At 34.6% G+C, this 72,089-nt stretch overlaps 1 long non-coding RNA gene across 2 annotated transcripts; it reads right to left on the bottom strand.

The window, feature by feature from the left end:
* Positions 1–23,890: 23,890 nt before the first annotated feature.
* LOC131409643 (uncharacterized) lies at positions 23,891–64,627 on the bottom strand. 2 transcript variants are annotated; one of them, XR_009220970.1, is made up of 3 exons: positions 64,510–64,627; positions 51,366–53,600; positions 23,891–25,194 (listed from the first exon to the last, which is right to left on the bottom strand). It is a non-coding gene; the product is annotated as an uncharacterized LOC131409643 (long non-coding RNA). The 2 variants fall into 2 exon arrangements; XR_009220971.1 differs by lacking the exon at positions 23,891–25,194 and adding an exon at positions 43,730–44,338.
* Positions 64,628–72,089: the final 7,462 nt, after the last annotated feature.

Raw genomic sequence — 72,089 nt, 5'->3', positions numbered from 1 at the left:
ATTGGAAATAGTAGCTACTATATGTTTAAATCCCACACAAGTAAGCTGTCTTACATTACTGGATAGCCTTCAGAGACCTTTAACCTGCCTGGTAAATACACAGATTCAAAGGTTAATGGGTCAGGGCCGACCCCGTGGCTTAACGGTTATGTGCGCACGCTCCGCTACTGGCAGCCCGGGTTCAGACCCCGGGCGCGCACCGACGCACCGCTTCTCCGGCCATGCTGAGGCTGTATCCCACATACAGCAACTAGAAGGATGTGCAACTATGACATACAACTATCTACTGGGGCTTTGGGGGCAAAAAAGGAGGAGGATTGGCAATAGATGTTAGCTCAGAGCCAGTCTTCCTCAGCAAAAAGAGGAGGATTAGCCTGGATGTTAGCTCAGGGCTGATCTTCCTCACAAAAAAAAAAAAAAAAAAAGGTTAATGGGTGAAATGGTAAAGATTTCAGCCAGTCCTTTCAAATACGTGTGTAGAGAATACAACTTTACATTATAGGTGACATGTTCATACAATTGTGTGAATATATCTTTAGTCCACCTGAAGATTGACTAGAAATAAATGCAACCAAAGGCCAGCTCAGCAGAGACAAGTTCATCCGTACTCCTTTTTTCCCTAAAATTTTTATAGACAAAATTGTATCTTTACATCAAAATTCTCATAACTTAGCTTATTGCTATTTTGAAAATTACTGTTTCACGTATTGAATTTATGAACAAAATAGTTAAGTCTGGGAGAAATTCAGAAATATTTTAACAGATTTAAAGATATTATATATATATAACATATATATATAAAATATATGTATTTAAATAATGTCAAAGTGAAAAACTGCCTTAAAAATTTGTTGGTTTTCTAATTTTCAGTCATTAGACGGAATTTCTGAATTAGACAATATGCAACCGCAATGGTCCAGATTAGGTGCAAACATGGCTCACTGTATTTAAAAAGTTTGCAATGATCTGATCAGAATCATTACACTTATTATTTCCTCTTTGGAAAATGTGGAAAGTAAAAGAAAATGAAATTAATAATAATTAATATTAAGCATTGATAAAGCATATAAATTTATTAATATTTTCTGGAAGATACAAGAATATTTTAAAAATGGACTAATCCAGTAAGAGAAAAGTAGAACAAGTGTAATTCCGCATGCAACGTCTTATGACATTGATTGTCTATTGTAAAAGGTATTAACTTTTACAATACTTGTGGCTTTGAAAATATAATATAGCGATATAAAGATACATAAGGAATGAAAGGTGAATGCAGTGACTTTGATGCTGTGTGGACCTTACCTTATATCCAAATTATCCACATTATGTTCTTTAAAAATATGGTTCTGCAAGTCCCAGAAATCTCAGAAAATATTTGAAGATATTATATATTGGTGCTTTCAACTAAATTTTTAAAGCATTTTTTCAAATGTTGAAAAAATTAAATACTTAGTCAAATGTGCCTCTCTCTGGTTAGTTTACAAAAGATATAAATAATCTATAAATGCTTTTGGTTGTAAATTTTATTCCCTTTAAAATAATTCCACTGCAGTTTTTGAATCTAAGAAGATAATGTAATCCCCTTAAGATTCAATACTTAAAGTAGATTTTATTTTGTTAAGAATTAAAAACAAATGTAATTGAAACATAAATGTGTGTGAGGAATAAGGAGTGTTTTTAAAATCCATATATCTATTCAACTGCAATTACATAGCACATCAGAAACTTACTCAATTTGAATTTAAAATTGTGACCTTTGGTATTCCAAATAGATTACCTGAAAATGTAAATTTAATAACAAATAAATAACAAAAAATATCTTACCAGGCTAATAATGCATGGATTACATCCATTGTCATCTATAAACTTTAAGCTATGGGTACATAGTTCTTATTCTCAAAGTCACTTGACTATCTCCAGTGACCAGCATAGAGCATAGCATAGAGTCATTTCCAAGCACATGCTAGAATGAAGGACTTGTAGAATGGAGAGCCACATTTTAACTGAGATGGAAATTTAATTTATTTAGAAAGTTATCTCCAAATTTGGCATAAAACAAGTTTTTAATTTTGTTGAGACCTTAATAAAGTGAGCTTCTCGTGATTCTATAGGTATATGAACTTATTAAAGTGTAATTTAAAGTAATAAAATTAATATGGCACAAGATAATATGCCATATTTACACAAATGCTGGGGTTACTTTGGACATTTTTACTTTAAAATATTCTGTCACAATCTACAAAAACAAATCCAGTAGAAAATAGCTTTTCAAATTTCCTGATTAGTTTTCTTTTAATGAAAATCTAGAGATGATTCTTTTTGTTGTTGTGAATAGTTGTGAAATTTGATATTGATAGTTATTTGAAAACTTTATGAGAGTTGCAGTGGCTCCAAAGATAATGAATTTCTTTGAAGAAGAATAATTTATTATAAAGTCACTGGGCAGCAATGATTGTGGAATCAGAAGACCTGGAACATTTGGGCCCCCTCAGCTAATTTTGAGGTGAAAATAGTTTCACGCTGCCTAATAGTTTTTTGCTGTGTTACTTTAGAATAAAAACAAAATTTGTGTTTCATAAATAAATTTAACTAAAACTTAGAATTTCATCAAACTATGTGTTTCTGGTTTCTAACAAAGTGAGTACCTGAATAAGCAAGAAATACTGTAATGTTCTGTGTGTGTGTGTGTGTGTGTGTGTGTGTGTATGGGACTTTTTAGCTATCTACAGTATCATCAAAGAATATTCTTAAATCATATTGTCAACTAATATTATGGATAGAGAGGAAATTAAAATCAATAGTGTCCAGTAAAAAAAAAAAAACCCTACTTTATAGTGTTGTAGATTTTGTCAGTGTAAATAAAAACTTCCAAAGTGAGGGTACTGTACTTAGAGTTGGGATAACATGTGCACAATTGACTCTTGCAGGCTGATGGGAACCAGTGTGAGCTGTCTCTATCACAGCACTAGAAATCAAGAATTGTGAAATGTTAACCTGAAAATAGTTTGAACATAAAGATTATGAAGAAATCAGGATGGACTGTTGACTGTGACGGCATGAGGTTACCTCAATGAATTTGAAACGCAGTAGATGTTAGTACAATCCACAAGGAGTAAGTCAGTAATGAATAGAAGTAGCCAAGACTAAAAGGCTACAATAAATTTAGATGCCAAGACAAAATCTTATTGTAACTATTATGGTATTCTAAATGAGTTTAAACATTATTATTTTGTTTTTTGAGGAAGATTAGCCCTGTGCTACCATCTGTTGCCAATCTTCCTCTTTTTATTTTCTCCCCAAAGCCCCAGTGCATAGTTGTGTATCATAGTTGTAGAGTTGCAGCTCTTCTGTGTGGGATGCCGCCCCAGCATAGCTTGATGGGCATTGAGCATGTCTGAGCCCATGATCCACACTGGCGAACCCCGGGCCACTGAAGCGAAATGTGTGAACTTAACCGCTATGCCACCAGGCCAGCCCCACATTATTTATTTTTAATTCCAGAAAACTTGACGAATAAGATCAATATATGACATTTAAAAATCTTTCATGCAAATTTTGAAGAAATAGTCAAGAAAACATGTGATTGTTTAATTAGCTAATTAATTCATCAAACCTGGCTAAATTGTAATGGAATATGATGTCTAATCACAAATAGTTTATCTAAGGATTACAACTTTCTTCAAAATAAATTTCAAAACTACCTACAAGCTGAAGGTAAAAAGAATATTGTGATTCCTTGACACAATATGAAAGATTCAATAAAATCAGATTTGTGTCAAAAAATATGCTGTCCAGGTGTTTTTATTTAACCTGTTTTTAATTTTACCATAAAACTACTCACTTGAATGGACAATTAAATAATGGCTTGAATAACAGCTTACAAGACAGATATATTGCCTTTTTTCATTAAAGAGACAAATTAAAGGAAAATAATTATAATGATTTCTCCATTTTATTTGACTCTGTAATTTATGGTGAGACCTATGTTAAATTAATATTTTTTGAGGGCACCATTTTTAATAGCATCAAAATATGTAAAGACATTGGAATATATTTATTGAATGGTGTGCATGATATTAAATGAACCCAAATGTCAACTGCTGTCTCTTCCACATAGACCACCTAAAATCTGTTGATCTAGCAAAGCTGATTATATTAAATTACTGCAGCAAATGAGAACCCACTTTGAAAGGATCTTAGTGGTTGGTGTCTCAGCAGGGGACATTAAGTAAAGATAGTCATGGGATAGTTTGATCTAAGTCAAGTGGTTTAAGAAGGTGTTGAATTGGTTGAGATCAGGCAAAATTCATGACACAATAGGTTAGGCTTGGTGGACTTGGCAAGGTGAGAGTCTAGAGGCAAATTTTGAAATGTAAATTCTTATTCTGAGAAGCAAGCTCTTTGTTCAAGCTAGCAAACTGTTAACAGGATAAGACTGCTGAATATAGAAGCAAACTATTTGCTCAGACAAATTAGTTAAAATTTTATGTAAAAGATCTAAATTATATTAACACAGGAAATTTAAATTTTAAGTTAAAACAGTTATGATGAAGAATGTGGTTGCAATTCTAAATGATATTCTGTGTTCATGGAAGACTCAATATTATAAATAATTAAGTACCCCTGAAATTGATCAATAGATTTATTGACTTCTGATATGATTCCCCACAGTATTTGTATATTTTTGAGTATGTGCACACACATAATTTGACAAGCTAGTGTTAACATCAGTATGAAAATAAAAGACCTCACATTTAGCTAAATAACTTTGAAGAAGAATTTAAAAACCTTTTATAACACTACACTAAATACACCATTGCAGTTTTGGTACAAATGTAGACAGACTAATGGGAAAAAAAGAGTCTAAAATTAGACTCGTGCATTTACTGATCTATGGCATTGTTGACATGGTAGTGCAGTGGGGAACAGATGGTACTTTCAATGAACGGTGTTGTATAAATGGAATGTACATATGGAAAAGAAATAGAATCTTAACCCCTAACTCACACCATACCTGAAAACAGATTTCAAGTATCTTGAAGATTAAATATGTAAAATAAAACAACAAAGATTTTGGATTTAAATATAGAAATACACCTTTAATCATAGAAATAAACTTTTAAATAACTTTAAAGTAGGCAAATATTTCCTACTAAATATAATACAGAAAGTGCTAAATGTTTAAGTATTGATTTATGAGACTATAATAAAATGTGTTGGTCAAGAGACACTTGTAAGAGTGTGATCAGGCAAACCATAGAGTGGAAAAAGATAGTGATACACATCAATCTGACAAAGGACTCATCTCCAGGATATGTAAAGAACCAATAATAAAAAAGCAGATAAAGTTTTTAAATGGGGAAAAGAATTTATCAAAAGAGAGTATCCAAACGACTACTCAGTGCATAAAAAGATATTCAATTTCGTTGGTTACCTGGGAAATGCAAATTAGATAATTGTGTGATGCCACTATATGTCTACTGAAATAAACAACAATAACAAAAAGAAAAAAAAAGGTGGAAAAATACCAAGTGTGGGTGAGGATGTGGAAGAGGCAGAATCTTCATAGACTGCTGTCGGAGTTTAGCATGTTAGAATCACATTGCAAAAGTGACAATACCTACTGTTAAAGAAAAAACAAAGCCAGACACTTGTTAAAGGCAGCAAGGCAGAATTTATGCAGACTGTTGCAGTAGAGGAGAGAGACTAGCACAACTCCAATCTGTGCAGAGGTGACTGGGCATTTTAAAGGGAGAAGGGAGGAAGAACAAGTCAGGTCTAGAACAAAGTCAGGGAAGTGGAAAAAGTGGGTAGGGGAGTGGTCCATGTGATTAGACCATTTGTGTCTGCTAACTGGTGCTTGTCAAAGCTAGGCTCCCACTAGCCCACAGAGACGGATAACAGGGACCTTATCATTTTTGATAATTACATTTCAAAAGGATGGCTCCCAAGTCTTTGAGGAGCATATTCCTGGGTTGTAGAAGATACATCTCAAAGAAACAGAGAAAGGATTTACAATTGCAAATTTTCTAAAGTAAATGCTCTAAGAAAAGAGAGATCAGGAACCCATAGACAGGCTTTGATTAGAACCAACAGTAAATTCTTTGGGCAGTGTTGAGCCAGGGCTGTCAAGCAGGCGTTTAAAAGTGTTGGGCTCATCATCCTAGGGGCATGGCCTTGAGCTGGTAGAAACTATGCTAGTGTTTACTCAAATCTCTTAGGGTGGAAGGTGCTGAGAGTTATAATTCTTGTAGGTCAAGGTTGAAGCCTAGTCAAGAAGAAGGCTCAGATTGTGATCAAGGACTTCTTTGTGACTAAAGGTTAATGTATGTATATCGTATGACAGAAGTAAAAGAATACATAAAGAGACTAATGAGGACCATTAATATGGCCTAACAGAAAATACTGATTAACCCCAAAGCAGGCACTATATGAGAGAAAAGAGGAACACCAAATGGGTAGATCAAATAGAAAAAATAAAAATAGTGACAAGGTAGATTTGATCCAAACTTATCTGTGATTAGGTTAAATCTTATTTGGCCACATACTGCAACTAAAATATTAAGATCAACAAATTGGACAAACCAAAACCACCTAACGATATGCTGCTTATAAGAGAAACACTTTAAATATAAAACACAGAGAGGTTAAAATAAAAGGATAGAAAAATATTTATACCATGTAAAAGCACAATAAAAGAAAGCTGGTTGAGCCATACTAATATCACACACAGAAAATTTTAAGGCAAAAGTTTTACCATAGTAAAAGAAGTATCATCAAATGACATAATCCTACATGTCTATACACCATACATTATATCTCCGTAATTTATAAAGGAGGAAAAAAAACAGAAATAAAAGAAGAAATAGAAACACTTGCAATCATAAAGAGAAAATTAAATGCATCTCTCAATAACTAGAAAAAGCAGAGAAAATTAAGTAATGATAAGGGGTTAAGGAGTTTTGAACAAAATCAATATTTTGATCTGCAAAGATAAACTTTTGGAACACTGAACTAACATGACACAATATGCATCATTTCATGGAAAATCAGTTATACTATTTAGCAAAATCAATTATATATGCTAGGCCATAGAGAAATTGATACCGGCTCAACACATGGTTGATGTGAGGGAAGCCATATTGTAGAAAGGAAGCGCTTTTGTAACTTTGAATGACCTCTAACTAACCAGCTGGATATGCACCCTCTAAGAGATCTAACTGCTCTGTAGATTTTATGACCCCTTCTTGTGCATGTACCTCCCAGCTGCAATAAGACAATAATTTTGTTCTTTTGAGTTCCTTAGGAATGTGATGACCCCCAGACAGAGATTCTACCTGGTGTGGCCACTCCCAGTCTGTAACAACAGAAGGTCAGCATTCCTAACCCCCTCACCTGTAACCCACTGGCCTATATAACTGCTTCAAGATTCTGTGGCCCGCTTAAGATGATTCTTTCAGACGTTAGTCGGCCATCTTCCCTCTTGCTGGCAAGCTATAATAAAATGCCCTTTCTCTGCCACCATCTTGCCTCTTAACAGTTGGCTTTTGTGTTGCGGAGAGCAGATCGTCCCCTTTGTGCGGTAACAAAATCATCAAAATATTTCAGAGGACTGACATGATATGAGATGTATTTTCATCATTTCATAGTGGAAATACAACTAGAAAATCTCCAACTAGAAGGAAATAACAAAATACCCATCTGAATTATTTATGGTTTTAAGAAGAAAGCACAGTTAAAAACATTTTAAAAAATAGAAAATATTTTAAAGTAACTATAAATGATAGTACTATATATCAATAGGTTTGATGCAGCTAAAACAATGACTTAAGGGAAATTTATACGTGCAATTGCATATATATAATAAAAAAACAAGAAAGATTTTATTTATTTATTTTTTTATTGCAGTAACATTGGTTTATAACATTATATAAATTTCAGGTGTACATCATTCTACTCCTATTTCTGCATAGGTTACATAGCGTTCACCACCCAAATACTAATTACAATCTATCACACACACATGTGCCTAATAATCCCTGTTGCTCTCCCACTTCCCCTTCCCCTCTGGTAACCACCAATCTAATCTTCATCTCTATGTGTTTGTTTTTTATTGTTTTTATCTTCTACTTATGAGTGACATCATACGGTATTTGACCTTCTCGCTCCGACTTATTTCACTTAGCATGATACCCTCAAAGTCCATCCATGTTGTCGCAAATGGCTGGATTTCATCGTTTCTTATGGCTGAGTAGTATTCCATTGTGTATATATATGACGTTTTCTTTATCCATTTGTCCCTTGATGGGTAGTTACGTTGCTTCCAAGTCTTGACTATTGTGAATAATGCTGCAATGAACACAGGGGTGCATGTATCTTTATCCAAATGTGTTTTCATGTTCTTTGGATAGACACCCAACAGTGGAATAGCTGGATCATATGGTAGTTCTATTCTTAATTTTTTGAAGAATGTCCGTACTGTTTTCCATAGTGGGAGCACCAGTTTGCACTCCAACCAGCAGTGTATGAGAGCTCCCTTCTCTCCACATGCTCTTCAACCATTGTTTCCTGTCTTGTTAATTACAGCCATTCTGACAGGAGTGAGGTGATATCTCATTGTAGTTTTGATTTGCATTTCCCTGATAGTTAATCATGTTGAACATCTTTTCATGTGCCTGTTGCTCATCTGTATATCTTCTTTAGAAAAATGTCTGTTCAGATCTTCTGCACAATTTTTAATTGGGTTGCTAGTTTTTTTGTTGTTCAGATGTATGAGTTCTTTATACAGTTTGTATATTAACCCTTTATCAGGTATATGGTTTGCAAATATCTTCTCCCAATTGTTAAGCTGTCTTTTCATTTTATTGATGGTTTTCTTTGCTGTGCAGAAGATTTTTAGTTTGATGTTGTCCTACTTGTTTATTTTTTCTATTGTTTCTCTTGCCCAGTCAGACATAGTACTTGAAAATACGTTGCTAAAACCAATGTTGAAGAACGTACTGCCTATATTTTCTTCTAGGAGTTTTATGGTTTCAGGCGTTACATTCAGGTCTTTAATCCATTTTGAGTTAATTTTTGTGCATGGTGTAAGATGGTGGTCTACCTTCATTTTTTTGTATGTGGCTGTCCACTTTTCCCAACACCATTTATTGAAGAGACTTTCCTTTCTCCATTGTATGTTCTTGGCTCCTGTGTCAAAAGTTAGCTGTCCATAGATGTGTGGGTTTATTTCTGGGCTCTTGATTCTGTTCCATTGATTTTTGTGTCTGTTTTTGTGCCAGTACCATGTTGTTTTGGTTACTATAGCTTTGTAGTACATTTTACAATCAGGGAGTGTGATACCTCCAGCTTTGTTCTTTTTTCTCAGGATTCTTTTGGCTATTTGGGATCTTTCATTGTTCCATATAAATTTTAGGATTCTTTGTTCTATTTCTGTGAAAAAATGCTGTTGGAACTTTGATAAGGATTGCGTTGATTGCTTTAGGAATTATGGACATTTTAACTAGGTTAATTCCTCTAAGCCAAGAGCATGGACTATCTTTCCACTTCTTTGCGTCTTCTTCAATTTCTTTCTGTAATGTTTTATAGTTTTCAGTGTACAGATATTTCATCTCTTTGGTTAAGTATATTCCTAAGTATTTTATTCTTTTTGCTGCAATTGTAAATGAGATTGTATTCTTAATTTCTCTTTCTGCTACTTCTTTGTTAGTGTATAGAAATGCAACTGATTTTTGTATGTTGATTTTGTATCCTGCAAGTGTATCATAATCATTTATTATTTCTAAAAGTTTTTTGGTGTAATTTTATAGCTTTCTATATATAAAATGATGTCATCTGCAAATAAGGACAGTTTCACTTCTTCCCTTCCAATTTGGATCCTTTTATTTATTTTTTCTTACCTGATTGATCTGGCTTGGACTTCTAATACTATGTTAAATGAGAGTGGTGAAAGTGGGCATCCTTGTCTGGTTCCTGCTCTTAGAGGGATAGCTTTCAGTTTTTCACCATTGAGGATGATGTTAGCTGTTCGTTTGTCATATATGGCCTTTATTAAGTTGAGATACTTTCCTTCTATACCCATTTTACTCAGAGTTTTTATCGTAAATGGATGCTGTATCTTGTCAATTGCTTTCTCTGCATCTATTGAGATGATCATGTGATTTTTATTCTTCATTTTGTTAATGTGGTGTATTACGTTGACTGATTTGCGGATGTTGAACCATCCCTGCATCCCTACAATAAATCCCACTTCATCATGGTATGTGATCTTTTTAATGCATTATTGTATTCTATTTGCTAGTATTTTTTTGAGGATTTTTGCATCAATGTTCATCAGTGATATTGGCCTGTAATTTTCTTTTTTTATGTTGTCCTTGTCTGGTTTTGGTGTCAGATTAATGTTGGCTTTCCAGAACAAGTTAGAAAGCTTCCCTTCTTCTTCAATGTTTTGGAAGAGTTTGAGAAGGATAGGTATTAAGTCTTCTTTGAATGTTTGATAGAATTCATGAAGGAAGCCATCTGGTCCTGGGCTTTTATTTTTTCGGAGGTTTTTGATTACCATTTCAATCGCCTTACTGGTGATTGGTCTATTCAAATTCTCTATTTCTTCTTGACTTGGTTTTAGAAGGTTGTATAATTCTAAGAATTTATCCATTTCTTCCAGATTGTCGAATTGGTTGGCATATAGCTTTTCATAGTATTCTCTTATAATCTTTTTATTTCTGAAGTCTGTTGTAATTTCTCCTCTTTCATTTCTGATTTTACTTATTTGTGCCTTCTCTCTTTTTTTCTTGGTGAGTCTAGCTAAAGGTTTGTCAATTTTGTTTATCTTTTCAAAGAACCATCTCTTGGTTTTATTAATTTTTTCTATTTTTTGTTAGTCTCTATTTCATTTATTTCTTCTCTGATTTTTATTATTTCCCTTCTTCTACTGATTTTGGGCTTTGTTTGTTCTTCTTTTTCTAGTTCCTTTAGGTGCACTGTTAGATTGTTTATTTGAAATTTTTCTTGTTTGTTGAGATAGGCCTATATCGCTATAAACTTCCCTCTTAGAACTGCTTTTGCTGTATCCCATAAATTCTGGCATGTTGTATTTTCATTTTCATTTGTCTACAGGCATTTTTTAACTTCTCCTTTGATTTCTTCATTGACCCAATCATTGTTCAGTAGCATTTTGTTTAATCTCCACATATTTGTGGCTTTTCTGATTTTCTTCCTATAGTTGATTTCCAGTTTCATATTGTTATGGTCAGAAAAGATGCTTGGTATTATTTCAGTCTTCTTAAATTCATGGAGACTTGTTTTGTGACCTAAAATGTGATCAATCCTGGAGAATGTTCCATGTGCATTTGAAAAGAATGTGTATTCTTCAGTTTTTGGATGGAATGTTCTGTATATATCTTCTAGGTCCATCTGTTCTAGTGTGTCATTTAAGGCCACTGTTTCCTTATTGATCTTCTGTTTGGATGATCTATCCGTTGATGTAAGTGGAGTGTTCAAGTCCCCTACTATTATTGTGTTACTGTCTATTTCTCCTTTTAAGTCTGTTAATAACTGCTTTATATATTTAGGTGCTTCTACGTTGGGTGCGTAGATATTTACAAGTGTTATATCCTCTTGTTGGATTGTTCCCTTGATCATTGTGTAGTGCCCTTCTTTGTTTCTTGTTATAGTTTTTCTTTTAAAATCTATTTTGTCTGATATGAATATTGCTACCCCAGCTTTTTTTCATTGCCATTAATGTGGAGTATCTTTTTCCATCCTTTCACTTTCAGTTTGTGAGTGTCTTTAGGTCTGAAGTATATCTCTTGTATGCAGCACATATATGGGTCTTGATTTTTTATCCAATGAGCCACCCTATGCCTTTTGATTGGAGCATTTAATCCACTGACTTTTAAAGTAGCTATTGATAAGTATGTGCTTACTGCCATTTTTTAACTTTTTTTCTCGGTGTTTTAGTAGTTCTTCTCTGATGCTTTCTTCTTCACTTCTTCTCTTCCCTTGTGGTGTGATGGCTTTCTTTAGTACTATGTTTGCATTCCTTTCTCTTAGTTTTTTGTGTATTTCTTATAGGTTTCTGGTTTGTGATTACCATGGGGTTCATATACAGTAACCTACATATATAGCAATCTAAATTAAGTTGAGGGTCTCTTTAGTTTGACGTCTATCTGAAAGCTCTATACTTTAACTCCCCTCCTCCTGCATTTTATGTTTTTTATATCATATCTAACCTCTTTTTTGTGCATTTGTATCCATTACCCTCTTATCATGGAAATAGATAATTTTTCCTATTTGTGGTCTTCTCTTTCCCCCTTAAATAAGTTCCTTTAGCATTTCTTGTGGTACTGCGTTTCTCGGTGACCAACTCCTTTAATTTTTGCTTATCTGGGGAACTTTTTATCTCTCCTTCCATTTTGAATGATAACCTTGCCACGTAGCGTACTCTTGGCTATAAGTTTTGTCCTTTTAGCACTTTAAATATATTGTGCCACTATCTTCTAACCTTTAAGGTTTCTGCTGAGAAGTCAGCTGATAGCCTTATGAGGTTTACTTTGTATGTAAGTTGTCTTTCTCTTGTGGCTTTTAGGATTCTCTCTTTATCTTTAATTCTGGACATTTTAATTATGATGTGTCTTGGTGTGGGCCTCTTTGAGTTTACCTTGTTTGGTGCTCTCTGTGATTCCTGTACTTGGATGTCTGTTTCCTTCCTTAGTTTAGGGAAGGTTTCAGCTATTATTTCTTCAAATAGATTCTCTGCCCCTTTGTCTCACTCTTCTCCTTCTGGGACACCTATAACACGGATGTTAGTGCGCTTGATGTCCCAGGGGTCCCTTAGTCTATCATCACTCTTGTTAATTCTTTTTTCTTTTATCTGTTCATCTTGGGTGATTTTTTCTAGTCCTCCATCCAGCTTGCTGATCCATTTTATGTATCTTCTACTCTGCTTTTGAGTCCCTTTAGTGAATTTTTCATTTCCGGTACCACATTCTTCATTTCTTGTGGGTTCTTTTTTATATCTTCCATTTCTTTGTTGACATTCTCACTGAGTTCATCCATTCTTCTCCCAAGATCAGTAAGCTTCCTTGCCACTTTTTGTTTCAACTCTCTGTCGGGTAGGTTGCTCATTTCTCTTTCATTTAGTTCCTTTTCTGGGGTTTTGTCCTGTTCCCTTACTTGGAACATATTCCTGTGCCTCCTCACTTTGCCTCTTTCCCTGTGCTTCTGTCTATGTATTGGGTAGGTTGGCTATGTCTCCTGATCTTGGAGAGGTGATCTTATATAAGTGATGCCTTATGAGGCCCAGCAGTGTGCTTCCCTCTTGTCACCAGTTCTGAATGTTCCAGGAGTGACCCCTGTGTGAGCTACATGTGTCCTTCTGTTGTGGTGGGGTTGCCCTTCCCGTAGGTGCCCAGGGAGGCTGAGCTGTCCCCCTGGCCAGCTGTTGTAATGCTCAGCTGCTTTTAGTTGTTGTGGGCCTTTCAGTGTCTTTAGCAGGTGTGGGGAGCCCCAACACAGGTGGCTGCAAGGTCTAATAGCACATCCCTGTTGCAATTTTTCTTCTAAGTAAGTAGGCCCCCAATGTGGCTGGTTGTTAGGCTCAGGGGCTTACAATTGCTATAAGTCTCTGGACCATAAGGCTCTTGTCAGCTCTCTGAGGATTGCAGCTGGGTGGGGCTGGCCCCAGGCACAGGAGCGCCCAATTGTTTCAGGATTTATAAGGTGGGGCCGAGCCCCTATGTGGCTGTTTGAGAAGCACAAGTCTTCTGCAGCTGACATGCCCCATTACCCACAGGGCCACACACACTGTCAACACAATCCTGCCCCATGCACGCACCCCAACCCACTGAAGCGGACCCAGTCACCCCATGGCAGAGATACCACACACTCTACCAATGCCCCACACACTCCACCTGCCCCACAAAGGTGGACCCACTTGCCAGGCTGCAGAGAATCCAGGCACCCCACGTATGCAGGCCCACAAGTTGCCTGAGGGCTAGCTGTTGTGTGGGGCTAGTCCCTAGGGTGTGCTGCTTGCCTTGAGTGAGTTGGATTAAATCAGTGCTCTAGTGAGAGTGACCCTGGGCTAGCAGGCCAGGGCAAAAAGTCCAATGGCGTCTGCCATCATCTGTCAGCACGCTGGTACTAGGTCTCAACAATGGCTGCTGCCAATGTCCCAGTCCATGGAGAAGTCTCACCTCTCACTGAGATGTACCCAGAGCCTATCAGGTGGGTCTCTTTTCCCCAAAGGATTCTGTACCTTTCTTTCTGGTGATTTTAGGTTGCTTTCTGAAATGGGTGAATTTGTGCATGGGCCCTTTACGAGTTGTCTTTAATTTCCTTATGTCCCAGCTTTTCAGGTGGTATTCCTTGCTGTTGTTAGTAGCCAGCTAAGCCAGATATTATGACACTCATCTCAGTTGTGCTGGGTCCAAAAAATGCTTACAGCAGCAACGCTTCCTAGCTCCAGTCCCCTACTCCTCCAGGGAAGGCTGTGGACCTTTGGATTGCCCCTGGGCAGCCGAGAAGCATTGCGGGTTGTGAAGGTGGCGGCTTTTTTTCTCTCCAGAAGGGAATTTATGCCTCTTTCACATCAATCTGGACTGTCATTTTTTTTGCAGGAGTTCCTCTTATCCAGTTTTCAGTTCTGTCTCAGGGGTAACTGTTCAAAGAGTAGTTGTAGGTCTGTTTTGTCTGTGGGAAGAGGTGAGTTCAGAGTCCGCCTAGGCTGCCATCTTGACTTCTCTCCAGAAAGACTTTAAATAATTGATCTAAGCTACCATCTCTTTAGATAGTAAAAGTTTAGTAAATCAAAGTAGAGAAAGAAAACAATAATGATTTTTCAATGAAATAGAAAACAAATGTTCAATAAAGAAAATCAATGAAGCCAAAAGCTAGATCCATCCATCAAATTTATAACACTCTAGAATTATATGGGTAAAGAAAAGAAAGAAATCAGCAACTGCCAATATTATCAATAAAAATGGGGAGTGGAGGGATGGGGGAGAGTCAATACAGACTCTTAAGTCATTTTGAAAGATGATAACAAGATATGAAAAATTTTATCCCAATAAAGTTGACAACTTAGATAAAATGGACAAACACCTCAAAAAATAAAACAAAACAGGACCTGGCAAAATCAATAGAAGAACAAAAAGGGAAACTGAACATTTCTTTACTAAAAATATTGAATCTGTTACAAAACACCTTCCCACAAAGAAAAATAATGGCCTAGAAACTGCTCCCAAAATTCAGGGGAAAATTCTACCAAATATGTAAGACAGTATCAAGACCATTCTAACAAACTATTTTCTAGTGAATAGAAATTAACAGATACTCATTCTCTGTTGGTCTGGAGGTGAATTTAATTGTCATTTTCCATACTGTGCTTACATTTCTCTCAGTACCAAAAGGAAATATCACTTCCTCCCTGGTATTTTCTTGATGACTAAAAGAAAAAGTCTAAATTAAATGTTAATTTTGACTTTAGTCACTAATGTCTATTTATTTGACAATAAAATTCTGATGGACTTATAATAGGTATTATCATCCTTTCTTTCACTTAAGAAAAACAGCCAAACTATATCCAGATAAGGCTTAAATTTATTAAAAGTGTTCAGCTGTCATTATACATATTTTATAGTCCTGAGAAATTTTGACGTGTTATATGAAAAAAATTGAAGAAACTGATCTACTTGAATTCCTCCCCTAATAATGAGATGGGATTTATTCCCAATTGATCATCAGGGCCTTAATGGTCCCCTCAGTTTGACAAACTTTGGACTGGCTCTTACCTGACTCTAGGACCCTGACCTTCATTTTCTTAGAGCATTTACTTAAAAAAAACAAAACAAAAATCTCGTAATTGTAAATCCTTTCTTTTCCTCTTTGAGATGTAAATCTTTTTAAAAGCCTTTTGCAAGTTTTACAACCTAGGACTGCCTTTCTCAAGGACCCAGGGGCCATCCTTTTGAAATGTAATCATTAAGGAAGATACCACTCTTATATATCAGTCTTTGTGGGAGGACAGGAGCCTAACATTGGTGTATGCCTTGCTCCAAGTTGTAAAAATACCATTTGTCACGTAGATAGGAGAAAATTTACTTTCCTTTAGTCAAAGCCAAGATTCTCCACTATCAAAAATTCTACAACTTTTGTTTCAGTGGAGGCGAAGTCATACCGCATTCTGGCCTCTCTCACCTGTTACAACAAACGTAAATAAAGTCTTCCTTTCCTGCTTAACTTTTTCTGGTGCAATTTTTGCTTTGACATAATATAAATAAGTTGATATACATGTTTAATATAGAAAGCAGTCTAGTCTAAAATAAAGGTTCTTTATCTGTGAGACAAGAGATTTGAAACTTATTGCCATATTGGTTTGGTGTTAGGTAAATAACACCTTTTTTGTATTATTATACTTATTTTCTAAATATCTTTCCAGTTCTCACACAGGAATGCAAGGATTCTAAAAGCAAGCTTCCCAGTTGATTTAATATCAAGAAAACTTTGTTACTTGTCTTAATTTTTTTTTTCACCTTGTATCTAATTTTACTAGATTGGTTCTACCTCATATATGGGCCCTTGCTACAAACATATTATAACAGTGTATTTTATATATATATGATAACAATATAATATGTTGTATATACAATGTAATAATATATATACATATATATTATATTATTATATATAACATGTTATATATAATAACATGTTATATATATAACATGTTATATATAATATATATTGTATATATTATAAGAAATTGGTTCACATGATTATGGAGGCTAAGAAGCCCCAAGATCTGCAGTTGGCAAGCTGGAGACTCAAGAGAATCAATGGTATAGTTCTAGTCCAAGTCCAAAGGCAAGAGAAGACGCATGTTCCAGATTGAAGAGAGTCAGGTAGAGAGACTGAATTTATCCTTATTTTATCTTTTTGTTCTATTTACTCCTTCAACAGATTGGATGAGGCCGACCCACTTTAGGAAGGGCAATCTGCTTTCCTCAGACTATCAAATCAAATGTTAATCTCATCCAGAAACACCCTCACAGACACACCCAGAATAATGTTTAACTAAATCTCTGGGCAGTCAGTGACCCAGTCAAGTTGACACATAAAATTAACCATCACAACTAGTGACTTCTACTCATGTTGTCTATCGAGCCTAAGATTCTGAATGGTTCAGGTTTGAATTTCTTTGATATTTTATTTTAAATATCTCTCAGTATTCACCAGAATTATTTCTTTGGGTCATTCAATGCCTAATAAAGTTATTTCAATCTTATTCTTATTCTAAATCAATATATCATTTAATAATCTTTATGAAAAATATCTTGTCAAATACCATTAATTTCCATTTGACTCACACTTAATTTACTTCCATTAAAGAAATTTTTCCATCTTGCATAATTCTTCTGATAAAATACCTAAGTAATTTAACTGGGAACATTTTGCTGTAATTTTTTTATAGAGAACTAACATGTTATATATCTTTAATAATCTCTATTTGGAATGTTCCATTATATTTCCATATATAGTAGAGGAAATATATCTTCATTGGGAAATCCCATTCAGTGAAAATATTAAAAGGTATGTCTAGTTTTACTTGTGAGACTACTACATATTTTAGTTATAAAGAAAAACTGTGCTACACTCTAAAACATAATGAAAAGAAACAAAAAATTAAAAAAATGTTTCCTTTAATCTCTCTCTTTCTTCTATCAGAGATAAAATAAACAAAAGTGATTGTATCTTTCTGTATCAGAAACAGAAGGAAAGAAGTACTCTGATTTCTGATGATCTCAAGTGAAGATTATTTTATTGCAAATAAATATTTCAGATAAATTTTGTTTCTATTTAATGGCAAACAGATGAGTTAAATGAAGACATGTAATTTTCACAACTTATATCTTTCAGTTAATTATTAGAAAAATTTCTAAATATAGTGTGCCGTGTAGTATGACTATTTATTTATAACACAAACACACACCTGTCTGTTCCTACATATACACACATACACACCCAACAAACACACACACAGAACTCTTGGATTCATTGAGAGTAAGAACAATGACTTTTTTAGTGTCCAATGTGTAGTAGATTATTGGTCTTTGTGAATGTTTGACTTTATAAATAAATACATTAGCACCTCATAGAGTTAAATAACAAGTTTAATAATTGTTTTCTGCAAAAAAGAAAGGGAACTAGAATTTTCAAAAAGGAATTGGGTTGAACCTGTAGATAAATTTGGGGAGTATTTCCAATTTCATAATACTAAGTATTCCAATCCATGATCATGGCGTATCTAAATTTCCTGAAAAATATTTTGTGCTTTTCAGTGTAAAAAACTTGTACTTCTTTTGTTAAATCTATACCCATGTACTTTTTCTTTTTGTTGCTACTGTAAATGCAATTGTATTCTTAATTTTGTTTTTGAATTGTTCATTGCAAGTGTATAAAATATAATTAAGTTTTGTATATTGATATTGCATTCTGCAACATTGCCAATCTCATCTATTCGTTCTAATAGTGTGTTCTTGTGTGTTTTTTCTTTTGATTTCTTAGGATTTATTATATACAAGATTATGCCATCTTTGCATAGAGATAAGTTTACTTCTTCCCTTCTAATCTGGATGCCTTTCTTCTTTTTCCTAATTGCCAGTTCTAGAACCTTTAGTCTAATGTTGAATAGAAGTAGCATGAACAAACATCCTTGTCTTATTCCTGATACTACAGGAAAAGCATTGATTTTTTTTACCATTAAATATGATGTTAGGCATGCATTTTTTCATAGAAGTACTTTACAGATTGAAGGAGTTTCTTCATATTGCTGTGGTGTAGAATGTTGTTATCATGAAAAGATGTTGGATTTCACAAATGTACTTTCTGTGCCTATTGAGATGACCATGTGTTTGCTACTTTTCGTCTTTAGTCTATTGATGCAGTATATGATGTTGATTGATTCTCGGATGTTAAAGTAACCTTTCGTTCCTGAAATAAATTCCACTTGGTCATGGTGTATAATGTTTTTTATGTTTCTGAGTTCACTTAGCTGCTATTTATTAAGAATTTTTCTGTCTATATTCATAAGCAGTATTAGTGTGTAGTTTTCTTTTCTTGTCGTTTATTTGTCTGGTTTTGGCATCAGGTTGATACTGACCTCACAAAATAATTTAAGAAGTATTTCTTCCTCTTCTATTTTTTGGAAGAGTTGGTACTAATTCTTTTAACATTTGATAAAATTCATCAATGAAACCTTCTGTGTCTACGCTTTTCTTTGTGAGGAGTTTCAAATTACTCATTCAGTGCCTTTACTTGTTACAGGCTACTTAAAATTTCTATTTCTTCTTAATGCTGTCTTGGTACTTTGTGTCTTTCTACAAATTTGTCCATTTATTCAAGATTACATAATTTGTTAGCATACAGTAGTTTACGGTAGTCCATTCTAATCCTTTTTATTCTATAATGCCATTAGTGATGTCTCCTCTTTCATTCCAGATTTTATTATTTAGAGTCTTTTCTCTTTTTTCCTCATCAATCTAACTAAAGGTTTGTGAATTTTGTTGATTTCTCAAAGAAGACACTTTGGATTTCGTTTATTTTTCCATATTGTTTTTCTATTTACTGTTTCTATTATTTCCACTTTAATCCTTATTATTTTTTTCCTTCTGCTAGCTTTGGGTTTAGATTGCTCTTCTTTTTCTTGTTTCTTAAGGTGGAAGATTAGGCTATTGACTTGAGATCTTATTTTCCTTCTTAAAGTAGATACTTAAAGCTGTAAATTACCCTATAAGCACTATCTTACCTGCATCCCATAAGATTTGGTATGTTGTGCTTTCATTTTCATTCATTTCAAATTATTTTTAACAGACTTTATTTGTTAAAGTAGTTTTAGGTTCATAGCAAAATTGAGAGAAAGGTACAGAGATTTCCCCTATACTCCCTGCCTCTACACATGCATAGCCTCCCTTATTATCAACATACCCTACGAGAGTGGTATATTTGTTACAATTGATGAATGTACATTGACAGGCTATCAACCAGAGTCCATAATTTGCATTAGTTTTCACCGTTGGTGTTGTACGTTCTAGGGGTTTGGACAAACTTATGACATGTAACCACCATTATAGTATAACACAGAGTAGATTCATTGCCCTAAAAAAAATATTTTTAATTCTCTCATAATTTCTTCTGTGGCCCATTGGTTATTTCAAAGTATGTTGCATAATTTCCACATATTTGTCAATATTCCAAATTTCCTTTTGTTATTGATTTTTAATTTCATTTATTTTAGAAAATACTTTGCATGATTTCAATCATTTTAAATTTATTGATACTTGTTTGTGGTCTCCCTGGAAAATGTTTCACATGCCCTTGAAAAATGTGTATTCTGCTTCTGTTGGATGGAGTGTTTCATAGATATATTTTAGTTCTTATGAGTTTACAGTTTTGTTCAAGTCTTTTATATCACTATTGGTGTTCTGCCTAATCTATCTATCCATTATTGAAAATGGGGTACTGAACTCTTCAGCTATTATTATTCAATTATTTCTCCATTTTATGTTAGCTTTTGCCTCATTTATTTGGGGGCTTTGTTTTTAATAAATATATCTTTATCATTGTTACATTCTCCTGATGAATCAACCTTTTGACTTTACAAAATGTTCCTCTTTACTTTTAGTAATATTTTTTATTTTAAAATCTTTTTTTTTTTCTGATATCAGCATAGTTCCTTTAACTGTGTCATAGTTGCTGTTTCCATGGTATAACTTCTTCCATACTTTTATTTTCAACCTAAACGTCTCTTTGAAAAAAAACCTTTTTCAATAGACAGCTTATAGCTCAATCTTGGTTTTTATCTCTACTTTTAACGTTGTTGGAAAATCTCTGCTTTTCTATTGAAGTGTTTGCTTATATTTAAAGGGATTTCTGATAATGTAAGATTTATTCTAATCACTTTGCTATTTTCTTTCTACACATCTTATGAGATTTTTTGTTCCTCTATTTCTCCATTAGTGCTTTCTTTTGTTTTAAATAGATCTATTGTACTGTATTTTTAAAATTATTTTCTTAGTGGTTTACTTTGGATTACAATTAACATCTTAACTTAAAACTATTTGGTCCAGATTGATATTAATTTAATTTCAATAATACACAAAAGCTTTGTTCCAATATAGCTTCATTCCTTCTCCTTCCTTTGTGCTATAATTATCATACAAAGTATAACTTCATACATTATATGCCAAAAAACATAGTTTTATAATCATTACTTTATGCAGTTTTCTTTTAAAATCAAATAGAAGAAAAGTGTTACAAATAAAAATACATTTATACCATCTTTTATATTTATCTGTACAGTTTACCAGTAATCCCTACTTCTTCATGGTGGGTCAAGTTACTCTTTAGTGTCCTTTTATTTCAGCCTGAAGGACCTCTGTTAGTACTTTTTGTAGGGAAGGTCTTCTTGTGATGTTTTCTTTCTGATTTGATTTGTCTTAATTTTTCCTTCATTTTTGAAGGAATATTTTGCTGGATATAGAGTTCTTCATTGACAGTCTTTTTTGTTTTTTTACCACTTTGAATTTGGTATCCCACTGCTTTTTGGCCTCCATGGTTTCCTAGGAGAAGTCACCTCTTCATCTTATTGATGATACCTTCGATATGATAAATTATTCTTTCTTTGTCTTTGGCATTCTACTGTTTGACTGTGATGTTTGTAAGTATGGATCTCTGAATTTTCCATACTTGAAGTTTGTTGAGCTCCTTTGATGTAAAAGATTTTATAAATAAATATATATATTTTGTATATATTATGTACATATATTTAAATAATATACACATAATCAAATATATATATTTGTATATATACAAAATTGAACTTATATATACAAAAAGTTTTCAGACATTATTTTTTAAATATTCTTTCTCTTTCTATCCTTTCTATCTCTGGAATTCCCATTATGAGTATGTTAGTGCAAATGATGGTGTCTGATAGGTCTCTGAGGTTCTACTTATTTTTCTTCAATCTAAATATTCAGACTAAATATTCTTATTTGACTTATCTTTATGTTCAGTGATTTTCTCTTCTGCAAGTTCAAATCTGCTGTTGTGATTTTCCAGTTTTAGTTATTTTACTCTTTTTCAATTCCAGATTTCCTTTTGGTTATTTTAAATAATTTCTAACTTTTTATTTTAATTCTGTTTGGTAAGACATTGTTCTCATGCTATATTTTAATTGCTTGGACATGATTTTCTATAATTATTTGAAACTATTTATAATATCTGATTTAAATACTGTGTTTGATAATTCCAACAAATGGACTTCATCAGGGATAATTTTGTTGAATTTTTTTCAAGTTTGTGGACTATATTTTCCTGTTTCTTTGTGTGTCTCATATTTTGCTGTTGTTGAAAACTGGACATTAAAAAAATTTGGCAACTCTGGAAGTTAGAATAATCTATCAAAAAAGTTTGTTGTTATTGTTATTTGTGTTGTTATTTTTGCTACTTGTTTTTTTAATGATTTTCCTGGACTTGCTCAGTAATGTTTGTATTTTCCGTCATGTGCAGATTCTGAAGTTTCCACTTGGTCATGTTATTCATTAGCTAATGATCAAATGCCTTTGCCCATACATGTCCCACTCTTTGCTGAGGGGCTCTGTGTGTTTGTGGTGTGGCACAAGGCTCCAGCAGTCTGCAGCCCTACCTCAGTCTCCACTTCTTGCTTGCCAAGAGTCTCAAGGTCAGCCAGACGTAAGAGATTAGGGCTTTCTCAGGTCTTTGCTGGTCATGAGCACAGTCTGCGCATACATTTAGCCTTCTACAACCCAAAGAATATTTCAGAGCTTTCCAAGGCCCACTATAGACATCTCATTCTCTAAATTTTCCTTTTAAGTATTGTAGCCAGCCTTTTGTTTGCAAAAAATAGTATCACCATCTAGGGCAGTTGCAATGTTAAATAATTTCAGGCTAATTATTTTCAGCAAATGCTTTGGTAATAGGATTTCTCATTGAAGGAGCTCTGATTCAAGTTAAGTAAAGACAATTCTTGTGAATGGGTTTTTTTTTTTTTTTTCAGAGTGATTCCAGACAGATTAAATCGCTATTTGGGGATGGGGATTTTGGGCAACTACAAAGCCACTCTGTCACCTTCAGTGGCGGTTAGGCTGTTGTTTTCGCAGTTGCCCTGGGTGTGAGCCCGCTGCTTTTTAAAGGCTAACACAGATCTGGAGAGAGGGGAATGGTAATGAATCAAGTTAAAATGCCACAAAGCTTTCTATTCCTACTGGGAGTCAGCTACTTTTCTTGAAGAAACACTCCTCAGACTGTTTAAATCCTTTGATTAATTTTCAGAGGTCTGAAAATGTTGATTTTGACAATTCTACTAGGGCTCTAATTGCTTTTATGGAAAAGTGGCTTTACACAGGCCCTTCCTCTACCATTCTGGAAATGCCTCTCCACTTCCCCACTTTTAAATATAGTCTTTAAAATAAAGCATTCTCTTAACACCATGTTTAGTATGACGAAGAACTAAATATATTTTTGTGCTTTTTAAATACTCTTTTCTTCTCTGGTGAAAAAAATGTCTTTTAATATATAATTTGTGTGAAATAGTAAAAAAACTAGGGGCCAGCCCCGTGGCATAGCAGTTAAGTGCACGTTCTCCGCTGCTGGCAGCCCGGGTTCCTATCCCCAGCGGGCGCTGACGTGCCGCTTGTCAGGCCATGCTGTGGTGACGTCCCATATAAAGTGGAGGAAGATGGGCACAGGTGTTAGCCCAGTGCCAGTCTTCCTCAGCCAAAAGGGGAGGATTGGCATGGATGTTAGCTCAGGGCTGATCTTCCTCACACACACAAAAAAAATCTAATATGTTTGCAATATATCTTTGCTGTATTATTTAAAGACTATTCAATTCTACAATAGAAAATAGGAGACACAATGAATAGAATAAAACAGCTTATAAAATATACTAGAAAAAGTTAAAATAAGTACCTTATATGCATGCTGAACATAGTGAAGAATAAAAGAGCCGGGTATGCATCAAGCACTCATAAAACACATGAGACCCCAAAGATTCACAAAGCCTTAAATTAGCCATTTGTTTGTAATGCCTATTCGTGATACATGTACCTTCTGCTCTAAACACGCAGATAAAAGCAATAGTTGCTTAGCAGATAATCTATGAATTACAGTTAACAATCAAGAGTATTCTCCCTTCCTAAATCTTCTGCTTTCTCATTATTTCTGTTTACTAACGGATTCCACTTGTTCAAGGCTTCTATTGCTTTCTCATTGCATTCTCTTTGTGACTTTTAGCTTCTTTCTCCATTAAAAATTAAGTAAATGACTAACTTATATCTTATTCTACTCAAGAGAAGAAAATCTACTTGATTCCATTAATCACGATCATCATTATTTGGGTAGAGATTTAGTGCAGGACTTCTCAAGGACTGCTGATCTGGAAAGAATTAAGAACCGAGTGCCTTAGGTTAAAGTTGATTCTGGAAGCTGGGATAGGAGAAGCACACTGGTGGATATCAAGACACTCAATTGTGATCGGTGGACAGGATCAAAAGCCTAAGGATTACAGCAGTCTGGCATCTGACTTGTGGTCACACTACCCTTACAAACCATGTCACAATTTGGGATTTTAACATTGCTTCCTATCCCTTATCCTTCTTGTCAGAATGTTATCAATGAACAAGATCATTTGATAGCTACTTACATTCTGAGAAACTTTTAGGTAAATGTTTCTTCTCAAAGAATTCCCTTCCATATATTGTTCTTGGTGAACCTGTGCCAAGTGAACTTGCATGAGCTTTAGAAGACAGAAGTGAAGCAGCAACCATATTAGGAAGGTAGGTACAGTCACCAGATCCTGTTGTTGCTCATAAAATTTTGCTGAAATGCGAGCTCACTCTGTTGGTTTGCAACAACATCTGTGTCCATAGCTCCTCCAAGAACCCTCATCTCCTCCTTTGGCTTCTCCAACTCCTGGACCAGGTGCATAATTAGTTCATGATGAAAGTATCCAACTTCTCCTGCAGGTCATCTGTATCACCAACATTGGCAGCTTAGAGGCAGTGAGAGACCAACACAGGTTCCAGCTTTGTATTACAAGTTTCAAATTTCCTTGTTCTCTCCCACTACATGTTCATGTTTCCTTTCCAACTCTCTGTGCTTCTGAAGTCAGGCCTAGCCAGATGAAAAAGGAACATACAATGTTTAACCCAGTGGCATAATTGGGTAAAGCCAAAGTATTATATTAAACTTTATATTCTATACCTGTCCTAGTTTTCATTTTTATATGATGCAATTCTTAATGTAAGAGCAGATCTGCCTTACGTCTTTTGTTGTGCTGTCTTGAGGTTATACATGATCCTTCATTAGCAGAAATTTGTTAACTTCATTTCCATTACAGTTACTCAACTCTTCCCTATTTCTGCTATCCCTATCAGTACCAATAAGCTGCCTCACGAAAGCTGAATGATGTCCTAAGAAAACACAGCAAGGGGGGCCTTTCAAGCTGTAGTATCAACAAGTAAGCAAATCCATGAATAATCAGGATTAAAAGGGTCTATAATTTAGAGCTGTAGAGTGTCTAAATTATAATAAATTGTGTAACACCATTATATGCAAAATTCTTTAAGAAAAATTATTATATGTTCCCCTCACAATTCCCCTTTGAGGAACAGAGTGATGCTGGAGGCCTCTTGTACAACTTGCAAGAGCCTACTCTATATATCTCTCTCCACTTCTCCTTTCAGTAATGTCATTTATACCACCAAATTGCCAAACACTACAAATCGCTCTCCCCCAATCAAGAGCCAGATTTTAGACATTTATCAGCAAACCACTTCAGATTTGTATCATTCCTGTATTACAAATATTAAAATAGAACCATAAAGCATTTGAATATTTTCCTCAGTGGTATAAAAACCTGTAGTAAGAGAAGTAGTACAATAGGTATGGTTTTTCATCACAGTTTAATTTTTTTTATTAAGGGCAAGTTTTTGACAAAATTAAAAAAAGGATGAAGAGCCATGGTTTGGTGAATACTGCCTTTGCAATAGTAGTTTCTCAGCAAAATTAGTTCAGGAAGCTAGTGTGGATCATCAAAAAATAAACTGGAACACTGACTGAAAGAGTATTTTATATAAATAAATCCCAAGGATTTTCAAAGAACAAAACCATTTGATGAGAAATTTTTGTTGTGAGATTCGAATTACCACTTTTACTAGGTTTATTAGTTAGTACCTTATAATTTTCCAACTGCTACTTATGTGCTTCTTCTACACATCAATATTTTTTATATTATTGAATAAAGTGTATCCATAAACACAAATTCAAATTTCTACATTCATAAATAAGCAAGAAGAAAAATACCATAGCGAATAATAAAATGCCTTAAAATAATAGTTAGATTTGTTTTGACTCAGAATCCATTAGAACAAGATATTATTTCAGTTAAATCTATCAGTTAAATGTCCTCCTCTCCCGAGAAAAAAAAAATCAAAGTATGATTTCTAAAGTTTTGATCAGCAATTATTTTTCACTGAATTTCTCCTCTAATTTGTATTTGATGGAAGAGTTCTGAATATATTTCAGTGCAAAACTTAAGCAAGAAAGCAAAGCATTCATTAGCTTACACTTCATATTTGTTGAAAAGCATTGCATAGACTAATAGTTTAGATTTTAGAATGGTTTTATTTTTTTAAAAAAGCAGCTTACATGTGTATTTAAGATTAAAAAAGGGCAATAGAAGCATATATGAGAAAGAATACATGTAATAACTAAAAGAAAAGAGTCTCAAGAAATAGTAACTATGTTAATTAGCAAAACAATTGTCTTCTATACTAAGCAAATACACCTTAAATAACTTGAAAATGACGTCGTATAAATTTCCATTTGTTTCTATGGCAAAATTGTGTTAGCTTCATGTAGCTATGCTTTTTAGGGCATAAATTTGTTCCAATGGATGACTACATTTCAGCCTAAACTAAACAAATGAAATAAGGAAAAGATATATTTGAAGCTGGAATATTTGATTTGTGTGCAAATAGTATTCACAAGAAGTCAAATTAGCTAACTCTTTTTCTGTAGAGGTTATTTCCAAAGAGCACAGATAAAATCCCAAAAGAAAGGACAATTAGCTACCAAAATCTTCAATGTTATTCAGTTTACAACAGACACAATTTTTCAGAAAGCTCCTAGAGCAAGCAAGAGCAAAATGTATTTTAATGGTAAAACATATCCTTCCAACTGTACTTCTTTGAGACAAGTCTCAACAAACTACAGTAGTGGCAAGAAATAGGTATTGTTGAGGTTACATGCACAGTATCTGTCAAAATGAAATTAAGGAAAGTAAACAATCTAGTCAGAAAAAGACTCCTGAACTTACAGTATCTTTTATAAAAGATTTATAAATTCAGGACAATTTGTTGTCGGTGCCATCGAGTCAATTCCAACTTCTAGTGACCCTGTGTATAGCAGAGCAGAACCCTGTCCCGTCTTTTTGCACCATCCTCTCACCTTCTGGTGCTATACCAGACAATGCTTCAGTTTTTCATGTCCAGTTTTTTCAGAAGTGGGTGTCCAGGTCATTCTTCCTAGTCTGTCTGAGTCTGAAAGCTCTGCTGAAACCTATCCACCCATGGGTGACCCTGCTGGTATTTGAAATACTGGTGGCATAAATTTCAGCATCACAGCAACACTCAGTGCCACATTATGACAACTGACAGATGGATGGTGTGATTCCCGGACCAGGAAACAAACCGAACTGCAGCAGTGAGAGTGACAAATCTTAACCACTAGACTACCAGTGTAAGACAATAGAGCCTCTCAAATCAACATTATGTGAGTATTCTAATAGTGACATCACTTTTGAATCAGTTATCAGATAGAAAGGAATGAGTTCAAAATCACATCATAATCTCTTGCTATTAGAAAATTTAGTATTCTTTTGAAATTATTTTTTTAAAAAAATGTTTCTCAGTCTGACAATGATCTATGCTAAGTTCTAATCATATTTGCATAAAAACAGGAAGACATCATTAGATATAGGAAAAAGAAAAAAATATGCTAGAAGAATATTAGTAGATTGATGCCATTGGAAATGCCCTGGTGATGGGGACAATTGTTTCTTTGAGAAGCTTGGTAGTACTTGTTCTTTGGAGATCAGAATGACAAAGGAGGCTGCTCACATGGAGTTGGAATGCTTGATATTAGTGGGGGTCCTGGGATCTCAGATTGCAGAGGCCAATTGTCTCTTTAACTAGGCAAAGTGGCATAATTTAAGCAGTGAGGAAGTGGCATTCAGGAGGCCTTGACTTAGCGGGAGCTCTGGCATTGATTAGTAAATCAATTTTCAGGGCCAAGATAGTTGGTCAAATGGCTAAAGTTTTGCTTAACTTGTAGAATAAGAAAAATTGAAAAATATTATCAGCCACCCTAGTGGAAAATTTTGGTCTCTTGCTCAATGTTGTGGTCAGAGCCACTTCATAGATACAAACCCAATGTCTGGAAGCTTGGTCCCATTGAATAGGGCCAAAAAACACGCAAGAAATTTCAGGACATAGTCTTCAATTCTCTGCAAAGGTATTTGTACCTATTTGGAAGGGTAACGGTGCACAAGGGAGAAGGGGATAACCAAGTATTTCAAAGACTTTTAGGTACAGATACGAGCTAACACCAATACCAGGAGCATGAACTTCTTTGACAGGTTTTGGGTTAGAGTTGGTGCTTATGAAAACAAAGAGATAAATGGAGTATTGACCCAAGTTTAACTTACAAAAGTCAGGCGTCAGTTTTATATTTGATTTTGAAGGTAGAGTATCTTTTTCTAGTGAAATGCAAATCAAAATCACAATGAGATGTCACTTCCCACCTAATAGAGTGGGTATAATTAACAGAAAAAAAGAAAAGTTTTAGCAAGGACATGGAGAAATTGGAACCTTGTACATTCCTGGTGGAAAGGTAAAATGGTGCAACCAGAAGAAGGTTTTCTGTTCCTCAAAAGTTGAATATAAAACTACCACATGATCCAGCAATTCCATTCCTTGATATATACACAAAAAAACTGAAATCAGGGACTCAAATAGATATATTTTTCACCAATGCTCATAGCAGCATTATTTGCAAGAGCCAAAAGCTAGAAACAACCCAAGTGTCCATCCACTGACGAATGAAAAAGCCAAAATGTAGTGTATACATACAATGGAATATTATTCAGTAATACAAAGGAATGAAGTTCTTACACATGCTACAACATGAATATATCTTTAAAACATTATGCTAAGGTAGATAAGCCAGACATAAAAGAGCAGATATTGTAGGATTCCACTTATGTGATATATCTGTATTAGGCAATTTCCTAGAGTTATAAAGTAGATTAGAGGTTATCATGGATTAGGAAGAGGGAGGAATTGGGAGTTATTGCTCAATGAGTATGGAGTTTCTCTTGGAGTATTAAGGTTTGAAAATAGATAGTGATGATCATTGCACAGCAATGTGAAAATAATGTCACTGAATCATACATTTAAAAATTGTTAAAATGACACATTTTATGATATATATATCATTAAATATATATACCATTAAATGTATATAAATATATATTATATATATTACCATAATAAATTATCTTTTAAAAATGGTGCTGAAATAACGTACATTTATATGCCAAAAAAAATAAATCAATGTAGGCACTAAACTACTTACACTTTTCACAAAGATTAATTCAAAAATGATCATATGCTTAAATTGAAAATGTCTGATACCATGTCTGATAAATCACTAGTATCCAAAACAAAGAACTCTTAAAACTCAACGATAAGAAAACAAATAACCGATTAAAAAAAAGGCAGAAGATCTGAACAGATACCACACCAAAGAAGACATACAGATGGTAAATAAATATATTAAAAGATATTCAGCATCATATATCATTAGAGAACTGAAAATTAAAGTAACAATGAGGTGCCACCACACACCTATTAGAATGTCTGAAATCCAAAACCCAATCAGATGCGGATGAAGACGCAGAGCAACAGGATCTCATTCATTGCTGGTGGGAATGCAAAATGATACAGCCACTTTGAAAGACAGTTTTCTAGTTTCCTGCAAAGCTAAACATAGTCTCACTGTATGACCCAGCAATCACTCTTCTAGGCATTTACCCAATTCAGTTGAAACTCTTCTGTATGATATTGTAAGGGTGAATTCATGACATTTTGCATTTGCCAAAACTTATAGAACTATACAACACAAAGAAATCTTAATGTAAATTATAGATGTTAGTTAATAATGGTGTATCAGTAATTGTTCATTACTTGTTAATAGATGCTAATAATAAGTGAAACTCTGTGTGTGTGTGTGTGTGTGTGTAGGGTATACAGTAATCTTTGTACTTCTTGGTTTATTTTTACTTGAATTTAAAATTTCCTAAAAAATAAGGTCTATTAATTTAAAAAAATAATAATGTTCTTTCTACTGTTTGCCTATGAAATTTTGACCAAATGATTTTTCTCTGAAAATTAGTTCCTAGACAATAAAGCACTAAAGGAAGAGGATAATCTAATTAACTCTCTCTCCTCATCCTTACCTTTCCTGTTTTTTCTTGTACACCTTAATTTTTCTCATTATTACTATGTCCCAAAATACTGCCCTGTAACCTGTAACCATCTTCTTTCTAAATCCTATGAATGAAGAAAGAAACGCAGTGTATTCATGTTGGACATCACAATAGCGTTGTTAAAATGACTTCTACTTTGTTTATACATTAATTAAAACATGAAATACTACTACGGAATTTATACTTCCATTACCATAATGTCCCAAAAGCAAATAGGTTTTGAGAAAGCATCCAGGCAGAGCATGAATATATTTTATATCTCTTTTATTAAAACATTGGGTATTCAACTTAAAAGAGATAAAGTCTTTGTTCATTTACTCTCTTTTAGTTACTTCACTGACGTAGATATAATTTGGTAAGATTAGAAGGCATATCAATATTTAATGATTTACACAATTTATTTCAATCTCTACATATTTAGTGAGTATGAATAAGGGGGCATAGGCATGCTCAATTTATATGCATAGGCCAGTTGTACTACTAAATCCTAAAAATTTCAGCCCTGATCCGGATAATGAAACATATCTTAAGGTGTATTTTTAGCATTCTTTTTTCATGGCAAGGAATACTTTAAATGACATAGTCATTTAAGAAAATAAGCAAGTTTAATAAGAAAAGTAGGATCCAACATAAAATTATTACTTCACTAAATTTTTTTATATTTTGATTCTTTGCTTGTATATACAACGTTAAAATGCTGCAACCATCATGAATATAAATTATCAAATAGAAATAAATTTAGAATGGAAATTGCATTTGACTGACTATGATGTATTATTTGTTGTAGTGTCAAAATTCATGAACGGTTTTTCATCATTCATTCTATACATGATTATTGAATGCTTATTGGGGACCAGGCATTGTTTTGAGTGTTGATTATACAGGGGTGAATGAAATAGTCAGGATCCTTGGACGTCGGATTATTAAACTAGTAAGTAAACCATTGGTTACAACATATTATAAGAACTACATAGAAAATAAACAGTTTGCTACAGTAAAAATAAACAGAGAAGTAGACCCTTTTTTTGAGATTATGCATTCAGGATAAACCTTTAAGAAGAAATAACATGTAAAATAAGATGAAAAATCTTAGAAAGAGATAGCCAAGAAAAGAAAAAGGAACAGCACATGTAAGGATCATCAGATAAGAAAGAAAGAAAATGTTCTATGAACTGAAAGAAAATCTATGTGCAAGGCAGAGTGAAGGTGGGTGAGTGACATGAGATGCAGTTGGAGATGTTAAGTAGGAATTGATTAATACAGACTCCAACAAGACGTGTTATAGGCTGAGTTGTGTACCCTAAAAATCCATATGTTGAACACCCAAGTCCCAGTAGCTCAGAATGTTACTGTATTTGGAGATAAGGACTTTAAAGAGGTGAGTAAATTAAAATGAGGCCATTGTGTTAGGGTCAGGCTCTAAACCAACATGACAGGTGTCCTTATAAGACAAGAAGAGACACCAAGGACACTTGTGCACAGAGGGATGACCCTGTAAAGAGACATCAAGAGGGTGACCATCTGCAAGTCAAGGACAGAGGACTCAAGGGAAACCAACTCTGCTGGTATCTTGATCTCGGACTTCCAGCCTCCAGGACTATGAGCAAATAAATTTCTTTTGTTTAAGTCACCCAGTCTGTGGTACTTTGCTAACGGTAGCAGTCACAAACTAATAGAATGTGCTAAGGAGTTAATTTGAATATTTGTTTGTTTTACAATGCAATGGGAAAGTTTTTATGCAGGAGTATGACTTGATGTGATTCACATTTTTTAAAGATTTCTTTGGTGTCTGGGTGAAGAGTGGACTAGAGAGCCGCGTTATGGCAGTGGGGAACCCAACTAAGAAGCTAATGAAATTAGCAAGTTGAGCAATGAGGAAGCCTGAATTCAGGTTTTATCAAGGGAGATGGATTCAAAAATATGTTTTAGTGATAGATCCTCAGAAATATTTATATATCACTGAGAAAGTGGAACAAGCAATTTGCAATGGACATTCCATACTTCAGTAAGTTTTAAAATATACCAGTTCTAAATGTATTTGTTTATTTCCAAAAATAGCTTTAGTCAATATCAACAGTCCGTTAAATTCATGCATTTATCTTTTGAATAGTGAAGGCAGTAATATAGGTATTTGATGTTGTTTTTATTGTTTGTTTTATTGTGTTGTTGTTGTTTTGTGTTAGGTATGTGAAAGCTACAATTTTCATCTCTATGTGAAATTCAAAACCGCTAACTCTGTAGGGAAGATTACAAAGATTCCTTCAAAGTTAGAAATCTTTTTCATTTTTCAGACATAATGCCTTAAGCAGCCCCTATACTTCTATCCTAAGTATGTGGATTTTCAAGAATGCTTAATTTCATTTAATTAGAGCTAGAAGAAATTATTTACTATGCTATGAAATTATTTACAAATGATAATTATTCACTAACACCTGATGAATATATCCCAATTTATGGAAAGTTTATTTAACAATTTTTGACAAAAGAAGTGTCAATGATTGATGGTAATGGTATCTAAGTACAAAATCCACAAATGGCAGAAGAGGTGAGCAACGCTGTACACAGACATCAATAATTCTAAGTTTAAATCATGGTACGTAATTAGGACATGCATCAAAAATCTAAAACTATAAGATTTAGAATCAAAATACCTACGTATATACATATTAAAAAATCAAGAATCTCCTTTTATCTACACAACCCTAAATTCTTGTGTTTTCATTATTTTATAATGGTGAATGTTGATAAAAGCAGGTAATGCAATGTTTTCAAAGAGTAATAGAATTAGTTTAAAATGTACTATATCACCAAGGCATGTAATTACTTTATTTAAGAATAGATATGTACGTATGACAATAAAGATGCTCAGGGAAATCATGCTAACAAAATATAAAATATATACTTGAACATTAATGATGAGAAAAGAAGGAGCAAATCAACTAAATAAAGATAAGAATGGTAATAGGTTAAATAAAATGAAATAAAGGGCCATTTTGCTAAAAATAATATAGTGACTACTATCATATGCTTGTTAAATCCAAATACACATAGCTATAAAGCATTCATTTAAAGTAAATTGTACATCTAGGTCTTTAATGTGTTTTTGTTTTTTCTCAGGTAAATACTCCCTTTAATTCTCGGTCTCCATTATCATATGATGGTTTCTTCAGCTATAGTAACAGCATTGCCCACATTTCCTCGGCCATGTAGCCATGTCTTTCTCCACATAAGTCTTTATGTCATCTTATTTTTTCACCAGACCTCACCATTCTGGGAGTGCTAATGGGATCACAGTAACATTAACATGCCCATGCCAAGTGCCCCTCCCACGTATTTTGAAGTGGGAGGAAAGACTTGTTACTTATTCATTGCTGAGCTCCTTTCCCTTGAAGACACTCACATTTCTCTCATGGATAACGCCATGTCTTCTGGGTTTCATCTTTTTCCACTAGGCATCCACGGAACCAGCTGAAAAATCATTCTTTTCTCATAACTCTCATGCTTTCTGTTTATTCTGTTTATCCAGTTGCAGTTTCTGACAGAAACCCTTAATTCTCAATTAGTGCTGTGTTTCATACAAAGTGGAGGAGCCTTGCTTATTTCTTCCTCTTCATCTTCTTCCTCTTCTTCTCACAAACCATGAACAAGAGCCTTAAGCATCCCTGCTTATACTCTACTCCAATTGTCATCAAAATTCTCATATAAATAAACCCTCCACTTCTTCCCATGTCTTCTCTTTGTGTGATGATCAGGCTTACTATTTGAGGCCAGGGAAGATCCTATAAGCCACACCAAGCTAGCCATTAATCCAACTTTATTCACTTCAGGTTATTAGAAATCTGTGATACAATACAACACCTCCAGAGCAAATGCTACCAGTTCACCAGAAAATGTTTCCATTATTCTTTAATTAAAGAAGTGGATATTATCTGTGCTCAACATAAATCTGTGTTTACATTTATTTGAAAAACATTTTTTTCTAAAATAATGTCAAGCAAAACAAAGGAAGACAATATATCGAATCATTTTGAGAGTATCAAACCATAGTACTTGCTATCCTCTGAAACAAGGATAGGTTGAAAATTAAAGATAGGTGTACTTTTTTGCTCTAGAACATGGTGATCAATTAAATGCAAATTATTCCAAAGTCTACTAAACACTTAGAGAAGTGTGCAGCTTGAAGAACATCTAAGTTTAATCAACAATGGTTTGTGATAGTTTACCTAGAGAACATCCAGGCTCCCAAAACTTCTGTAACAGAAGAGGGCCATCAGATATGTGGCCATGGATGATTATAGACAATGGAGAATTTTTTAAAAAGGCAAAAAAGAGCCAGAGTTGCCAATTCCCTAGGGAAATCCTCACGAAGAACAAGACTTCGGGTAGCCAGATTGACAAAAGATCTCATGATAAAGCCAGGCCAGGAAATTCTTGGCATTTATGCCCTTCAAGTTGTAGCTATTTAACTGACTTTTAGGTGATCTCAGGTGAAATTATAAAATAGATTTTTAAAAATATATTTCTCCTATAATTCTCTTTCAAATGCTTGCCCTTCTGTTATTTATATCTCAGAAAGATCTCTAACTTCTCAGATACTCAATAGCTAATCTTCAGATATAAAAGTACTGTACAATCTAAAAAAAAAATTAAATTGTACTCTTTTTCCATAGCTACTGGAATGACTTGGTCTCAGAAATCAACAGCGAGTAAGGTAGTATGGTTTGTCTTTTTGATCCTCATGCTGTCTCTTCTTCCTTTAGATTTGTTCAAAGTAGATGTGTCTTGGGACTTGGGTATATGGATAAAAGATGAGTAGGGGGTGCAGGACATTACTTGGGAGGATCAGTTGTAATATGACATCGATGTTCTGGAGCACAGATGCCAAATATCTTTTTATTCTTGCAGGTACTTTTTGTGTTTTTACAATCCATGATTGGAAACTTCTGATGTCATCTTTCCCAGCACAGACAATGGACTCTTTAATTCATTGCTTATAAATTCCTCATCAAATTTGGTTTCTGTGGATGGACTCCAAAAGACTCTTTCTGTTAGTCTCATTTGTTACATTAAAAAGCCTTACCGAAGATGTCAGATACCTTCTAAAACATCCATTCTATCCCATAAGAAACATTTGATTATTTTTGACTCTCTATAAATGGAAGCACAGGATGGCCCTAGCTCTACCTCAGGGGCTGCTCCAGCCAACTATCTGATATTAAATTTTCCTAGATGAGTGTCAAGCATGGGTCCTTGCCTTCCGATCTCCAGAAAACATATGCCAAATATTCCTAGAATATCTTATCAATCTCTTTTCACTTGATATAGGGAGGAGAGAAGAGGAAAAAAACAAGGGAAACACTTATTCTCAATATATGTGTTCATCCTAAATAAATTTAATACATATATGCCAAGAATTGTGATATGTCAAGGGACATGGTGTCTTGATATTTTAGCAAACTTCATATGATTTCTAGGGCACTCATGATACTTTCTATTGTCAGTACCAATTCTGAAGCATAAAAGTTCCCATTTTAAGTGAATAGGAGCTCTTCTCTGACCTCAAAGACTAAGCTGGTCCTCATAGAAGGAGAAGGTACAGGAAGAGTGAAGGGTTTTTCCATATGAGCAACGTGATGACACTTGAACTTTAAGCAGTGATGCTTATGACTCCTGTTGACAATCCATGGAAAGAAGAAAAGAAAGAAAGTCCACCAGGTTCCTACCATTTAAAACCCAAGACAAAGCCAACGCAATAGAAGGCAGAACTGAGAGATGGAAAGAAACTGAGTATTGATCATATTCTTGGAGTTCTAAATCCAGCCATTCCTGAGTGGAACTTAACTTCTGGAATTGGTAACATATAAAAGCTAGTAATCTTCCTTTTTGTTTAAATCAGTGTAGACAGGGCTTGTAGACACATAGGGTGGAAAGAATTTTAATTGTTAAACAACCATTGAAAGAAGATGCCTCTAGCTAAGCTTCCTAATATGTGTGCTATAATTATATCTTTTTCTTCATCTTCACATACCAAAGCCCTTGTGATTAGGATGATGTACTAAAATCAGGGGCAGAATTAGGCCAGTGAAAAGAGAACATCTCACACACATATGTGTGAAACAAATGGATAAAGCTGACCTTCATACCACTCTATCATAACCAAAAGAGTATTTTATTGTTAGTGATATGATATAGCTGTCTATACACAAGGTAAAGTTATGTTTGGTATACTAAATATCTAATGATGACTAGTTCTAAACAGTACTATCTAGTTACTATAAATTCATCTAGAGCTAAAAATCTAAAACAAATAAAACTTTCTGATGGCAAATATCTGCTATAGGTTTTGTTTGAGCTTTAAAACTGGTAAAATTGACTTGACAAAAAATTTACATTTACAATGAAAATTTAGAAAATTTTAATATTTATATGTCTTTGAATATAAAAAGAAGAGAAAAATCGTTTTCAATGGAAATTTTGAAAGGAAAATATTCATAGAATCTAATTAATAAAAATGTATTGAAATTAAGATACACACAACATGAGACAATGTGAATGGTAGTCCCTACTGGGCTGATAATTCTAAAAGTCTAAGTGAAAAGGCTGCAAAAACTTTCCCCCAAAAAGTGTAAATTAGGGAAAGTCTCTGGGGACTAAAATGAGACAATTAATATTTATATTTATTTAATGGTAGAATTTGATAGTGTAACAATTGAATTATACTTCTCAGTTAAGTGGGGACTATTAACGTAATATAATTTTTTATATTTGATATTTGATGTTTATAATTACTTAAACAACGTTATCTTTCATCAAAATTGTATAGCTTCTTGCTTTAGAACCTATTAAATTAAATACAAGAAGTATAGCAATACTCATCATGCCTTTAAGCAAATTGTACACTCACAAGCATTATACATTATTCTTTTAAAATTTTCTACTGCCAACACACCTACCTAGCAAACACCATCAAGTATAGACACCACATCTCAGCAGTTACTGAGCAATTATTTTGTGTCAATCCTCATGAGTTTACACGAAGTTTTATTAGAAAATAATTATGCATAAGAGAGTTCTATGTTGTTTTGTGTTGTTTTGCAAACATTGGGATATTATGAGGAAAACTTTATTGCCCTAAATGTAGGCTTTGAGGAAATCATTCAGTCAGATGATAAAAGCCCTCCTTTAGTTTTCTAAATGAGAATCTAATATTTTTTTCAGTAAATTCAAGTAGGGTTTCTTGAAAATTATCAAAATAGTAAAGTATTAAAAAGGAATATATTGGTATTTTACTATTCAAACAAAGAAAATCAGGTAGTCCCAGAATTTCAAGAATTCTTCAATCCAGAGGCAGATATATATTATCCAGGAACACCAGGGAACTGATTTGTTTCTCTCTTGGGATGACAATGTAGTCTTGCTGATAGTATTTGATTCAAGAACCTGTAAAGACCAATGTTTTGAAACAACCCCTTAAAAGAAAATACAATCAAGAAATAACACTTTCATACTCTTTTCACAATTGTGATAAAAACTATAAAAGGGCAGTGGAAATTGAACCAAAGGGCAGGTATCAAATTGGGAAAGAGTTAATATCTTCCCATTGTTTAACGCATGAAATTGGTCTACTATTAGCAATAGACTGGGTGGACTAGATTCAGTTAGTATATGTAACAACAATTAGAGTATAATCCTATATGTAATGAAAATTCCATCCCAATTAAAACGATAAATTTTCTGTCAGTCATATCCTAAGTAGCTGATGTTTTTATTGTTTTGTTTTTATATATATTTTAGTGTATGTTATGGGTTGAATTGTGTCTCCTCAAAAGATAACCTGAAGACCTAACCTCCAATACCTGTGAATGTGACTCTATTTGATAATGGGGTCATTGCAGATATAATTAGTTGAGGTCACACTGGAGTGAGGTGGGCCCTTAATCCAATACGAGTGTTGGCCTTTAAAAGGGAGCAAGTTTGCCTACAGACACAGAGTTAAGATAGCCACGTTAAGATGGAGAAAGAGATTGAAGTTATACTATCACAAGCCGAGGAATGCCTAGGGCTACCAGAAGCTGGAAAAGGAAAGGAAAGATCCTCTACCAGAGGCTTCAGAGGGAGCATGGCCCTGCCAACACCTTGGTCTCAAACTTCGAGCCTCCATAACTGCAAAAGAATAAATTTCTGTTATTTTAAGCTATCCAGTTCATGGTACTTTGCTACAGCAGCCCTAGGAAATTAATACAGTGTATATGAAGTTATTATTAGCTAATGAATGACTAATAGTCAGACATCTTGAAGAAGATAATCCATTTGTATTACTTATATCTATAGTTTTATGATTTACAAATGATTTGCAAATCATAGAATTATACTACAATAAAATTGAATTGAATTCTACTATGCATCATAACCTAATAATGCACTAAGATGTCCATGTTTGGGAAGTAGGTTTTATTAATTACATTTTAGAAAGAAGCAAAGAGAGCTAGGAGAGAGAGAGACAGAGAGAGAGAGAAATGGGGAAACTGCAGTCAAGCCCACACATTTCTTATACCAGATCTTTCTGTTTTTTCATTCTGCCTCTGTAAGTATTTCTAAACACCTTGTCTGAACATATGTTTGGTGTACATTCAAAGTAGGAATTATTTGTAAGCTTTCTATTCCAGAAGATTTTGGAGTTGTTGGTCAGACAAATCACACATGCATGAATCAATTAAGAAGCAATGAAAGGCAGTATATGACTAAATTTCAAATTGAATTCTTCTTTTGAAGGTAATTGGACAATGCATCATTATTTTCACACTAGGGCACAGAAGTACCTATTCTATAATTGAGTCTATAGACTTAGTGAAGGTTTTTATATGAGGTCTTTACCATGAAATATTGTATTACTTGAAAATAGCACTGCTTAATGTCATTTTAATTACAAATAGATACAAATTGAACTCTGTGACAAAAATGTAGGAAAAAATCTAATTAAAATGTCTTGTTTGCTCTATTGCCTGGCATTAAGAGGAAATACCTATATAAAGCACACAGCATGAGTGTTAGGCATTCCATTCTATCATTTATGTCATTAAGGGCATTTTCTATTTTCTTATCTAAATTACTTTTTTTCCCTTTTTGACTGCCACTTTAACACTAACTCTATTCTGATATTTCCCATAGAAAATTTAACTTGTCATATGTGCATCATTTTAATTTAAAATTCATGTTAGCATTTAAAGCTTTGTGTTTCCAACAATAAATATGTGGAAGGTACTGCTGTGCTATGAAACCACTCTAACTGTACCTACTTGTGAAGTAATGTTTCTGTAAAGTGGTTATCCGAAGAAAATCAGCCTTTTAAGTATGAAAATAAAATACAATGACAAAGCTGTTCTAAATTAATGATTTTTAGTGTTGAAGTAAAATTTCACTAAAGGTATTTATTCCTATGTATTCCCCAGGTATCTGTTAGGCTTGGTTCATTTTTAAAGTGTTTGCCAATCTTAATAGCTTTCCATGCTGTTTAGACATTCATCTTTGGGCTTCTGCCTACCTCTTCACTTCAGCCAAAATTGTTTTCTTTGTTTCTTTCTACCCTAAGCCCTTTTTATATACAGGTCTCATTTATTCTAGTCAATTTCTATTCATTCTATCTCTCAGCCTAAGCGGTCTTCCTCAAAAAAGCCCTCCCTGGCAGCCTTCCCTTAGCACCGCTCCATAGGGCCACAGTTGGTACCAAGAAAGCAGGAACGTGACTGTTCTGCTCATGTTCTTGTCAGAGTGTCTTAGAGTGTTCCAGGTACTCATATATGCACTGAATTATCTATGGGACTTGCATGGTTGAATGCAGTTCCTACCGTAGCAGTTTCTAATCTTCCAAGAGGCACTCACCTGGTTCTGCTTCAACTCTCTCCAGTACATTTATCTCCCTAACATTTCCCCAGCCTCTACAAGTATGTCATCCTCCATCCTGTTAATCAAGTCAAAGCTCTGGGAGACACACTTGGTCCTTCGGGTTTCTCACTCTTCCCCCATCTCTAGTCTTTCAGCTAATAATATCAATTTTACTTACAAAATGTGTCTCAGATCAGCCTACCAATCCAAAACATCATCATCTCTTGCAATTTCAACAGCCTGCTAAAAGGTCTCTGAATCTAACTTTCTATAACTTTTTATTTTTTGATTTTATTTTTTTCAATTTAATGTCTGAATAGCTAGTTACCTTTAGATGAGTTAAAATTTAAAAGTTTCAGGGCTGGTCCCGTGGCGTCATGGTTAAGTGCAGTGTGCTCCACTTCGGTGGCCTGGGTTTGCTGGTTCGGATCCCAGGCGCAGACCTACGCCACTCGTTGGTGGCCATGCTAAGGCAGTGACCCACATACAAAATAGAGGAAGACTGGCACAGATGTTAGCTCAGGGTGAATCTTCTTCAAGCATAAAGAAGAAGATTGGCAACAGATATTAGCTCAGGGCGAATCTTCCTCACCAAAAAATAAATAAATAAATAAATAAATAAAAATTCAGAAGTTTCAAAATTGAATTTGGCAAAAATTCTCCCAACATTCACCTGTCTCCCAGTCACCTGGGGAGACCATCAAGAGCAACAAATGTTAGCAGTTTTATTTATCTGTGATACTTTGAACATATACAAGCAAAAAATGTGTATATTTCTGTAATATATACAGTAATCAATACCATGCTTGTTTTTTTAAATTTAATACTACATAGTGGAAAAAATTTCATATCAGAATTTAGTAAAATCTTTAATATATTTTATTTCAGCAGAATATTCCATTAAATGGATGTGGCATAATTTATTAAATGAGGCTCTGATTAAAGATATTACAAACCATGCTCCAATATTGTATATATCAATTTCCACATGAGCAATTGTGTTTACAGAAGAGACTCCTAGAAGTCAAAATGCTGAGTCAGAGGGTATATGTATTTATAATTTTAATAGATATTGCAGAATCAGAAAGCTGTGGCAATTTATAGCTTCACTAACAGTGTATGAGGGGTTGCATCTTTGACATTCCAAGTACTGAAAGAGTGTCTATGCTGCTAAGTAAAGGGTGTGTTGTTAATTGACATGCTTATGCTCCCTTCTATGTTTGTTTGATGTTATATAACTCTTATCCTGCCAGCAGCTGCTGAATCAACCAGGAATGGTACTTTCCCCAAGGAGCAGGAAATTTGTAAGTTGCCCCATAAATTATGATGTCTCTTGGTGCAAAAATATACCCTGAGAAATCTAATCATTTCTCACTAGTTTGAACTAAGAAGTCCTGAGAAAACGAAGCAGGGAGTGTTGAAAGCAGCACTTAAAAGGTTTTGATGTGGAATTTGGGATAATGTCATGGGATGATTGGAGCAATGCTGCCACAAACCAAGGAAAGCCTGAGACTACCAGAAGATAGGAAGAGTCAAGGAAGGACAGACTGTCGCACGCCACGAGCAAGGCAAAGTTATGATGGAAGAGAACGTAGTCATAAGCAGGAGGAGTAGATGATAGAAAAATAGAACAGATGTGCAGAGAGCAGTTCAAGTGTCTGATATGAGGCAGGCTGTGCAGGCTGGATCACAGAACAGCCTCAGATCAAGAGAGCTTTGGAATTCTAGACCTAGTATTTGTGTATTCTTTAAAAAAAATCTTGTTGCAGAATTAAGACAAAGTATTTTATAATAAATCTGATGACTGCCCTTATTTCACCAACAAAAAAACAAAGTCTAGAATGTAGTGGCTTGCCACGATCATGCAGCCATTCCATTTAGAGTCAGGTATACACCAAGATGAATAGTATTTTCATTATTTAACAAATTGCCATGTTATAACTGTGTTTGTTTATTTATTTCTTCCTTTTCTTTCTTTATTTTTTCTTATAAAATAGTCTGATGTTTTAATTCTGTTCTCAGTTCCTATAGCAGCTTCTCCCCGAGATCTAAAATCATGAACTCTCTCTGCTTTATTTCTTATGCAGCTCTATCCTGCAACCTTCTACTTTTAGCCATGCTTTCGCTCAATTTGCAGTTTGGTGTTACATTTGTTTTACTGATAATGGAGTTTAAATTTTTGTTAGTTCCTCTCCTTTGTTGTTTTGCAATGATCTGTAGGAAGAAAAGCAGGAAATGCCGCCTTCATGACTATTTTCAAATCAGATGTGGAGTTTTCAATTTTTTTTTTTTTTTTTTTTTTTTGCTTGAGGAAGAGTCACCCTGAGCTAAGGTCTGTGCCAATCTTCCTCTATTTTGTATGTGGGTTGCCGCCACAGCATGGCCACTGACAAGTGGTGTGGGTCTGCGTCCAGGAACCAAAGCCGGGCTGCTGAAGTGGAGCGTGTCAAACTTAACCACTGGGCCACAAAGCTGGCCCTGGAGTTTTCTTTTCAAAATATAAAGCATGTCATTGCTCAGCCTGAAAGCCTCCACAAACTTCCCCTTTCACTTAGAATAAAACACAAACTTCTAAAAAGTCCTACTCATTTAGAATTAGAAAACTCCTGATGACATCTTTAACCTCATCTTATAGAGTCTAGCAACATGGAACTTCTTTGTATTTAGATAATATCACGTCCTTCTTACCTCAGGTCCTATGATTTTGTTCTTCCCTGTTCCTAATGCACAATTCTCTCAGCGACTTCTCAAACATGCAGATAGATCTTCTTTCAAATGCTACTTTCTGGGAGAAGATCTTCCTGATAATGCCCTTCCGTCACACAGGATGCCTACTCTCTAAACCACCGTGGCCACTCATTTCTTTCCTAGTAGTTTTCAGTCTAACATATTTGCTTGTTTTTAGATTTTCTAGTTATGCAGGGTTAAAATGTAATCTCCATGGGGCTGAGCCTTTTCTGCCTTTACCACCGCCATATTCCTGGTACCTAGAACACATCACAGGCACTCAATAAATATCTTTTACATAAATAAATCAAAGACCATAATATTTTAAAGAGTTTTCCACTGAAAATTAAAAACATCAATGTGCATGCTAACTTGATGATAAAGTTTTATATTGGAAGAACTCAAGGAGGATTCTAACCCTTCATCATCTTTGGGAGAACCCAACTTCAGACATAAATAACAGCATGTCGTGGAACAAATGGGAAGTCATATTACGTATACATGTAATTTTTACCTTAGGGCTTATCAACATTAATTAATATTAACTATATCTTTGGAAACAAGGTAGGAATATAGTAAATACAAGATATCAGGAGCAAAATAATGAGGATGGGGAGAAAAAAGTGGAGGAAAATAAATTTCTGTGATTACATTATTAGATGCTATTATGGGTTGAATTGTGTCTTCCCAAAATGATATGTTGAAATCCTGGCCTCCAGTATCTCTGTATCTGACCTTATTTGGAAATAAGGTCTTTGCAGATGTAGTCAAGTTAAGATGAGGTCATTAAATGGACCCTAATCCAATATGATTGGTATCCTTATAAAAAGAAGAAATTTGGACACACCCTCAGATATGCACAGAGGGAGGACTATGTGTAGAGACTTCAGGATAATGTCATGTGAAAATTGGAGTTATGCTGCCACAAGTCAAGGAAAATCCAAGGCTACCAGAAGCTAGCAGGAGGCAAGGAAGGATTCCCTTACAGGTTTCTGAGGAAGAAAGTCCTTGCCAACACATTCGTTTTGGACTTCTAGCAAGACTGTAAGACAATAAAGTTCTAAGCCACCTAGTTTGTGGTACTTTGTTATGGTAGCCCTAGAAAATGAACACAAATGCCAAGAAAAGTTAGATTAAAAAATTAATTCATATAATTTCAAATGCTTATCACAAAATCATACCAAATATCAAGTAACTATTTGGAATTTTCAAAATAATCACCAGCAATCAGAAACAAAATTGCTCTCTCAGAAATAAAGAAATACTCCACAATAGAGTTGTCTTCATTAATATGTAGTGAAACACAACATTTTTCAGAATTCTTCTAATTCCATAACACAACACACCTGTACATATTAATGCCTACGCCCACCTCTATCTAGTATTTAGCATTATCAACAGACTTAAGGAAATATACCGTGTTTTCAGATTTTGCTTTTCTTTTGCTTTCATCAGGATTCCATGTGTTTCCTCATTAAGAAGGACTGTGCTCCTAGAGCCCGAAATTTCATGAAATAAAACGAAATATACATATTTATTACTTCATTCCCAGAAAAATATATTTAGTGATCTGAGTAAGCAAGGGATTTATTTGGTAAATTACTAGGATTTAGTAAGGACATTATTTCATAAATTACTAGGATTTAGTAAGGAAATTTCAAAGCATAGAATTTTAATGTTGAGGATAATAAGACTTCAACAAAGAAAACAGTTTTAGAAGAATAAAATGAGCACTTAAATCTTGTCAATTTGACAGTCATTAGAAATAAGTGAGGTTAATTTACACTCCTTGCCAATCTGGTTGCTAAAAACAGAATATCCTAGGTAAAGCTAATTTGAAAAAGAAGTATTTTTAAATACTATTGTTCTTTAAATTGAAACTAACTAAATAAAGTGGAGATTCTCTGATGAAGCACTGGACAAAAGAGCTAGTGAATAACCCGTGCAACCTCATCTCTCACCAAAACATGCCCAGAAGTAAATCAGTATTTTTAGAATAATATTAGTTATTCAGAAACAACAATGTTGATCATTAAATAAAATTCTCTTTGCAGGTTGCTTACAGCGTTATTGATGCATAGAAAGGTAAAAACTGTACATTTTAATTAGTTAGCTTAAAAGCAAAACAAGTTTTTCTAAAAAAAATTACAAGCTTCTTATAATTTAGATTTATTAACTTTATAAACACAGTGTATTTCATTTTCTTTTTTAAAAATTTCTTTGAAAATGTTCACCATAATGATTTAATCTAATAATCCAAATATTCCTAGGGCAATGGGAACAAGTTTGTGCTTCAAGAAAACATACAATTTGTGTTCTTAATGTAAATCTTAATGTTGGGTGGCGATTGAGGATCAAATGTCAATGCGTTTCAACACCAAAGCCAATTAATTTATATTTTACTTTATTCGAAATATATCTTCCTTTCTTTTCCATTATTCATTCTTACTATTATTACCGTCTTATAGCATATAAATGTGGCACAAACCTCACAGTCTTTAAATATAACTACTGTAACAAGTTGTTTTTTATAGCACAAACATGGGTATTGACCACAGAATAACTGAATTACATGACATAGAATTGTTTTATATTTACTAAACGTATTGGTATACGGTTGTGAAAGAAAGAAATAAATGGAAGCTTTTTGAAAAAGTGTATGTTTTATTGCAATGAAGAGAGAATATAGAAGTAGTGATAAAATCTGTTCAAGTTTACTGATAATAACAAAACTGCAAGGCTCCATTTTGGTAGTTGATGTCACTACAATAATTCCCTGCCATTTATCAAGTGCATCTGCCAATCTATCTGTCTAGCCATCCATCAATTCATCTATCCACAGATATACACATCCATACAGAATATTGATTGTGATCTTGGAAGAGTATTAATTTAGCATAGTTATTTTTTGCTTAACATTGAATTTCTGTTTCAATCAAAAGTCTATTTTCTCTTGTTGGGCATAACAGCATAATCTCACTATTAAAATTCAGATACACAGATTTGGCAAATTTAGCTTAAAATTAACTGTCTACAGATCTTAATAAGGGAGAACACTCTAGCATTGGAATAATTATTTCCTACTTGCTACTAAATTTTTTTAAAATTTCATAAAACAAATCTAACTGAAGAGATTTTTTATAATAAATTTCTGTTAATACTTTTGCATTTTCCTTACACTTTGTTATTTTTCCTCTCAACTGTTTACATATCCTCAAGATCTGACACAATCTCATTGCATTCAGGCCCTAATAGTAACTATTTATTCAAGAATTGGAAATAACAAGGATGATATATATCAGTAAGTATATACAATATTGATGGATAAGAAATTTGCTAATATTGTTAAATGACTATTCATTATCAAATGTGAATTAATGAAGTAATTAATGCTATGATAGAAAAACATTTAAAAAAAATGGTCATAAAAAATTAGAATTTAAAAAAAGAGCAGGGGCTGGCCCCATGGCCTAGTGGTTAAGTTCAGCACACTCTGCTTCAGCAGCCCAGGTTCATGGGTTCCAATCCCGGGTGCAGACCTACACCATTCATCAACCATGCTGTGGCCGCAACCCAGGTATAAAATAGAGGAAGCTTGGCACAGATGCTAGCTCAGGGCAAATCTTCCTCAAGCAAAAAAAAAAAAAGAAAAAATGAGGAAGATTGGCAACAGATGTTAGCTGAGGGCTAATCTTCCTCAGCATAAAAAAGATAAAAATAAAAGTTAAAAAAGAGCACTGGAAAAGTCCAGAAACAAGCACCAAAAAGAAACAAATTATTCATTAAAATGTATCTGCAGCTCTTAATTTTTGAAATATTTATGCTATATTTTATTCATATATTAATGTATCAGTTTCTAAATAAACTATGTACATTTAAAATAATGCACATAGGCAAGCATGAATATACTCATGATAAATAAACTTCATTCTTATATGTCAAATAATGTAGCAGTGTCAAGTGCAATTTTGGATGTGAATAATTGCACAAGGGTTGTATCAAAATTCCCTGGTGTAAATACATTTACAAAGAGCATATTCGCCAGCTGAGGAATAGTGATAAGGCAATAAAGTGTAATGAACATCCACAAAATAATGAAATGCAGTGATTGTGTGCCAAGTAAAGCAAATGCTGTGGCATCCTGTTACATTGACAGGGAAACATGGCTATTATTCCAGTTGCTATTTACATATCTAAATCAAAGACTTGTCTAAGATAATGATAAAGTCCTTTGAGAAGACTTTAAACAATGCCTCTTAAAAACTTTGAAATCCATCATTTTCCATAGCAAACTTTTTCTAAATATTTCAAAGAAAAAACACAAAGGAAAATGTGCAATTAGAACTGAAGCCAGCAATTTTCTAGAACTAATATTGTTTACTCAACAATTTATGAATCTAAAGTTTTTCCTAGTTAGTTTTTTAGAAACTTACTGTCTCTCCTCTTGTCTTTGGAGTGTCTTGTCATTGCAATTATATCTCAGTAATGAGAATGAAGCATCAAATATCTCCATAATTGTTGGAGTGAAAATGCCAAAACCCCTCTTGTTATCATAAGTGTATAAGCAGTTGTTAAACTAACAGCCTTTGAAATACGGTAAGTTTTTAGCATTTACATCACAAATTGTCGATAGCCAGTAATTTTAGAGGATCACATAAAGAATATTTTTAAACTTAAGGGTTTGCAATTACCTTTTCAAACTCATGTTGAGAAGCAACGTTGTGTTGTGACTCAAATTATCCATGGGAAAAATTTTGGTTCTGCCATGTAATAGTGGTGTGGTCTTGGCAAAATTCCGTTAATACTCTAGCTCTTAGTTTCCCTAAATTTAAAATGTGGAAGATAACAGAATTTATGTTGGCTACGCTAAAAAAATAACGCACTGCCTAGGGCATGGCCATGAGCCTGGTGCCTGGGGCATTCTGAATATGTCAAAAATATGAGCTATGAATTAAAAAAAGAGAAAAAAGTCACCAATTCATCATGAATTGAACAAATTCAGTTATTTTTGAGCACATGATATATTCATGGCACTTGGTCAGTTACAGTAAAAATGCATACCTTAATCAGATAGACTTCTGTTTCTAAGAAAACGTTAGGTAAAAGATGATAAGTATCAACAATGTATAAAAAGATAGTACATGACATCTAAATAGGATTTATCTATAGAATATGTATGATATACGATTACACGATCTATCTGTTTAATTTAACACATTACTGATTTGAGAAGGGAAATACAGATTTCAATTTCAGTTTAGCTGGAAAATAAATTCAGTAATATTGAACAAGCACTGGTGAATAAATATAAGAAAATAATAGAAGTAAAAAGCAAACTTCTTTAACTCAAAAAGAATATTTATCAAAATTTTACAAATATCAAACATTATACAACTTAGTTGAAAATTTGAGCCTTTTCTTTAAAATTAGAAACAGGACAATTATGCCTGCTATCATCAAAATGATTCCTACAGTGACCTGCAGTACTACCAAGATAAACCTAAAAAAGGAAAAGAAAGTATTAAAATTGGATATGAAGGAAAAAGAAAATGTAGATAGTCCAAAATATGTGATTGTTGACATAGAAACTACAAAACATTACCCCAGATAAATTATCAGAATTAATGAGAGTCGTAAAGTATTTGAATCAGTATTAAAAAAAAAAAAGATGCTCGGGCTGGCCCCATGGCATAGCAGTTAAGTGCTCGCGCTCCACTGCTGGCGGCCCGGGTTCGGATCCCGGGCGTGCACCAATGCACTGCTTTTTAGGCCATGTTGTGGTGGCGTCCCACATACAGTGGAGGAAAATGGGCACAGATGTTAGCTCAGGGCCAGTCTTCTTCAGCAAAAAAAAGAGGAGGATTGGCATGGATGTTAGCTCAGGGCTGATCTTCCTCACACAAAAAAAATAAAATAAGATGCTGGGGCCTGCCCAGTGACATAGCGGTTAAGTTCGCACACCCTGCTTCAGCCACCTGGAGTTCACAGGTTGGGATCTGGGGTGCAGATGGACACACCACCTGTCAAGCCATGCTGTGGCAGTGTCCCATATAAAGTAGAGGAAGATGGGCACGGATGTTAGCCCCAGGCCAATCTTCCTCAGCAAAAAGAGGAGGATTGGCAACAGATGTTGGCTCAGGGCTGATCTTCCTCAGCAAAAAAAGAGGAGGATTGGTATTGGATGTTAGCTCAGAGCTAATCTTCCCATGCACACACACAAAAAATGATGCATTTGTTTATAATAGAAGTCTGGAAAATATAATTTAAATTAAAGGCTAGTTTATAATAGCCACCAAAAGTGTGAAGTACATAGAAATAGTTGTAACAAAAGATCTGCAATACTCTCATAGAGATAATTAATAAAATGTTCTTGAAATATTTAAACAAGATATAAATAATTGTTTATTCCATCAATCCTTGATTAATTTTGGAGTTAATTTATTCATTCAATCATTAATATGTCATCTCTGGGGCAGTTTCTTTGTCAATAATATTATAATTATGAATCAAATGATATATTGGGCACTCTCTAGATCTTCAATTGTTTAAAGATTCCTTATAACTTTGAAGGGGCTTATATCGTCATTTAAAAATATTCTTATATACTTTCACAATTTCAGGTTACATTATTACACTGAGTTATCAAACAAAAACCACAAAATCATCAATTATTATTTAAAATTAAAAGTATATACAAATAATCACTAAAATATTAGTGAAGGCACATCATAATTAACATCTAAGATTGTCTTCAACAAATATTTTTGAGTACTTGCACTGGCACAGTAAATAGAATGAAATTCAAGCCTTTTTTTTTCACTCAGCTGTTGCTAGAACTACATTTATTTATTTATTTTTGAAATTATATTTCTTTATTACCCTTATTAGTTACTTTGCAGTTTGTACTTTGAATATATTATTTAATTTGCTTCTTACAATCTGATGAAGGCTACAGAACAAATATTATGTTAATTTTTAGCCTAAACCTTATGTTGCTATGTTAATATTATGCCATATTACATTTAAGGCAACTGAGGTCCCCAAGAAAGGAGTGATGAAGCTAGAATACAAAGCCAGTAAAAAATTAATTTACTCCTCTTGCCATTTACATATGAAGTAGTTATAGAGTCTGAACTCTAAAATTATAGAAGGATTTGTCATAATTAATCATAGTAAACATCTGTTAATGAAAGGAGTTGTGTCTTGGCCTGGAACCCACAGCTCATTCTTTTTTTAGTATATTTGGAAGCATTTTAAAAGGGCCTCTACAAAATCAGTTTAAGCCATGTTTTCTCTTTCTGATAGTATTTTCTCGTTGTACCTAACTATGTTCTAGACTTTCATTCCATCATAAGTTCCTTCAGGACAGTGATTAGCTGATATTCATCTCTGTCTTTCTGACACTGTGTTTCTGTCATTCTGACAGAAAGGGTTCAATAAATTATTTATTAAATTGAATATTTGTAATTTACATGAAGGAAAAATGCTTAGTGGCTAAGTACTGTTTTATTCCTCTTTTTTTCTCCTGCTTTATTGAGATATAATTAGCATATACCATTGTGTAAGTTTAAGGTGTACAATGTGATGATTTGATACACTTATATATTGCAAAATGATTACCACAACAGGATTAGTTAACACCTCCATCCCCTCACAAAATTACCTTTTTTTGTGTATGGAGAGAGCATTTAAGATTTACTCTCTTAGCAACTTTCAAGTATGTAATACAGTACTGTTATCTATAGTAACCATGCTGTACATTAGATCCCCAGAACTTATTCATCTTATTACTGGAAGTTTGTACTATTTGACCAACATCTCTCCTACTGTAGGTTGTTGCTTTGTGGTTACCATGAGGCTCACATAAAATATCTTATAGCTGTAACAGTCTATTTTACACTGCCAGCAACTTAACTTTGCATACAAAAACTCTACCCTTTTACTCCCCCAAACTTTTGGGTTATTAATATCACAATTTACCTCTGTTTATATTTTGTATTCACTAAGAAGTTATTATAGCTGTAGTTATTTTTAATACTTTTGTCCTTTAACCTTTTTTACTAGAGTTAAGTGGTTAACACACTACTGTATTACAGTATTATTCTAAATTTGACTATATACTTACCTTTAGCAGTGTGTTGTATATTTTCATGTTTTTATGTTACTAATTACTGTCCTTTCATTTTAGCTTGGAGAACTCTTGTCGGTATTTTTTGTAAGGCAAATCTAGTGGTGATGAAGCCCGTCAGCTTTTGTTTGTCTGGGAACATCTTTATCTTGCCTTCATTTCTGAAGAACAACTTTGCCACACAAAGTATTCTTGATTGACAGGGTTTGTTTTCTTTCCACACTTTTACTATATCATCCCACTCTCTCCTGGCCTGTAAGGTTTCTGCTGATAGCCTTATGGGAGAGGGAGTAAGCTTATCTTGTAAGTGATAAGCTTCTTTTCTCTTGTTGCTTTTAAGATTCTCTGTCTTTGATTTTGGACAGTTTTATTACAATGTGTCTTGGAGAAGATCTTTTTAAGTTGAATTTGTTTGGAGACCTATGAGCTTCATGAACCTGGATGGCCAAATCTCTCCTGGGACTTGGGAAGTTCTCAGCCACTATTTCTTTAAATAAACTCTCTGCTCCCTTCTGCTTCTGTTCTCCTCCTAGGACTCCAATACTTTGTAGCTTGCTTCTCTTGATGGTATTCCACATTCACGTAGGATTTGTTCACTATTTTCATTTTTTGTTGTTGTTATTATCCTCTGACTGGATAATTTCAAAGGTGTCTTTACTTCACAGATTCTTTCTTCTGATTGATCCATCTGATGTTGATGCTCTCTATTCCATTTTTCTTTTCATTTATTGTATTCTTTAGCTTCAGAATTTCTTTTTGGTTCTTTTTTGTGACTTCTATCTCTTTGTTAAACTTCTCATTTTGTTCATGTATTGTTTTCCTGTTTTTGTTGCATTGTCTTTCTGTGTTTTCTTATAGTTCACTGTGCTTCCTCAAAACAGCTCTTTTGGATTCTCTATCAGGGGAACTGGAGACCTGCATGTCTTTGGGGTCAGTTACTAGAAGATTATTGTGATCCTTTGGTGGCATCGCGTTTCCTTGATTTTTCATGTTCCTTGAAGTCTTGTGTTGCTGTCTTGGCATGTGAAGTAGCGGTCACCTCCTCCAGTCTGTATTGACTGACTTTGGGAGAGAATTACCTTCTGTCAGCTCTGCTCCAGATTCTGAGGCTTTCTCAGACCTTCTACGGAGATGTCTGCTCCACTCTTCTTGCTCCCTCTTGTGGCAGAATTCTTAAGATTGTACACCTTCTCCATCCAGCAACACGCCAGTCTGAGGGCTAACAGTCTCCTTTTTGCCTTCCTACTAAATGCTCAAGTTTGTGGTCTCCTTGGTTTACAGGTTTGGGCTGGCTTTCTCTGTGTGCTCATTTGCCATCTGCCCAAGTGCTCCCTCTCACCGCCACTGGGACTGCGCACAAGGAGCCTGCCACAAGGTAGTTGGGGCATGTGTAGGTGAGGTGAGCAGAGCCCTAGGGGTGCCTGTAGGCCAGTTGGGGGGAGCCACTGATAAGACATCCTGGCAGCTCAAGGGCTGGCCTCCTGATGGAGTCTGTGATGTGGTTGATAGGATCTGCATCCCTTTGATACCTTGTGAGCCCTGGCTGCTATTCTCCCAGCTGCTAACTGTCCCCCAGTTGTGTAGGTCATGACTCAGTACTTTAGATGGGAGGAAAGAGAAATGGACCTTTTTGGCTGCATCTCACACAGCTTGGGAAGCTGGGCACCCATTCACACACTTTCACTTTCCCGCACGGGAGAAATCAAGGACCAAGAAGGGATTTATTGGCACTGAGCTGTGCCACTTTGGTGACAGAGGAGACACGCGTAATACCACAGTTTTCCTCTTACACTCTCCAATGTGTCCAATCTTCGATTTTTTTGCTCTAACGATGTGCTGGAACTTCTCTGCTGGAATCCTGGGCTTCCCCAAGCTCTCTCATCTGTGGGTGATTTTTTTAAGTCAGTGTTTTCCAGGGGCTCCCAGACCATGGCTGAGTGGGGCTGGAGCCAGTTCATAGGCCATTCCACGGTCCATAGCTGGGACCCAGGTCTGTATGCCTGTTATCTGATGCTCGGGTGGGCGAGACTCCTCCCGGGTCCCTTGGAGTATGGTGCTGGATCCCACAGCTCCCACAAAAGTATTTATGTCCATTGATGGATGGCAAATTTTTGATGAGGGAGATATGAGCTAAGGATGTCTTGTTTGGCCATTTTGCTATGTCATTCCCAATCCAAACTTTCTTGAAAGTTATAGTGTTATTTCTTGTATGTGTATTTTCTTTGAAAATGCCTAATAAATGTAGAAAAGTAAATACAAATATATCAAATACCCATGCCTCTTCCCGGAAAAACAAGCACACAGATCTGTTTTTACTTCATAAATTTGTATGAAGGAAATAAATAATTTCAGATAAATTTCACAGTATTATTCACATTTTCTGTCCCTTTAATGTCTGGTATTTGACTTAGTATACTTTAAATGCTTTATTTCCAGTTTCTTAGGAGAAGCCATTAATCTACAAAATTTTGTTTGGCAATGATTTTCTAAACTTTATATAACAATATAATTTTATATAAGAAGGAAACAAAATGACAATATCTGCTTTTCCATTTTTTATCAAGTGCTTAGGAAGAAAATAAGCAATACTTTGAGTAAATTAAAATGGAATTTGCTTTTTACCATGTCTCATAAATGCCAAACAATGAAATGATTTAGTTTTCAAAGTTATTATGTCCCAATTGATCTTCCAGGCAACGGACTTATTATTTAATTACGAAGATATGCACATTTCTCAAAAGTTAGAACCATCTGTCTCAATTCTGCTTAATTTCATTGTATATTCATCATTTAGACAATCAGCTTATGACATAAGCCTCTACCGATGAGCAATTCTATACTGATTATCACTTAAGAACGTGCACAGGCAGACATCAGTCAACTCTTATTAGTCTACTTTGAAATTAAAATTCTGCTAGTAATAGGCTGCTGACTAGCCAGTCATCACTGATATTCGCGAGAAGAACCTCTGGCATTCCTCTATGGAAACCTAAATCTAACAATTTCTTTCTTTCAGCAAATTATATAAACTTAGAATTCTTCTTGAATTAAGAAGTAAATAAATTTAGACCCATGTACATATATGCAAAATGCTCACTTGTAGCTAGAAGGAGACAAAGAGAAAATAGTTATAACTTAAAGCAACTTTGAATAAAATATTTGTAACATTCATAAGATTTTATAATTCTGGGGAATTTATCAATAATCCTAGTTAGTGACTTTGGGTCAGATCACCAGATTAGATATTGAATACAATATCTTTTTCTGATATGTATGATTATTATTGTCAGAGATGAGTGAGAATATGAGGAATTATTTACTTAAAACATTTTGCCTCCTTTTGTGTATCTAGAATGAAGGTTAAAAATATCTCATGTTCTGTTATAGGAATAAAACACATTAGAAAAATATCTTATGTTATCTCATAAATAAGAACACAGTAAGTTACTGAAAAAAAACCCACATATATCTTATATATGGCACATCCCCGTGCCTGTCATTATGATCACAAGTAACACAAAAGACAGGCTCAAAAACTGTCTAAAGGAAAAATTGATTCCTTCCAATCAAATCAAATGTAATGATTTTATATATATAGTATATATATATAATAACTGTATAAAAATATATATTATAAAATATAACATATGTAAATGAAGCGCAAAAACATCTAATAAAATTATTTTTAAATATAACCTTCTATTTTAATTTAATAGCAACTTATATGAAATGTTTAAGAGAAACTCTATGTTTCTAAACAGAGATAAGTGTTGTATATTATGTGGGAAGCCAATTTTCCCAATTTATATCTGTCTAAGAGATTGACTGTCAAAATCATTGAAATCTCAACCAAGAGGTTTGCTGGGAAGACAAAAGCCAGAGCCAGGGAGTGGGGGAAATTTGGAACCCCTGGCCAGGGAACTGAAATAGCTATAGAGTTAACTCATGGGAGCACTAGCAAGCAGTGTGTCATTTGGCCTCCAGACGGTGTGATGCACTCAGAATGATATTAGCCAATGTGAATTTAAGAAGGAACCGTATGTTGGATAGGACAGTATTATGAGCAGAAGTGGAATGTGAAGGAAGTCAGATATGTCAGTAGTTTCTTTTAATTCCTTCTTTTTAGAAAAGGTTTCCAGCCAGCAGCTGAATTTATTAACTGGGTCAAGTTTCTCCAGCGGAAAAGTATAGGTGAAAATGTGATATTAGAACTCTAACCACACAGTATGTAGTTGCACACCCATAGTGATACTGTAACACTTAGCAGGATAACTAAAAGAGAAAGTCAAGGGTATGTTAAAAATTGTTAACGATGGTGTGTGTGTATATATATACATATATTTATGTGTATATATATTCAAGGCTAACTTCAAACATCATAGATATGAACATTAAGATGATAAGAGCAATTCAAAACTAACTTCTTGAGACGTGGAAGCTCACAATTCTTTGTGATTGTCAAGATTGATAAAGAGAAAGATCTGGGCTGTCCTTTTAAGTTAAAGTCTCTGGAATAGAATGAGTCATTCACATTCCAGTGAGTCATTGTAATACATTATCTAAGACCAAATGCCCTAAAATTTTAGTATGCGTAATAATTACTTGGAAAGTTGTAATAAATGCATATTCTGCCTCTTTCCCCGAAGATTTAAACAAACATCCTGAAACAGGTAGTAAGTGGTTCATGCTTTGAGATTTACTATTCTAGGCAGAGTAAAAGGTCATCATGACTGCTTAAATGTATTACTTCCTCACAGAATTCTGCCCCTTAGTCAGATTACGTGCAAAATTGCAAAAGTGGCATGATGATTTAAGAAACTGAGAGAGGCTTCTGAAGGCAGCAATGAGCATGCTTGGTCGAAAGGTGTTATTTATCTGCAGTTGAACAGACATTGGAGGAAAAGTTTTCTACTTCATCCATATTTGTCTGAACCATTCTGAGTCATCGAATCAAAGGGACAGTTACTCTAACTCCCAGATGTGCCAGGCTATCCAAGGAATCAAAACAACTTCAGGAAGGAAAGGAAAATACAATTAAATCAAAGCTCAGAAGAAGATACACAGACACTCAAGTCCTTCAATACGTAATCTTTCCTTGGAAACATTTAATTATTTGAAAATTGTGCATTCTTTATTTGTCGTTATCTGTAAAAGGCAAGAGTATGTATATATATTCCAAGATAATATAAATATTAACCACAAGATAACCTAAATGTGGATAATTATGAAGGTGAAATTTTAGAGATTGCTTGAGTACATTATCTTATCTCAGCTCACAGATCTATGAGGTCTCTTACACTTCTTATTGAATCTGTAATTCTCCTTAACAGAGAGGCTATGACATCATCAATAGTAGAAAATTTAAATTGCCATTTTAAAGTAAAGATCTTTCTTAATCTTAAGCAGAAGTTATAGTTATGTGAGAGAATATGTATTGTCTTTTCTTATTTAATTAATTTTTTATTGAGGTAACAATGGTTTATAAGATTATATAAATTTCAGGTGTACATCAATATATTTCCATTTCTGTGTAGACTACATTGTGTTCACCACCCAAAGTCTAATTGTCATCCATCACCATACACACTTGCTCTTTTACCTCTTTCGCCCTCCCTCCTCCCCCTTTCCCTTCAGGTAACCACCAATCTATTCTCTCTGTCTATGTGGGGTTTTTTTTATTGTTTTTTTATCTTCTACATATGAGTGAAATCATATGGTATATGGCTTTCTCTGTCTGATTTACTTCACTTAGCATAATGCCCTCAAGATCCATTCATGTTGTTGCAAATGGCAACATTTCATCTTTTTTATGGTTGAGTAGTATTCTATTGTATATATATACCACTTCTTCTTTATCCGTTAATCTGTTGATGGGCACTTAGGTTATTTCCAAGTCTTGGCCATTGTGAATAATGCTCCAATGAACATAGGGGTGCATATATCTTTTCAAATTAGTCTTTAAAGATTCTGTAAAATGAATCCAAATTACACATTATAGATACCAAAACAGCAACTTCCTATCCTCTCCTACCTGATTAATCTATTCAGAACCTCTCTCCACACATATCAGTTAGCAACTCAGTAAGCAGCAAAGAGTTCCTAATTTGTTATCTCCGCATAAAAAGAAAGATTTTATGTTTCATTATTTCACAATTTATCTTGAAATATATATATACATTTAATGTATCTTTTACTCCAATTTAAGGACAAATTATACCCCTTTAAGGCTGATATAAAGAATTCAATGTTACTTTGGATACTATCCTGCCATATCAGATGAAAAAGTGGTTAGTAATAACCTTTCTAAGGATAATTTCATATTTGAAATTATAAAATGAAAATGACAAATAATTTCCTGCATATTTATCTTCTCTTTATTTGAACCCATAATAAAGATTTAATGGCTTTTTGATGAACCAGAAAAATGTATTTCTGCCATTGCAAATGATAAAAATATAACACAGGGAATGAAAAATACTTTCAATTGTTACGTTGCAAATATAATCTTTAGAAATTAAATACATCAACCCTTTGTCTCCTGACTTATATTTTTTTTGCAAGAAGTCAAGTCAATTTCACTGTTGCTCTTTTGAAACATAATCTCTCTTTTTCTCCTCAGATTGCTTTAAGATCTTTTATTTTTTGTCTTTGGTTTTCAGTAGTTTTTCTATCATGAGCATATGGCATATACTGCTTTGGGAATTGCAAGTCTCCTAGAATAGGTAGATTAATTTATTTTCCAATATTGAAGAGTTCTCAACCATTATTTATTCAAATAATGCTTCTGCCTTATTAATTCTCATCTGCTTCTGAGACTTAAATATGTGTATTTAAGTACACATATGCACATATGCAAGCCTTTTCACCATGGATATATTTTGCTACCATGCTTTTCTCTATTTTTTATCATTTTTTGTCTCCATGTGTCATTCTTCATTTTTTTTCTGACTTTTCCTCAGTTCCTACTTTTCTCTTCAGGAGTTTGAAACTAATGCTAAACATAGCCGTTGAGTAACTTACTTTCATTTATTATTTTAATCATTTCTACAATTTTTATTTGCTCTTTTTATTGTTTTCTCTTTTCCATTAAAGCTCTGATTAGCTTCTCTAATAAAATTATCAATCTTTTATTTCAATTCCTTCATCATAGTAAGCAGAGTTATTTGAAAGTTCACGACTGATGAATCACAGGTCGAGTGTTGTTTTTTTTCTATTTTCTCTACTTTCTTCTTGGTTATGGTTATACTGTTTTGTCTTCTGTTATGTCTAGCTAATTTTGACAGATTCCTATAAATTACAAATTAAGAATTACACAGTTGGACTTCCAGTTTCAGCTTCAATATGTAAAGAACTTGGAACTCATCATTCCCATTGTTACAAAAAGACACATGTGAACAAAATAAAAATTAACAATTTTTCTTATATTTATTGGAAAGCTGGGATTTCAGGGCAAAACACCATCAAGAAATCTAGACAGATAGGCAAATCAAGGAAGTCATAGCTGAGGTCTTACCTAAAGCAGAAATTCCATCAACTAGAGCCCTAAACTAGTAAGGATACTTAAATGGTAATTCTGACAAATTGCTGGAGGCTGATTGTGGATTAGATTGAAAGTGAGAAACTACAGGGAGCCTCTATCTTAGAGGCACCTATACTTTCATGGGTTTAAGTTTCGGGAACCCCATAAGGTTCTCACTGTGAATAGCCAGGAATGACTCCCCAGTAGCTCTGGCAAAAGGTGGGGAAAAATGCCCATGTTGAAATATGCCCAGAGTGTTCTTTATAAAACCATCCTATTTTCCAGGGTAAAATACTTTCCCAGAGCCTTATCACATACAAGCTAAGGGCATTTCTTTGAGTTCAGCACCATCTATCCCTCCTTTGTCAGGTAAATGGAACAAAAAATATATAACACTTGTGAAGATAGAAGCCCAGAGACAAGCCCAACTAAAAATATTGAGATTTAATCATAAGATTATAGAACACTTCTCTTCCCACAAACCTTACCACACCAACAGGGCACCACTGCAACAACAGTGGAATTTAGCTAAAAGAGCAGCAAGACCTAGACACTATTTGATAAAGAGTTCTTACAGAAGCCTAAAGACAACAGAAAACATAAAATAATGGACACTAGAGGATTCGAAGCCTTTGGCATACACAGCTACAATAATCAGTAAACATTGTCAACTCCTAGTAAGACTTACATAAAATATCACACTGCAACCCATTTACCTCAGTTCTTATTACTTTACATTTGGCTTTCAACAAAAGTTACAGAGGATACTAAAAGACAGAAAAAACACAATTTGAACAGACAAAGCAGGCATTAGAACCATACTCCAATACGACACAGATTTTGGAACTGCCAGACAGAGAATATAAAGTAACTATGATTAATATGTTAAGGGCTTTAAAGGAAAAATACACAGCATGTAAGAACAGATGGATATTGTAAGCAGAGAGATGTAATCTCTTAAGACAGAGTAAAAAGGAAATGCTTTATTCCAAAATGTCTTTGATAGGCTAACCAGGACACACAGCTGAGGAAAGTACAAGAGAGTTTGAAGATATGTCAACATGTAACATCAAATAATAGGAATACAAGAAGGAAAAGAAATAGAAAATGGAGGAAAAGAAATATTTGAAGTAATAGTTGATGAAAATTTTCCAAAATTAATGAGAGACACCAAACAACAAATCCAAGAAACTCAGAAGACACCAAGCAGAATAAATACCAAAAATCCTACATGTAGGCACATCATATTCAAACTGAATAATACCAAACAGAGAAAATGTTGAAATAACCCTGGAAGTGGTAATGGGGCAGGGAAATTCCTTAACTTTAAAGAAACAAGGATAAAAATAACAGTAGATTTTTCATCAGAAACAATGCAATCAAGAAGAAAGTGGAGTGAAGTATTTGAAGTATTGAAAGGAAAAAGGTACCAACCTAAAATTCTATGTCCAGCAATATTATCCTCCAAAAGTGAAGGAGAAATAAACTTTTTCAGACAAACAAAAACTGACGGAAATCACTGCCAGAAGACTTTCCTTGTAAAAAAACATGTTAAAAGTAATTCTTCAGCAAGAAGGAAATGATATAAGTCAGAAGCTTCAATCTACATAAAAAAGGAAGAATATCAGAGAAGGAAAAAATAAAGGTAAAATAAATCTTATATTTTTCTTATTCTTAATTAGTACAAAAGTTAACTGTTTAATACTAGTAAAAAGGTATTGGCTGATTATAGAATATGGATAAATGAAATGAATGACAGTAATGATATAGAGATTAAAGGAGGAATTGGAAATACTCTGTTATAAGGTGCCTGCATTACAAATGAAGTGATATCGTTTTATTTTAGGTGGTAATAGATTAGTTAAAAATGTACATTGAAAACTCTAAGGGAAATGTTAATATTTTGTGAGTGTGTGAGGAAGATTGCCTTGAGCTAACATCTGTTGTCAATCTTCCTCATTTACTGAGGAATATTGGCTCTAAGCTAACATCTGTGCCCATCTTCCTCTATTTTGTATGTGGGATGCTGCCACAGCATGGCTTTGATGCGTGGTGTGCCGGTCTGCACCAGGAATTCAAACCTGCAAACCCTGGGCCCCCAAAGCAGAGCATGAGAACTTAACCACTATGCCACAGAACTGGCCCCTGGAAATATTAAAAATTTTAAGTGTGTTTGATATCCTAAGAAAGGATATAAAATAGAATTATATATAATTCTCAATTGAAATCAGAGAAGGAAGAAAAAGACAAGGAAGAAGTAAAATTAAGAACAAGGCAATGAATAGAAAATAGTTTCAAACATGGTAAATATGAATCCAACTAGTTCAATAATTATTTTGATATGAATAGTCTAAATACACTATTTGTAAGATCGACATTGTCAGATTGGATCAAAAAAAAGAAGACCCAAGTATAAAATGTCTATTAAATAACACTTAAAACGTAAAAACTCTGCATGGTTAAAAGTAAAGGTATGGATAAAGATATGCAATACTAACCATAAAAACAACAACATACAAAGAAACAAACAAATAAAAACTAGAGTAATTACATTAAATTCGGAAAAACCATCATTCAGAACAAGTAAAATTTTCTGGGATAAAAGAGGGATGTTACATGTTAATGAATAGACAATTCTCCAAGAAGATATGAAAATTGTAAATGCACGTAACAACAGAGCATGCAAATATGTGAGGCAGAACTAGGTACATCTGAAAGGATAGATAAGCCTACTAGTAGAGTTACAGAAGTCAACATTCTTTTTCAGTGACTGATAAATCAAGCAGGCATAGAATCAGTAAGGATACAGGTGAAAAACACCGTCAATCAACTTGATCTAATTGCCATTTATAGAATATATAATATCCCATCCAACAATAGCAGAATACACATCTTTCTCAAGCTCACATGAAAATTCACTAAGATAGACCACATTCTGGGCCATAAGACATATCCTAACATAAATTAAACAATAGAAATCATACAAAGCATACTTTCAGACCGTAATGGAATTAGACTAGAAATCAATAACAGATAGTTGGTAAAATCTCAAAATATTTAGAGATTAAACAACACACTTCTAAGTAAAATATAGATCATAAAGGATGTATCAAGAAAAATTTTTTAAATAATTTCAATTAGTTGAAAATAAAATGCAACTTACCCAAATTTGTGGGATGCAGCAAAAGCAGTATTTAGAGGGAAATTTATAAAATTAAATGCATATATTAGAAAATAAGAAAAATCTAAAAAGGATCACCTCAGGAAAATAGAGAAAAAAGAATAATTTAAGTATAAAACAAGCAGAAGAAAATAAATAAAAATTAGAAAAGAAATTAAAGAAACTGAAAACAGGAAAACAATTAATAAAACCAACAAGACCAACAGTGGTTTCTTTGAAAAGATCAAAAATTATAAAACTCTAGTCAGGCTAAGCAATTAAAAGGAGAGAAGACAAAAATTAATATCAGCAATGAAAAAGGGGTCATCACTATGAATCACATGGACATTAGAAAGATCATAAAGGAATACTGTGAACAACTCTATGCCCACAAATTTGATAACATAGGTGAAATAGTCTCATACCTTGAAAGATATGAAGTACAAAATTTAACACAAGGAGAGAGAAATTATCTGCAAAGGTCTATATCTATTAAAGAAATTGAATCTATAATCAAACTCCTTTCAAAAAACAATTGCAGCAGGCCCAGATGGTTTCACTGGTGAATTCTACCAAACATTTAATGAAGAATGAATATTCACCATCCATGATCTCTTTCAGAAAATAAAAGCAGAGAAAACACTTTCAAACTTATTCTATGAGGCAAGCATTACGCTAATATCAACATCATAGAAAGATATTACAAGAAAGGAAACCTACAAACCAATATCTCCCATAATCATAGATGGAAAAAATGTCAACCAAATATTAACAAACTAAACAAACAATGTATAAAAATAAACATACACCACAAACAAGTGGAATTTATTCCAGGTATACAAGGCCGGTATAACATTTTAAAATCAATCACACCTCATCAACAGGCTAAGTTAGAAAAATCATGTGATTACATTAATTGTTGCAGAAAATCATTTGACAAAATCCAACACCCACTCATGACAAAAACTATCAGAAACTAAGACTAGTTTGGAATGTCCTCAACTTGATAACATCTATAAAAAATGGATGAAAAACTGGATGCTTTCTCTCTAAGACCAGGTAAAATGTTGACTCGATACTCCAATTCAACATAAAGAAAAGTAAGTAAAAAATACGCAGATTAGGAAGGGAGAAATAAAACTGTCATTGTTTACAGATGACATTGTTAAATATGCAGAAAACCCCAAAGAACCAACAATAAAACTCCCAGAATTATTAGGTGAATATAGCTAGGTATCAGGATACAAGGTTTATGTATATATTAGTTGTTTTCCTTTATACCATCAATGAAAAATTCGAATTTAAAATTAAAGGTAAACAATATCATTTACATTAGAACCAAAAAATTAAATATGTAGATGTAAGTCTAGCAAAATACATATAGGATCTATATGAGGAAAACTACAAATCTGTGACGAAATAAATCAAAGATATAAATAAATGGAGAGATATTTTATGTTCATGGATACAAAGACTCAATATTGCTAGGATATTCTCTCCAATTTGTTGAATAGATTCAATGCAATCCCAATCAAAATTCCAGCAAGCTATTTTGCAGATACAATCTGACTCTTAAATTTATAAGGAAGACAGAAGTCTTAGAATAGACAACATAATATGGAAGAAGAAAATGTAGTTGGAGGAAGTATATTACCCAATTTTAAGCCTTAGTATAAAACTACATTAATCGACATTGTATTGGTGTCTTAAAGAATAGATACCAAGATAACGGAACAAAATGGAGAGCCTAGAAATCAATCTATTTGAATATACTCAACTGATCTTTGAAAAATGAGCAAAGACAATTCAATTGAAAAGGGATACACTTTTAAACAAATGGTTTTGGAAAATTTGAATGTCAATATGCATAAACAAAAACAAAAACAAATCAAAACAAAACCCTAGACACAGACCTTACACCATACACCAAAAATAATTCAAAATGGACCATAGGAGATCGAGTCAAGATGGCGGCGTAAGCAGACTCGGAACTCACCTCCTCCCGTGGACACAGCCAATTTACAACTACTCCTGGAAAAATTACCCCTGAGACAGAACTGAAAACTGGATGAGAGGAACTCCTGCAACAACGGACAATCCTAACTGGGGTAGAAGAGGCAGAGACTCTCTTCTGAAGAGGAAAAACGCTGCCTTCACAAGCTGCGAGCTTCACGGCCACCGGGAGCAGCTCACAGGTACGCAGCCTCCCTGGAGGCGCGGGGCCCTGAGCCGGGAGCACCCCCGCTGTGGGCATTTTGTGGACCCAGCACAATCGAGACCAACGGCATAATATCTGACTTTGCCTGCTACTAAAGCATTGGGGAGCACCCCCAGAAAACCCGGTTCACAAAGAAACTAAAACCTGCTCTTAAAGGGCCCGCGCGCAAACTCACCCGTTTCAGGAAGCATCCTAAAATCACCAGAAAGAAAGGTGCACAGTGCTGTGGTGAAAAGAGACTCACCTAATAGGCCCTGAGTGCATCTCGGTGAGGGGTGAGACCTCTCCAGGGACTGGGACATTGGCAGCGGCCATTGTTGTGGCCTGGTGTGAGCGTGATGACACAGATGCCATTGGAGTTCTCCCTGGGGCCTGCTAGCCCAGGGTCTGCCCCACCCACTAGAGCACCTATTTAATCCAGCTCAGCCAGGGAAGGCAGCCCACCCCAGAGACTGGCCCCACCCAACAACAAGCCCTTAGGCAGCTTGTGGGCCTGCATAGATTGGTGACTGGATTCTCCGCAGCCTGGCAACTGAGCAGATTTTAGCGGGGCAGGGTGTGCACAAGGAGCGGGTGGAGAGTGTGGGGCGGTGGCGGAGTGTGTGGGGCTCCCGCCGTGTAGAGACTGGGTCTAATTGCGGAGGTCGGGGCGCTCACACGGGGCAGGACTGTGTTGACTGTTTGTGTGGACCTGTGGGCGGCAGGGCTTGTCAGCTTCAGAAGACTTGTGCTTCTCCAAGACCCACATAAGGGGTTTGCCCCACTTCCCAAAGCGTGAAACAATTGGGTGCTCTTGTGCCTGAGGCCAGCCCCACCCAGCTGCAATCCTCAGAGACCTGACAAGAGACCTAATAGGCTAGAGGCTTACAGCAATTGTAAGGCCCTGAGCCTAACAACCTGCCACTCTGGGGGCCTACTCACTTAAAAGAAATACTGCAACACAAATGTGGTATTAGAACTTGCAGCCAACTGTGCTGGGGCTCCCCACACCTCATAAAGAGACTGAAGGGCCCACAACAACTACAAGCAGCTGAGCATTACAACAGCTGGCCAGGAGCATAACTCAGCCTCCCTGGGAGCCTACAGGGAGAGTAAACAGGCCACAACAGAAGGACACAGGTAGCCCACATAGGGGTCACCCCTGGAACATTGAGAACTGAGGGAAACACACTGGAAGCCTCCTAAGGCATCACTTACATAAGATCAATTATCCAAGAGCAGGAGACGTAGCTGACCTACCTGATACGTAGACACAAGCACAGGGAAAGAGGCAAAATGAGGAGGCAAAAGAATACATTCCAAGTAAGGGAACAGGACAAAACCCCAGAAAAGGAAGTAAGTGGCACAGAAATGAGCAACCTACCCGACAGAGAGTTCAAACTAAGAGTGTTAAGGATGCTCACTAATCTGGGGAGAAGAATAGATGAATTCAGTGAGAATGTCAACAAAGAAATGGAAGATATAAAAAAGAACCAATCAGAAATGAAGAACACAATACTGGAAATGAAAAATTCATTAGAGGGACTCAAATGCAGAGTAGAGGATACAGAAGAACGGATCTGTGAGCTGGACGAAAGACTAGAAGAAATTACCCAAGCTGAACAGGTAAAAGAGAAAAGAATTAAAAAGAGTGAGGACAGTCTAAGGGACCTCTGGGACAACATCAAGCGCACTAACATCCGTGTTATAGGTGTCACGGAAGGAGAAGAGCGAGACAAGGGGTCAGAGAATCTATTTCAAGAAATAATAGATGAAAACTTCCCTAACCTAAGGAAGGAAACAGACATCCAGGTACAGGACGCACAGAGAGCCCCAAACAAGATAAACCCAAAGAGGCCCACACCAAGACACATCATAATCAAAATGTCCAGAATTAAAGATAAAGAGAGAATCCTAAAAGCCGCAAGTGAATGTCAAGTTACATACAAAGGAAACCCCATAAGGCTATCAGTTGACTTCTCAGCAGAAACCTTACAGGCTAGAAGAGAATGGCACGATATATTTAAAGTGCTAAAAGGAAAAAACTTACAGCCAAGAAGACTCTACCCAGCAAGGTTATCATTCAAAATGGAAGGAGAGATGAAAAATTTCCCAGACAAGCAAAAATTAAAGGAGTTTCTCACCAAGAAAACAGTGCTACAAGAAATGTTAAAGGGACTGATTAAAGGGGAAAAGAGAAGACCACAAATAGGAAAAATTATCTATTTCCATGATAAGAACATAATGCATACAAATGCACAAAAAAGAGGTTAGATATGATATCAAAAACATAAAAGGAGGGAGGAGGGGAGTTAAAGAGTACAGCTTTCAGACAGAGGTCAAACTAAAGTGACCATCAATTCTGTATAGAAGAAAAAAGGAACAGAGAAGGACTACTAAAACACTGAGAAAAAAAAAAGGGTTAAAAAATGGCAGTAAGTACATACTTATCAATAGCTACTTTAAACGTCAATGGACTAAATGCTCCAATTAAAAGGCATAGGGTGGCTGACTGGATAAAAAAACAAGACCCATCTATACGCTGCATGCAAGAGACACACTTCAGACCTAAAGACACTCACAAACTGAAAGTGAAGAGATGGAAAAGGATACTCCACGCAAATGGCAATGAAAAGAAAGCTGGGGTAGCAGTACTCATATCAGACAAAATAGACTTTAAAACAAAAACTGTAAAAAGAGACAAAGAAGGGCATTACGTAATGATCAAGGGAACAATCCAACAAGAGGATATAACACTTGTAAATATCTACGCACCCAATGTAGGTGCACCTAAATATATAAAGCAATTATTAACAGACATAAAAACAGAAATAGACAGTAACACAATAATAGTAGGGGACTTTAACACGCCACTTACACCAACGGATAGATCATCCAAACAGAAGATCAATAAGGAAACATTGGCCTTAAACGACACACTAGAACAGATGGACCTAGTAGATATATACAGAGCATTCCATCCAAAAACCGAAGAATATACATTCTTTTCAAATGCACATGGAACATTCTCCAGGATTGATCACATATTAGGCCACAAAACAAGTCTCCATAAATTTAAGAAGATTGAAATAATACCAAGCATCTTTTCTGGCCACAGCAGTATGAAACTAGAAATCAACTATAGGAAGAAAATCAGAAAAGCCACAAATACGTGGAGATTAAACAAAATGCTACTGAACAACGACTGGGTTAACGAAGAAATCAAAGAAGAAATAAAAAAATACCTGGAGACAAATGAAAATGAAAATACGACATGCCAGAATTTATGGGATACAGCATAGGGGTTCTAAGAGGGAAGTTTATAGCGATACAGGCCTATCTCAACAAGCAAGAAAAATCTCAGATAAACAATCTAACAATGCACCTAAAGGAACTGGAAAAAGAAGAACAAACCAAGCCCAAAATCAGTAGAAGAAGGGAAATAATAAAAATCAGAGCAGAAATAAATGAAATAGAGACCAAAAAAACAATAGAAAAAATTAATAAAACCAAGAGCTGGTTCTTTGAAAAGATAAACAAAATTGACAAACCTTAAGATAGACTCACCAAAAAAAAAGAGAGAAGGCACAAATAAGTAAAATCAGAAATGAAAGAGGCGAGGTTACAACAGACACCCCAGAAATACAAAAGATTATAAGAGAATACTATGAAAAGCTATATGCCAACCAATTCGACAATCTGGAAGAAATGGATAAAATTCTTAGAATCATACAGCCTTCCAAAACTGGATCAAGAAGAAGTAGAGAATTTGAATAGACCAATCACCAGTAAGGAGATCGAAACAGTAATCACAAACCCCCCCAAAAATAAAAGTCCAGGACCAGACGGCTTCCCTGGTGAATTCTACCAAACATTCAAAGAAGACTTAATACCTATCCTTCTCAAACTCTTCCAAAACATTGAAGAGGAAGGGAAGCTTTCTAACTTGTTCTGGAAAGCCAACATTAATCTGACACCAAAACCAGACAAGGACAACACAAAAAAAAGAAGATTGCAGGCCAATATCACTGATGAACATCGATGCAAAAATCCTCAACAAAATACTAGCAAATCGCATACAACAATATGTTAAAAAGATTATACACCATGATCAAGTGGGATTTATTCCAGGGATGCAGGGATGGTTTAACATTCGCAAATCAATCAACGTAATACACCACATTAATAAAATGAAGAATAAAAATCACATGATCATCTCAATAGATGCAGAGAAAGCATTTGACAAGATACAGCATCCATTTATGATAAAAACTCTGATCAAAATGGGTATAGAAGGAAAGTACCTCAACATAATAAAGACCATATATGACAAACCCACAGCTAATATCATCCTCAATGGTGAAAAACTGAAAGCTATCCCTCTAAGAACAGGAACCAGACAAGGATGCCCACTCTCACCACTCCTATTCAACATAGTACTGGAAGTCCTAGCCAGAGCAATCAGGCAAGAGAAAGAAATAAAAGGGATCGAAATTGGAAAGGAAGAAGTGAAACTGTCACTATTTGCAGATGACATGATTTTATATATAGAAAACCCTAAAGAATCCACCAGAAAACTTTTAGAAGTAGTAAACTTATGGTAAAGTTGCAGGATACAAAATCAACATACAAAAATCAGTTGCATTTCTGTACACTAACAACGAAGTAGCAGAAAGAGAAATCAAGAATACCATCCCATTTACAATTGCAACAAAAAGAATAAAATACCTAGGAATAATCTTAACTAAAGAGGTGAAAGATCTGTACACTGAAAACTATAAAACATTTCTGAAAGAAATTGAAGAAGACACAAAGAAATGGAAAGATATTCCGTGCTCTTGGATTGGAAGAATTAACATAGTTAAGATGTCCATACTTCCTAAAGCCATCCATAGATACAATGCAATCCCTATCAAAGTTCCAACAACATTTTTCACAGAAATAGAACAAAGAATTCTAAAATTTATATGGAACAACAAAAGACCCCGAATAGCTAAAGGAATCCTGAGAAAAAAGAACAAAGCTGGAGGTATCACACTCCCTGATTTCAAAATATACTCCAAAGCTATAGTAACCAAAACAGCATGGTACTGGCACAAAAACAGACACACAGATCAGTGGAATAGAATCGAAAGCCCAGAAATAAACCCACACATCTATGGACAGCTAATCTTTGACAAAGGAGCCAAGAACATACAATGGGGAAAAGAAAGTCTCTCCAACAAATGGTGTTGGGAAAACTGGATAGCCACATGCAAAAAAATGAAAGTAGACCCTTACCTTACACCATACACAAAAATTAACTCCAAATGGATTAAAGACTTGAATATAAGACCTGAAACTGTGAAACTTCTTGAAGAAAACATAGGCAGTACGCTCTTCCGCATCGGTCTTAGCAACATCTTTTCAAACACCACGTCTGACCGGGCAAGAGAAACAATAGAAAAAATAAACAAATGGGACTACATCAAACTAAAAAGCTTCTGCACAGCAAAGGAAACCATCAACAAAATGAAAAGACAACCTAACAATTGGGAGAAGATATTTGCAAACTATACTTCTGATAAGGGCTTAATCTCCAAAATATGTAAAGAACTCATGCATCTCAACAACAAAAAAAACTACCAACCCAATTAAAAAATGGACAAAAGACCTGAACAGACATTTCTCCAAAGAAGATATACAGTTGGCCAACAGACACATGAAAAGATGTTCAAAATCACTAACTATCAGGGAAATGCAAATCAAAACTACAATGAGATATCACCTCACGCACGTCAGAATGGCTATAATTAACAAGACAGGGAACAACATGTGTTGCAGAGGATGTGGAGAGAAGGGAACTCTCATACACTGCTCGTGGGAGCGCAAACTGGTGCAGCCACTATGGAAAACAGTATGGAGATTCCTCAAAAAAGCAAGGATAGAACTACCATATGATCCAGCTATTCCACTGTTGGGTATTTATCCAAAGAACTTGAAAACACCAATTTGTAAAGGTACATGCACCCCTGTGTTCATTGCAGCGTTATTCACAATAGCCAAGACTTGGAAGCAACCTAAGTGCCCATCAAGGGACGAATGGATAAAGAAGCTGTGGTATATATACACAATGGAATACTACTCAGCCATAAGAAACGATGAAATCCAGCCATTTGTGACAACATGGATGGACATTGAGGGTATAATGCAAAGTGAAATAAGTCAGAGGGAGAAGGTCAAATACCGTATGATTTCCTTCATTAAGTAGTAGATAATAACAACAATAAACAAACACATAGGGACAGAGATTGGATTGGTGGTTACCAGAGTGGAAGGGGGGAGGGAGGAGGGTGAAAGGGATAATTCAGTACATGTGTGTGGTGATGGGTTGTAATTATTATTTTGGTGGTGAACATGATGTAATCTATGCAGAAATAGAAGTATAATGATGTACACCTGAAATTTTTACAATGTTATAAACCAATGTTACTGCAATAAACAAAAAATTAAAAAAAAAAAAAATGAAATGGACCATAGACGTAAATGTAAAACTCTAAACTCTAAACTCTAAATTTTCCGGAGAAAAATGTAAAGAAAATTGAGTTGACCTTTTCTTTTGCCATGAGTTTTTAGATACAATTCCAAAAGTATGATTGATGAAAGAAAAAATTGATAAATTGGACTTGAGTAAAATTAAAAACTTCTGTTATGCTAAAACACTGCCAGAAGAATGAAAACTCAATCCACAGACTGGGAGAAAATATTTACAAAACATTTATCTGGTAAAGGACTTAAATTCAAAAGGCACTAAAGACACTTAAAACTTAACAATAAGAAAACAAACAGCTCAATTAAAAAATTGGCAACAGATCTGAGCAGATGCCTCACAAAAGAGGATATAGAGATGGGAATAGACATATGAAATGATGTTCAACATCATCTGTCATTACAGAATGGAAAATTAAAATAATAATAAATACTACTACACACAGAGTTGACCAGCTAAATTCCAAAAAATCTGACAATACCAACTTCTGGCAAAGATGTACAGCATCAGGAATAATCATTCATTTTTGGTCAGAATCCAAAGTGGCATAGGCACTTTGGAATACAGGTTAGCAGTTTCTTGCAAAGCTAAACATAGTCTTAGCTTATCATCAAGCAATCATGATCCTATGTATTGATTTCACTGATTTGAAAATTTACGTCCACAGAAAAACCTCCATGTGAATGTTTATGACAGATTTATTCATATTGCCCAAAACTCAATACCATCAAAAATGTCCTTCAGTAAGTGAATGGATAAACAAACTGTGGTACACCCACACAATGGAATATTATTCTGCAATAGAAAAAAATAAGCCATCAAAAAGAAAGAAGCAAATGCATACTGCTTAGTGACGGAACCCAGGCTGAAAAGGCAATATACTCTATGAATCAGCTATATGACGTACTGAAAAAGTCAAAACTATAAATATGGTAAAAAGATCAGTAGTTGCCAGGAGTTTGGAGGAGGAGGGGAGGGTTGAATGGGTGAAGCACAGGGGATTTTGGGGAGCAGTGAAACAATTCAGTATGGGACTGTAGTTCTGGGCACATGATATTATTTCTTTGTCAAAACCTGCATAACTTTACAGAACAAAGAGCAAACCTTCATTTATACAAACACAGATTGTGACGAAACAATTTAATTGTATCATATTTGTATGAAACAATCTCCCTGAATGTGGTCAGAGGGAAATGTGCTGATCTAAGTAATTATGAAATGAGTGGAGTCTGTAAGACTAAGGCAAAAGAAACTAAATAAGCATCATACCTTAGCTTATAAAGTTGTTTCCCAGGGGTGTAACAAGGGGTCTACAA

The sequence above is a fragment of the Diceros bicornis genome, chromosome 8 (assembly GCF_020826845.1).
Source record: "Diceros bicornis minor isolate mBicDic1 chromosome 8, mDicBic1.mat.cur, whole genome shotgun sequence".
In the NCBI taxonomy this organism is placed as follows: domain Eukaryota; kingdom Metazoa; phylum Chordata; class Mammalia; order Perissodactyla; family Rhinocerotidae; genus Diceros; species Diceros bicornis.
This window is presented reverse-complemented; position numbering and strand designations above follow the sequence as displayed.